The sequence below is a fragment of the Hyalella azteca genome, unplaced genomic scaffold (genome assembly GCF_000764305.2).
Source record: "Hyalella azteca isolate HAZT.00-mixed unplaced genomic scaffold, Hazt_2.0.2 contig9625, whole genome shotgun sequence".
Lineage (NCBI taxonomy): Eukaryota > Metazoa > Arthropoda > Malacostraca > Amphipoda > Hyalellidae > Hyalella > Hyalella azteca.
In genome coordinates this window covers 152292-223890 of record NW_025939693.1, presented here as the reverse complement: position 1 = coordinate 223890, position 71599 = coordinate 152292, and the positions used below count along the sequence as shown (strand labels likewise).

Here is a 71599-nt window from a genome sequence, read left to right as displayed (position 1 = left end):
AGAAAATAAAAATTCGCTTTGATCTCAAGTGTTTAATCATGAGGTCAATGTTGAATCCATTCTTTGATTTCTCAGACTATGGGAGTTCCAGTAGTATAAGCGTTTATTATATTGCTATATCTATTTTGCTCTGGAAAAAAAAGTTAATTTTATCGCCTTATAATTCCGTTCATACTTATTCAAATATATTTTGTTTGTTATTTCCGAACGAAAAAAACATTTATTTCATTTAACTCTTTTTTACTTTACATTTTTGCCTTAATTCAATCTTATAGCTGGTATAACGCGTGTCACTATTACAGGGCAAACGCCCAGCAGGATGCTGCAGGGAGTTCACAGGAACAACGTGCACATCTAAGAACACAAACGATCTCTATATCACAGGCTGCTATGAGAAGCTCCTGGCAGACGTCGCTGACAAGGCGGTAGCCACGATACACTTCTCCATCTTTTTCGGGGTGTTGGTGGTGAGAGTTTAGAGTCTTTTCCATTTCTCCTTCCTCTGTCTGGCCACTTTTGCTCTTTCAGCACTTTTCCTAGTTGCACTGCACCACACCACCAGAGTTTACAGTCCTAATGCAGTACTAGCGGAAATAGTAGCAATTTTATAACTTAGTCATCCTATAATTATCGACTTTTCAAGCTAAGCCAATCAATCAAAGACTCAACATTGGTCCCTACTTATACTTCGACAGATAATAGCGGTTTCAGCGTTTAGTAGGCCGTAGGCCTGTCGCCGATTCTTAACATCGCAGAACATTCAGAGCTTGTTGCGGTCTCGAACTCACAACTCACTGATTCAAATTCTGCTGTGCTAAACCGCCCGGCCTCCTCGCCGATTCTGACCAGAAACTGGCGCACAGAGCTGGAATCGAACCCGCACCTCTCTGCTCCAATCTTGGTACTCTGAACTTTAACCACTAGGCCACCCTGCCTAGATAAATGTAATCAAGCGAGCACACTTGGGCGCACCTGTAGAGCCGCAATATCGAAAATAGGTATAAGTTCGTAACTAAGTCAGCCAATTACTGCCGACTTTTCAAGCTAAACCTACAATCACAGACGAGTAATCGGCCGTTACGTGTACTTACAGGCAAGATTTGAAAGTACGGCTCCTGACCTGAGGTCACTACAGAACTAATATTCTCAGGAAATTATTCGCAATAACTTAAGAATCAGTAGTTTAATTACAACTTTAATATGAGATCACAACAGAAGTTAAAATGTCAGTCTTTTTTTCATTTAATAATCAGTGGTTCTGCTGCGTGGGACACATTAAATATGGGGAGCCTTGAAACAATATCAGCCAGGCGATCAGTTTGGCGACTACTATAATATGAGCTGAAGAGGACAAACTTTATTTATTAATTGTTTTAAACCTTTTGCGCTCTGCATTTCGACAAAGATTAAGATAGAAACTGAGGCTCTCAGCAAAATTTTGGCTCGGACTTTTTTATTGAAATGGAAGTTTCTGGAGACAGAGAACGCCTATTGGTAAACTTGAATCTATTTCTCGCTGTTTATCATTATATTACGAATATGTATGTGCTTAAATATTGAAATCTGAAAATTTTAAACTGCTAATAGTTTCGATCCATGCATCCATATTATACACCCTTTTTTGTATGGCAGTTCGCGCTGCTGACCTCGACGTGTCTGTGCGTCAAGTGTACTGACGCTATGCCTATCTGAGGGCGGCGCGCAGCCTGGCAACTATTCGGGGGCAGGACGCAAGTAGAAACACGATGATGGTCACCGGCCCTCGATCGACGCCTGGAAAATAAACATAGCTTTATAAGATGTCTATCAATAGGAAAATTAACGAACATGAATATTGTAGCACTCAAATTCTCATCTGACCTCCAAGTTGTCTGCATACGGCGCCGAATCTCGATCAGAGCGATAAGTACCAGCTGTCTGCGAAACGAAATGGGAGGCAATTGTTTTTATTTATGTACATTAGACGACTTTATGCCACCTAAATTGTGGGGCTTCGTGTAGAAGTTAATAGGTTTTCCTACTACTTTTAAGATGGAAATTAGGGTGCCCTTAGCCTATAGGTGTTGTTAGTAGTTTCGTAAGTTAGGCGCTAATTTAGTGTTTTATATTATGTAAAATTCAGGAAATATTTAAATTGATGTGCTTAAAGATAGTTTCATAGCTTTATTAAAAATTCATTTGGTCTCGAGTATTCATTTCATTCCTTGCAAAGTTCAACACAACTTTCGTATCGCCTGGCAAAGCGACACCATGAACGAACAGTGCCTTAGCCAAAACTAACTACATCCTTTGCCGCACGATCGGAAATTCCAAGCAATTTCATCAGACACCCTAATGGTAATCTTTAATAGAAATCCCTTTATTTTGAGGTTCTTGACCGTATGTTATCATATTATGTCTATTAAAGGATTTAATGCGTGCTCATTGATGCGTTATTAGTACAACAAAAATTTAATAAATCGACGTAATTAATCATTTTAACAAATGTAATCGCTATAATTATTTACTCGCTAAAACTAATACTGCTTCCAGAGAAAAAATGCGACATTACCAACTAAAATGTCAGAAAAGGAAAATTTGAATATAATTCCAGTGGAATTTGGTGGCATGAAAATACCATTTCTTCACGATGCATTTAAGAAAAAGATCGACGCGAAACTGACGTCATTCAACACTTGCCTCTGTCCTGGGAAATACCTGAGGAGATTAATGTGAAGAATGTGGAACTTATATGCATTAAAAACTTGAGCTTTCGCCCCATGCATTTCGTATCGAGAAGAACTAGTTTCTGAAGCTAGCTTATTAGATGAATGAACTTATTTAATCAATGATCGTAAACAAGCTGCCCATTAAGTGAACTTTTGATGACATTGAAATCTGACATTGGTAAAACGCGTGTGTCATTGCCTTTTGAAACGCGGAGTCATGAGTGACCGATGTCGAGGACTTCGACAAGCTGCATGCAGTTCTAAACTCCTTTCACTCTAGCGGTTCCTCCGTGTCGTCTCGTCCATGATGACTTTTTTAAACCCCGGTTTTAAGCTACAAGCTTGATGGCCGTGTATTGCATGGTGCGTTAGTCGACTCTAATTTGAGAGAACGTAGGTCTAAAGGCAAAATATTTATTCACTCGTTGACATAATCGGGGTGCCATTCCTTGCGCAAATATTAGTTCCTCCTACGAAACCTTCAAGAGCGGGTTTAAACATTTCGTACATAATAGATTATTTGGTGATCCGGTGGTCTATCCTCATCGACAGAAAAGTATTTTTTGATTATGTTCCTAAAGTTATAATGCGGTTAATGCATTCCCCCCTGACCATATGGAATTTCTTATGTATCCTTTGAAGGAATTGGTTACGCCTGATAGTTAATGGAAACTAAAGAGACAAAACGTTCCAAATTTAATTTTCTTTTCAGCTGAACTTTTGAATTAGGCACAGTTTCTCATGATGCGGGATCGATATGATCCGTGCACCTTCAATTGAGCTACTTCAGACTTCGTAAGTCAACTGAACATCACATTGTGCTCTGAAATTCTGATAAAATGTAGCAAACTATTACAATTTTATTTATTGTATTGAGTTTTAATATTTTTATTTCATTGGTCTCGATCATTTTTAAATTTTCGCAGGATACAGTCGCCAGTAGGAACCAACCAAAAGAGTCAAGCTGCCACAGTTTCAGGCAAACCGAAAAACGTAACTTTCCCGAAATCATCGATGGTAACTTTTTTACCCGAATTGAACCACTCGGCTCAATCAGTACACACTCCAAACCCTGGTAATAACGACTCGACGAATGGAAAATGTCTTCGAAGTGTCGGAGGCAGAGGCACTCCTCATAATACGAAACTGACGCCGTCGACCTTATCTTCATGGCAGTCGCACTCCAGGGATACGCTTGGTCAAAGCCCCGCAGTGTCTGACGTGTTGTGCAACGGGTCTCCGTCAGAATATTTCTTAAAGTTGAAGCGGGAAGATTCTGAGAGAACAGAGTCAAATTGCAGTCTTTCTCACGAAGAGTGGAAGGTAAGTAGTTGTGGGAAATTAGAATATTTTGTCTCAGGTTACCAGCCAAGAGACCTTGGCCATGTCATAAGCTGGTTCCTCTGCGGTTCCTTCACTAATTGGGTTTGCTCAAACTCCACTCGTAAATGTAAACTTCCTGCATTTCTCACAATTATCCTGCTATTTACTTGTGAGTGACGCACAGTGGAAGTGCATATATTTTTTATTACGAACTATGATACGTGAAAACTTGGCACACCAATGTTCATTGATTGAAGACTTTCGTACTTTCTGAGATCGTAATTAGTTTTCGAATTTTCCACCGGTCCGTAAACTAGGCACTTCTCGATCAGTCTCTATTGTATAGACTACAGGTCACCAACCACTCGTTAAGAACGAATACGACACAACTAATATGCACCTCTATGACAAACTATTCCTTTGCGACAGAAATAGAATGATCACAGCCAAATGGCTCAAAATGATGGCTTGAACTGTCCAATTTTTCACAATTTTTATTCGAATTAAGTGTCTGATATAGCCATCAAATTAAGGACAGGAATTTGTGGAAGAAATGATACAAAGATAAAGTGTCTTAACGCGAATAATGAATAAATTCACATGTGGTCAATCGCAGAATTGAGAAATTCAGCTTCATTCCACGAAAGGCATTCTGACAATGAAAACGGCACTCTAAAACTACTCGACTTTGAATTCAATTGTTCGTATAAATTGAGTTCAACAATCTCCCATTTTCGAATGTTTGAAAAGTTTTCTCTAATTCAGGGTACGCTGCCGTCGTACTTCGATGAACAAGAAGAGGCAGAGAGAATCAAGAAAGAGTCGGTGTGCGGTGCAAATGGACTTTCGCTGCGTCCTAGCTTTAATTCAGTTACTGCTAGCAACAGCAGACGGTACTCTCAGGTGAGACTTGTGCTACCTTAGAATAGTACGTGTATTAGGATAACCAGGGATACGAATTTGATTTGATTGCATACCGAATTGGATATTTTTGTTGCCTCTAACTATTTGAAAAAGTTGAATATTGATAAATGAGAAGTCGGTTGACACCCGTTCAATATTTACACCTTAATTAAATGCTTTATGACCCGAGATCTTGCATATCCGGGGCAGGTTGTACAGCAGTTTATGCAGAAGAACGGCCTAATCACACCAATCCCCGACACAGCGCTAGTAGCTCGCCAAGCTGACCAAGCCAAAAAGACCGACCCTTCCTACGTAAGGTAAAAGTGCTTTTGTCGACGAAGCTTGCCTCTGAACGTAACAGTGACGTTTTGAAACCAGATTGTGTAAAGCTGTTAGAAGTTCGCTTACCAACGGTGAATATCGTATTCGAGTTTGTTAAAGACACCAGAGATTTGATAAAGTGCACATTTTTAATGTGAACGCATGAAACGAACCAAAGCTAAAAAGATGCACAAGACTACAATAATTACGTGCTTGAGAAGGGATAGCAAAATAGCTAGTAGGGTAATAAACACTTGCCGTAAGAAATTGAATGAGCCATTTCACGTCATGCATTTACGTGTTTTGTATGTCATTAGTGGAATGAAAATGTACATGCCCACACGTGAGGCGTGTATGACGAATTAATGTTGCAGAAATACAGTCTCTCCCAGATAGACGGTTACGCGCGCCGAATATGTTATGCTAAGGAACAGTCAAGCAAACAATAACTGGACTCTTTTTTTTTTCCGGCAGTTGGGGTTCAGTCGATTTTGGAGCAATTGAGATTTCGGTAAGTAGCCTAATTTTTAGGCTCCACTTCCATGTCCGAAATTACCATTGTTTCATACTCTATCTCTATCCACGTAAATAATTGACGAATCGCTGGTTTTCTATGAAAGTGCAGAAAATGAAAACCACGCTTACTTCCGGGCCGAAAGTAGCGAATAAGATCATTGTTATCTAAAAGGTATACTCAATTTTGAAAGCAAGATGGAATTTTTATTTCACGTGCACCAAAATTGGTTTCTTCTTCCAGAAACTCAACCAAACGAACTTATCTGCTTCAAGTGAAACAGGTGAGAGGGACTAGCAATTACGGTGAGCCCTGTCTGTCTTCTATCGTCTCATTGTGGACACAATTGATCAAATGTGTAACCAATGCACCCATTAATGATGTTCAAGGCTGATATATTAACTTTCACCGGGCATTTAGAATTTTATTTCACTTGATTCAATTTTTGCAGGAAAAAATTCCCCTGGTGCACCGCTGTCGGCCGAAAGGCAAGTTTTCTATTTGGTATAGTAAAAAAAATTATAGGTTTACTCGTTCTTTAGAAGCGTCAACGGTGAAATCTATGACAAATATTGTTATAGTACAAATATTTACTCCCAGTCTTGGTCACAACGCTTTCGCATGGCGTGAATTGTTAAAATTTCGTTAATTTTACCTTGCTCAATCCCACGAATTAAAGTAGTTTAATTTCAATGTAGAACTCCCAAGGACAGTTTAAAATTCTAAATTTCAGCTTCAAGGTGAAGTCAGCCTTCACTCCCAACCGCAGCATCGAGCCTTGCAGCACTTTGGGCAACTTCTCGAACGCGGCGTCGTATACGGACGCAGGAGTCAACACCCAGTCCCCCGTCTTGACGCCGGTCCTCAAAGATAACTTGCTGAAAAAAACGAGCGTCAGCGAAAGCTCCAGCGATTCTGGAGCTACCAACGGTGCTGAGTCTCCTGAAACAATGGATCAAAAGAAAGGGTAATTTCCAGCTCATTGATGCTTAGAATAAATTAAGCACAACGACGTGACACATTCTGGTTTATGCTTTCATTACTGACTTTATTAAATATGATTATTACACTTTCAGAAAAAAAAATTCGTTGTGGATCACTCCACCACGGCGGCCTTCAAGCGTCGTCGGGTCTCCATGCCAGGGTATAATATTTCTTTAGAGGAATTTTCCTTTCAGCAAGAATAAACTTGGTGTTCGTAAAAGCATTTCATTCTTAATTATTTCTATCCAGAACTTAGTATTTCTTGTTGAATATTTGGAAGAAAAACCTTCGATGCCGGTCGTGTCCATTCGTTATGAGCTTGACATTCTTTTAAATGAAACGTTCTTCAAATTTCCTCCTTCAGGCACATACATTTTGATAATTAGCCGCAATCCAGTCTTCTGAATACATTCTTAACGAGTTGTAGACATTAGTTTCCATCACAGAACGGGTCACTCCAGTTTTCCACGCGTCAGCGGTCCGACCAAACCGCCATCAGGTTCTGGCCATCAGTGAAGACGCCGCTGAAGAGCAGAGCAAGAAACTCCAGCAAATGAAGATGGGGGCGATAGCGATGATCGTTCTTGGAACTGTAATAGTAATAGCCTCGATCATTGCCATCATTGTGCTCATGGCTTGACACGCACCACAATTCTGAAAGAGTTATTTGAAAAAAAACGGCGCACCCCTCCTTCAGGTCATGCAAGCAATGGCGGCCATCTGCATGAACAACAAGAAAGAACTGAATTATTTTGCGCTCCATAGGTAGATGAAGCGAATATTTTAAAACTTGTACATAACTATTTGAAAAGTTAATGCGTTTTGTATTTAATAAAATATTATGAGCATTTGGGTCTAATTATCTAAACGGTGAGCAAATGATTTGATTTGTTTGTACGAAGCTACATCAAGGTGAACATTTGAAGTTGATTGAAGGCTTTTAGGTCATTTTGTCTGTGGAAAATTCCAAATGGTCTACGTACTAGAATTGAATCGGGGCAATGCTGAAAATCACTCGTGTAAGCCTAATATTTTAAGATGGTTCAATTCGAACATCGGTGCTTTGTCCTTAATGCTATCTTTGTATTTGAAATGATTGACAAGGCCATTATATTCAGTCCACAAACTTATCTCGGCTTTAAAACTAGAACAAAACTGGAGTGGTCGGCAAAGGAGTTTGATCTTGGATCAATAGGAGCCGCTAACTCCGCAAAGTCTCTTCCGGTGTCATGATAAACGCGGCTGCTTTGAAGAGCTAATTGAACTATACGCACGTGAGACTCTACGTTACTTGGGTGACGAACCAAGATGCATATCAACCTAGCGTAATGTCAGATGGATGCGACTTGATCGACTTGTCTTAATAGATTTGTTAGGATTGATAATTAGATGTGAGAATGAATATTGCAGCCATCGATATAATTTAATTGAACGTATCTGCTGTTATTCAGCCTTCTCTTAGCAATCCGATGTCCTGCGTAATCAGATAACTCACTTCGATTTTTCAATTTTGCTTTTTACCACAACAAATTGGTAAAAATTTGATTAGGATCTAGAGCTTCACTGATCATTGCGCTCCTGAAAGCACGCACGAGATATTGAAGATATTTTAAGTTCTTATGCGGGAATAGATTCACATCCATATATCTTCTTTGATAGAATTTATGAATTTATGAAAGAATTTGTCATTGTTCGTACCAAAAATCGGCTTTCCCGAATTTATCTCATAATATACTTTCGTGAAGCACCGGCACCTTTGGTGACGAATAATAAGCCGTGTGTTGCGCAATGTTTGCCGTTCAAATATCGTTACTCGTTCTGTGTTGGGGGCAGACGATCTTCAGACACGTACGCGAGAAGTTTCTTCGGTCTGATAATCTGCATTTTGTTCGTAAAAATACACAGGGTTGTTTTACACCGCCAACTGGAAATACGTACCCATTTCTTTCATAAAATTTCATAACTGAAGTCAAAGTACGTTGTGCAATTAAAAAAAAAAAATTTGTTTTCTATATTTTTTCACGCCGAACGTTGAATTCTCTCTAACGGTATCTGATCCAGAAGGGAAAAGTTTAGCCATGAGTCCTTGCAAATTACTCGCACTGATCATCTTCGTTTCTTTTTCGACACCTGGTGAGTTCATGCAATAACGTAAAAGACTTCTAACATTTAAGGCGTTTCTAAGACATTTTGTGAATTTTTCACTTAAGTACAAAATTTATTTAAGAACAACCATCTAAACGGTATAGCAACAGCTGAGAATTTCTTCGAATAGATCATAATATTATCTTTGACAAATGATGATAAATCGAGTCAAATTCGATGATTGTCAGCATTCCCTTATATATCGTATAGGATAGTTGACACTGTAAATGATATTACGGTGCTAAGGTAACTTACCTGACTAGTACACGTCAATACCTGTTGTTTAAATGAGGTATTTTTATACTTATATAGTAGGTATTAATTTACTCTCTAACGCTCGTGTCTTCCAGACTGTAGTACACTCATAACCTGTCAAACGGAAAATAAAATTAATGAAGACCTGGAAAGCTATATTTAATAATCGTCAATATCAGTTACAGGGACTCCAGCCTTAACGCGCGTCAATCCACTGTGCGATCAGTTGTTAAATATTTTTTGAAATGTAAATTGTAAAAATAAATTTTATGTTGCATGGTTTGCGGTCAACATTAAAACAGCTCAGGTGTTGACTTATTTACACGATTTCCGTGCATTTTGATCAATGTCTCCGTCCATCGTCAACTTGAATCGTTATGCATTAATAATTAACCTTGTATAATGTTAATTTTAAAAAGTATTTTTCCACACATTAGGTTTGTCATTGAAATGCTACCTCTGCTCGGGATACAACGCTCAACAACCAGAAGGAACCTACAACAACCCATACTGCACCGACGCAAACTTTAAGAAGAGCAAAGTAGAAACCATCAAAGACGTTGGAAATTCTTGCATTAAAAGAGTGATTTATAGCAGTGAGTTGAAATTTTTATATATAAGTATTGTTCGATTGAAAGACAACTTTGAATTTGAAATCTCACACTTATTTGAAATTCAGAGCTTGTCCGTTCGATTAGGTGCAGGAAAGGATGAAAGTCTTTTTTGAATGACCATTTGCCGATTTAAAGAAACTACACCGACAAAATATTTTGATGGATGATTTTCGCTATTTGTGAAATTATTTCGAATATAAAATTGTGCAAATAATAAGGCCCAATTTCTTCCATTAATAATGAATTCGATGTCTTCAAACAATTCGCAATTCAAAAAATGTATATTATTTTCTGCTTGCACTAATTTAGTTATGTTTTCACGACCAATTCCTCTCCTCAGAAATTTGGATAGTTTAACGCGAAAAATCAATTTTAAAGACGATCTGTTTTCAAATTTCCACCTTCACCGTGATTTACTAACACGTCGTATCTATAATTAATTACCTACCAAATTTAAAGAACGTGTGCACACGAGCGTCTGAGATTTCATTTATTTTTCAGTCTTACTTGCGGTAAGACTGAGAAACTTATAACAGATCACATCGAGTTATGGTCTCAAACTACTATGATGCATCATAAAAGGACACTTACTACATTCCCCAATCTATTATAACAATAATGCTTCAATTATATTTTTTTTGTCGAAACAAATTAAGTAAAACGTGTCAAACTCAAGCAACTGATGGCTCGATTGACCGAATTTTCAGCCCTAAACTTTCTGTATCGCCTCATCTGCATCTCATTGCTCCCCAGACGGCATGCAGTTCGTAGAGCGGTTCCAGGGTTCTCGCAGCGCCTCAAGAGCCACGAAGCGATCTGCCAACGAGGCTCTCAACGCTACCGAGGACCGGGCGTTCATCGTCGCAAGGGAAGCCCAAGCTCATGACGAAACCTCGATGGTAATGACCATCGATGATGATATAAATGGCGTGGAAAAATTGGCTCAAGATCGTCCCGATAAGGAAGAGCGAGGCGCGTTTGCTTATGACCACAAGAAATTTCACCGAGAGCGACGTCAATTGGGTTATGTTGATTATTACTGTTCGAAAAATTTCTGTAATGCAGGATCACAGCAGAAATTTTCAGCGAGTTTGATCCTACTCACTGGACTGTGGACATTGATCGGAACCCGCGGCTAAAAAATTTAAACGCAATTTCTCAAATCCAAGGGCTTTCTGGACTAACATTGGAATGGGAATCAGTAAATCATTATTCCCTAGAGTGCCCATTTATTAACTCGTCTGATAATCATATTGATTTTGTAGTATGTATTCTTGATTTGAGCTTTTATCGGTATTCACTTTGTAATGTATTAACTGTGCATAAATTTTTCTGATTATAATATCTTTAGTGATTAGCCTTAAAATCTAGTCTTTTTGTAAATAGAGGCTCGAAATTAGAAGCAATATTTTTATTTTTAATGTTATGGAATATCCATATCATTTATTCAGGTATCAAGATGTGAAATAATTTACACCTCCACATTTTATTTTTATTTCCGTTAGAACTTAAAATAGTGCTTACATTTACACATATCCAAATGAAAATAAAAAGCTTTTATTAAGAATAAACATTGTTGTGCATTATGCGGTACTGCCTTGAAATAATTGCATGGAATGAATCATACATCGTATTAACTATTAATAAATAAACTACTGAAAATAGTTAATTACAACACTTCCCTTTAACTTCACTTATTGTGCGTCTGCTACAAATCTTATAATCGATATTTAACACTTTAACACACTTCTACCTGTCCAATCGACATGAAATTTTGCACTCTCGCGTGAAGTCGGAGACAATGCATGAATCAATTGACAGAATAAATAATTTTGGAAAAAAAAACATTTTTTATAAATCAGAAAAAATGTTTAAATATATTTTTTTTATACATTGAAAATACAAAAGAAATTCATTGTAGATTAGTAACATCGGAGACATTGGCCTCTTTGGGAGCGTTGTCGTTAAAACGTAATCCGCAAACGAATATTATTTTATTATAGATACCGATATGAACAGTGCGCACTCGAGGTCTATCACATGGCCGTTGTAATTCAATGTTTAAAGCGAGGTTCACAAGAATGTGATATTTACGGCTCAATAAATTTATTTATCGGTACGACGCTTTTTTCATAATGATAATTAATTATTTCTGGCAGTAAAATCCCATAATTAAAACGATTAAAGAATCTGACTTGAAGAATTAAACTGACGTGACATATGAACTTAGGCAACCGCTAAGTTGTATCGATAATTTATTTTACGAAATCTTTTAGTTTAAAACTCCACCGACAGATAGTATTAATGTGTGGAGAAGTGAAACAATAATGATTTGATCCAATAATTGATTGAAATAGTAATACGATTTACTGATAATTTACTGGAAACTTGAAATTGAATATAACTCTCATTTCAAATCAATGATTTAACAGGAGTCGCCAATGCCGCTGCTTCCAATGAATTTCGCTCATTTCTCAAAAATTGCAAAAGTGAGTTTGAGTTCAGCGTTGGTCGCCAATTTGGGTTGCACTTCAGCAGTCAGTTTAGCAATTAAAGTTAAAACGTCTGAATCTTTACTGGCTGATAAAATAATTGTTCATTACAGCTGTTGAATAAAAATTGTGGTTGTACGGAGTTATTCCACACAATCTCCCCCACAGTCAATGTCTTCAGTGGCGTATTTGGCCTCTCCGACCTGGTCACCGTTGCCGTCTACACAGAAGGAGTAAAGCCCGCGCGTCTGTCTGGACTTGAAGTTGCCGTTGGGGCAACACTCGGGTAGGAAGGCGTCAAGTCCAGCCTGGCGCATCACGTGTCTGCGTCTGGCGCAGTCTGTTGGGCATAGTAACATGGTAATGTGGTTACCTTGTGGTAATACTCTGTATTACTTAGTCTGTTGGGCATATCCATGTAGTAATAATATCTCTAATCAATGTTCGGATAGCAGAACGTTTCATGTCACCTCCTAGCTGCACTGTATAATTATTTGAAAAGTCAATTTGAATGAATAATCAATTCGTAAGATGGTTTACTTTTGTCTGAAATAATTGGGCGATAACGTCTTTTTCAGGATTTTTTTATCCTTTCTATTGGACAGTTTGCGCAATATTTCGACTTGCATTATATTTTTACCTAGTTCCTCGTACATAATTTATTTTACTTTCCCACGTTGTTAAAAAAGAAGTACATAACTTTTATTTGCATAGAGCCTTTTCACTTAGCATTTTAATATTCTCATCGTTTTTATTTCGGCGCTTTAGTACTCACTGCAGGTCATTTTTGGTTTTTCCGCAACTGAAAACTGGAAATTTTCTATTTGTTTTCCATTCGAGTCAGCGCAGATGAAGTCATTTTCTTCGTGGCTCTGAATCGCAGCGAAGAAACCATCAAGGGAACAGTTCGGTTTCAGACTGACTGCGAACAACAAAAATCAATGTTTTTTTTATTTCCTGTTTGGTGTACATGAGCCGCAGAATTATTTATTATTGCTGAGATTATTTTGGAAACAATGACTGAGCCTAGAAGTGGCTTTAGATTATGTGACAAATGAAATAAAAAAAAAAAAAGAAATAAAAGAATGACGCATTATCTAGTTATATTAATTGTTTATACGGTCCCTTCTTTCCATCGACTTCGTTTCGTTTCCAGTTTTTCGCTGCGGTCAATATTATATGGATTCATACAGGAACATCCTGAAATATTTTCACTCACGGGTTACTGCTGAATGTTCATTAAAATCTTAAATATACAATACAATGAAAACCTTACCGAAGAATGTCTAATTACAAATCTATTAGATAACCATATCTTTTACAAGCAATAGGGAAATTCTTCCTATTTAACTCAAAATGAGGTGAAAATTCGAGTAGAGTGAAAAAAAAAGGAAATGAAGTTATTGAAACTGTGGTCGCTACGTAAACGAAAAATGTTGAAAAACGGTCGTAGCCTACCAATTTGGAATAAGATTTATGTATTTCTTTACTCTCTGCTAAAGTCACTTTGTAATAAGATTTGTGTGTTTTTTAGTATAATTTCACGCTAAAACTTACTGCCTATGGCGATGGAGTCTGCATCCTCCGGGTTTTGTTGCAAGTAAAGCTGCTCGGCCACGGTGCAGGGGTTGGTGTAGTTGGGTGAGTGATAGGACTCGTTGTCTGAGCTTGCCAAAAGGCAAAACAGAAGTCCACACATACTCAACATAATATAGGTAAGATTTCAGAATTTTAAGGACTATAACATGTTCACGTAAAATGCGCATGCCGTTTAGGCCGGTTCGTATTTCTTAGTATTTTATCAACAAATTATAATTACCTTTTTCCTGAAATAGATCAGGAGGTAAGCGCAATCACGTATGATATTTTGGCGCATTCCTAACAAAAAATCTCGTAATGCCGTCTGGTGACGCTGCCCTTGGCTATAAACGTTTTGCAAAAAAATTATGCGTAAAAATGCGAGTTTCGATGCTGGTAAAAAGTATGACTGCATCATGTGAGATTTACATATCTATGAAAAACCAACAAAATTCATACAAATGTATTTTAGGCACATGAAATGCTGGTTGCATGACTGTGCAGCTTGCCAGTGAGGCTTCATTGAGTGGGAGACCATTACAATACATCCCCGAAAATTACTGCCCATGTTCTTTTATTTTTTAAAAGGCTTTGTGAACTAGCAAGGTAAATATTATCAGATGCTTATGTTTATCTATAGGTGGCTTGATCGTTTTAACTTCGTTTTTATGTAACGTAGGTTTCATAATTTAAGAGCATGAACCGTCATTTTTCAATAATAAATTTCAGAAAACGCTAAAAAAACTGGTGAATTCCTAGAAAACCGCAATAGCTTGCATGAGTGACTCACAGCAGTCGAGGAGCTTCATCATAGTAGGATGATAAGGGCCCTGATCGATGGCTTTCTTAGTTGAATTGTAGCAGAAGCAGAAATCCTCGTTGCACTGCAGGGAATCCAAATTGCCGTTACTTAAGCACCGCATTCCTTCCGTCAATCCGAGCTTGTCGTTCCTTTGCCAGTGCAACGAACATTCTGCAATTAGCACCAACATACAATAAGTATTTTTGCATGGATCCGTGCATGAAATGTTCATACAATATCTATTTACAAAACTTTTCAATTAAAATGAATTTAGAAAACTCCGAACACTTTTGACGGCATTTTACAAAAACGGCTTGTGAAAATGCGCTTCGGTTTGTTTTAGGCCGTTTTGTCAGACAAAAATGGCAGACGCGTAAAAGTTCTATCTCTAACATAATAAAAAAATATTTTTATACTCCGTTCCCAACAGACATTGTGTAACCCATTATGTTCAAGATAGTATTGCTACCTCGGTTGAACAATTCATACTACCTGCTAGCAAGCCTTGTTAACTTTAAAATTACACCACTTGCATGAAGCTGTACTTGAAGTCAAGAATATTCTGCAAATAGGCAGAAAAAAAAGTTTGAAAAAATACTACATTTCCAGAATTTCCTTCACGTCAAAGTGTTTTATAGTAGTTGCATGACTGGGGACAATGTCTTTCTAGAGCCATACTTTCAAAAATATTTTCGAGTTTTTAGCTCCGTCAGCCAATCATCGACGACTCGTCAAGCTAAACCTTCCAATCACAGTCGAGAATTCTGCCGCAATGTGTACTTATATAATCAGGTTTAGAAACTATGTACGTCACCTGGTCACATATTTTGCAGTATGTGGTATCACTCATAATCACTGTCGGCCTTGTATAAGTCTGCGCCGTTTCTCAATGGAAATTTGGCGATTAAAAGTATATCATATTAAAGTATTTTCAAATTTTAACAACAACTCGTCAAAAAACCGAGACCACTTATAATTTCGCAGTAACCAGCCAACATTCGTAGAAACGTTAAGCAGACCGATTTCAAGGTACCTTCCATAACTGAACAACTGACGTCATTATTTGTTTATGATATCATGATGTTAATCCAACAATTGAAAATTTAAACACGAGTGGTTAATGACCAGAGAAATCATTGATTTAAATTTTCAGGATCGAACAATATTCTTCAGTGGACGTTGGTTGATAAAAATTCAGGTTCATGGAAGTAATTTAATTTATTAACGACGTTTCGAATGTGACATCATTCATTTTCAAGTTATAGGAAGCATTGAACATTCAATGCTTCCTATAACTTGAAAATGAATGATGTCACATTCGAAACGTCGTTAATAAATTAAATTACTTCCATGAACCTGAATTTTTATCAACCAACGTCCACTGAAGAATATTGTTCGATCCTGAAAATTTAAATCAATGATTTCTCTGGTCATTAACCACTCGTGTTTAAATAAGCTTATTCTGCTATCTTATAGTAATTGAAATTTATATACTCACGACAGTCCATGGCATCCTTCTCAGTGTACGCGGCCTCTCCAAAGAGCCTGTTGCCATCAGTATCAGTGCAGTAACATCTGCACAAATTTTTACAATCATTTATTGAATCCAATTATTATGTCTGCAATCCTCACACAAATTCCTTCTCGTTTCTTCGAATGTCCGCTACCTAATGAAAGGATATCGCTTTTTAGATTGTGAGCATCACAAATATTTGATATTTTAGAAGATGCTTCCGTCAGTCACACGTCGGAACATAACAGACCAGGCAAAACGATGAGTAGATATCGAATAACAGAACTTATAAAAAACGTCGATACCTTGTTGACTCATTCTAGCAAATACCGTATACAGTAAGATAAATTAATTATGTGTCACGTTAGATCACAAACTTTATTTATCAAAATTTAATCAATTCCGAATGAAAGTGCAAAATAATATGCAGTATATTAATTAAATGCAGTAATAATAACACTGATTTGAAATAGATCTACGCCAATTAATACTCGCCAAGATATTTATAATTTCCCTATTTCCGCTCGTTAATTTTCGACTACTTCTGTTGAAGACGCATAAGACGCGAGTGACCTGTGCATGTTAGCATAAACGCAATAATGATAGATAATTGTAATATATTTGAAATAAATTAGGCTTATGAGTTATGACATACATGAAAAAGGCCTCATAGCTTGCCACGCTGACGTATGTTCCTCATATTAGATATCATATTTGTCTACAAGTTTAATTAATCGGTAATTGGTTATAAATTTTCGATAAATCTTGTGGTACAGTTACTGCTCACGTAGAAGATGTAGAACACTGCACTGGCCCATATTTCCCGATATCGCTACAGGCGGGGAGGAGGAGACCTGGGCTGAGCATCCCGTCTGCCGCCGCGTTCTCGTACGCGATGGTCCTATTGACGCATGGCTTCATGTGGTCTACGGAAGAGATTCATTCATTCATCGTGTAATTACACTCACTGGTCTAAGATGCAATGACTTGCAGTTCTCGATGAGGTCGGAATCGCCATATACTTCAAGCAAAAAGTTCGCCACCATAAACACGATGACATTTCATCAAGGGCCAAATAACATTTTGTAATGTGATATACGTTCCCGGTCATTGCTTCTATTTACATGCTAAATTTGGTAGTTATAATAGATTCCTAACTATTTAGATTTTAGACTATTACAGTAGTAGGCGAAAATTAAATTTGGCAGATAACTACGTCTATAATGAATATGCGACTTCAATAATTTTAACAATTTTGAAAGTAATGGGATTTTTCTAAAGTATATTGTGTTTATTTATCACCAGCATTTTGCGACAGATTTCGCAAAATATGCATAACATCTTCTTTACTAAATTTTTTATCTTTGCAAAGTTCATTTTTACCAGATTTACCATTATTTCTCTTCTCAGAAACTTAGTTTTATGAACAAACCTTTTCTCATTTCTCTCTTACTTCTCTGGCATGTATACGTTCTGCCGTTGGATATACAGTCGAGGCCGTTCCCGCACAGATCTTTTGGGTAGTCGTTAGCGAAGTTCATGCTGCACTCCGCACCTTCCTCTGCAGAAAAAAATGGCACTCCAGCACGAAATTCTAGTAATTGTAAAAACCGCTAAAAATCATACGTATTAAGTATTATCGTGTAAAAAATTCGTCTAAGTTTGCTTCTTCTTTTTTGAATAGACAATCTATGCTTGCACACTTTACGTTCATAAGTGTTCAATTTAAACTCAAGTTATACGTAATTATGACTCACCGAGCGCTCCGACGCAAATGACGTCACAGTTGCAGATGAAGGCAGGATTGAAGTAAGGAACTTCACCCTTGCTGCAATAGTTTTCCACGTCATAGATCTGCGGAATACATAATTTATCTTGGACTCATTCCAATGAAAAAATATTCTTTTCTTTCCTCCTACTATAGACCATGGATCAGATAAATTCTCGCGTTTTGAGGTAAATTTTCATTTATGTTTTAGAAACTACGTAAACCAGTGGTGAAACTTCCTTTAGTTTTGCTCTGTACTTCAAAATCAGTAATGGAAATGACCAATGAAAAACAATTTAACTAACCACTGCTAGGTTTAATTTGCGACATATCTCTGTCCTGTCGTTGCACAGGATCGTCTCGCCGCCCTTGGGCTTGCAGTTCTCGATGGGGTCAGAATCGCTATATCCTCCTGGCAAAAAGTTCACCACCACAAACGCGGTGAATGAGAGCCGCCAGCCACACCATCGTGTTCTCTTCATCGTAATCAACATGAAGTGCACTCGTTGGCTAGAACTCAAATCTGCCTCGATGAAGTTGAGAATTTAATTTAAAACAATTGAAGGAAAAATTAAAAAAAAATTTTATTTGTATTAAAAAAATTTATTAAAACTAATGAATGACAAGAGTTTGAATTTTATACTAGGAACTCATACCAATGAGACACTTTAGGACTCATTTAAGCTCCAGCTTTGAGCTTCTTTCCAGGTTTACTTAGCCATTCGAGATATTTAGTTTCAGTAAATGTTTGGTACAGAATGACTTCAGAGCAATTTTTGTCACTTATTATTTACAGGCATAAGAAACGCAATTTTTTACCAGCAGAGCTAAAAAATTACTGACCGCACAGAACAACACACCACAACTTGTGGTGAACACAACGTTAGCGTTAGTGTGACGCGCCGCCTTGGTAAAGGATAAGATTGCTCTTATCTTATCGCATCAAGACGTATTGAAAAAGAATGCACAGCGTTAAAAAATCGTTATGAAATAGAAATCAACTTTCCGTAAACTTATTCCTTTCTTTCAACATTATCTGTAGGAAATGTCTTAGCTTCCATAACATATTTTCCATTAAAATAATATTTAGGCATATTATGAGTGTGTCTCTGTTTATTGAGTGTCTCAAGATTGAGACTCGTGAAATTTTTGCCTGATATTTATTTTTTCTATCGCAAAGGAAAGGCTAATTGCGACTTTTATAGAATTAAGGTTTATTATGACCATAATAAAAAGTATAAAATCTGTGCAGAGTTAGCCACACGTGCTAATACTTTTCCTACCACTTTAACATGATTAAAAACAAATTCAAATGTTATACCGGCACTACACAAATATATAGTCTGAAGATAATTTTCTACATTTAATCTTATAAAAATAAGTTCACTGATGTGCTTAGTTTGCAGCAATTAAGAAAATAAAGTTTGGTATGACATTCGTTCATTTCACATCTTCAGAAATTCAGGAAGAAATTCTCACTCCTCTTCGCGAAGAGAACGAAAGCTATTCATTGAAAGTGTCAATATTTTTCTATGGAAGCACTGTAATCCACCTACTCGTCCATCTGATTAAGAAGAAAGTTCAGAGCATCGACTTTTTCTTTGATCTCACATCCGTATTACTGTACTTTTTTCACGTGCTCTCCTTTAACATTAGTTTTGTCTCTAAATTTATAGCCACTTTGGCTCTCTTTTCTTTTTAGATCGTAATTCTTACTTGCGATCACCGTATTTTCGATACTGCTTCTTGCACACTTGGAATTCAGGTTTGCTTGACCAAGTTATTCATCCACTGACTTCTTGTCGCGTTCAAGGCTTGCAAATCCCAACCTTTTGACACTCGCTGGTGAGATTTAATTTTCTTCAGCCGAGTCTACTCGTTTACAGCCATCTTGATATTCGTGACTTGATCGACGAAATTCGTGCTCGGCCGAATGCATTTTTCCCGTTTATTCGTTTTCTTCAAGGTTCAAGTTCATGGTGGATGTACCGTCATGATCTTACAAAGTCACATCGAAGCTAGCTAAGCTGTGGTATCCTAGGCTTAAACTTTCTGTAAGCTCGTTTTCTTCTTGAATCTATGCAATATTGTTAGCAGTAACTCCTGTAGGGTTTGAGGACGATGAATTTGATCCTGATGTCTCACTCACTGCATGCTCTTAATTAATTTGATTTTCTCCTGTTTCTGGATCTGATACAAGTTTCTAAACCTGTGAGTTATTACTCTGATTCTGGGGAAATTTGGCCATCTTTTGATTTTCGTTACAATCTCTTTCTGGAGATTATTCCCCGTGCCGTGCCAGCATATCTCGATGTCGTAAGAGATTTTGCAGATTTTACTTTTCTTTTGCCTCCTGTTCATCCATTCTGCAGATATCTTCTTGCTTCTGCGCTGTAAGAGCTTAAAGTTTCGCGAGTTTCTTTGCTTTGTCTTTACACGTTTCTTTTAGAGCGCACAATCGAGCATTCGTCTTTTCCAATCTCATCAACTGATCGCCAAGGGCTTATTCGAGCTCTTTTTCGGTGTTTCTTCTTTTCTGAAGTTCGCTCCTGAGTTCCCCTATGCTCATGTAGCCATTTTTTCTTGAGTTGTGAATGGTCATGTTCATTGATCTATTATCAGACAGCAAACTCTAAACTTTCTTCTCTAGACTCTTCATTTGCCGTTCAAATTTCTCCGCACGCTTCTGTTACGTTTCGATGAAATTAGTTTTATCTTTGATGGCATCTACAAGACTCATAATATTCTGCACGGGTTAAGCTTTTATACATTCAGCTTTTCGTTCCCGCGCTTACTCCGTACTTGACATCCTTGAAATTGGTCCTCAATGCAATTTAATGGTTGACTCAGTGCAGGGATTAGGCATGTCGCTGGCTCCACGTCGATTTTTCGCTAATTCCGCTGCCCTAAGCAAATTATGTTTACGTAACGTTGATACCAGTGCCAAGAAACGCAGAAAGAAATTTCGAGTGAGTTTTTACTTTGTTGTGAATTAAATATATGTTAGTGAAAGGAATTAAAGTTAAAAAATCGTAAAAAATCTTATATATTTTTGAGAACAAGATATTTGTAGAAAAATCAGGAATCATAGATACCTCTACAATGACGGTATCCGTGACCCGCACGTCTCTGCTTCAATCTTGGTACTCTGAACTTTATCCAATGGAATTTTTAATGACAAAATAATGAGATCCCTGAAAAATTATTCATTCTCTTCACATTATTTTATTATAACACAGCATACTTTCATCATTCACTTTCTGTGAATTTGTCAGAATTTAAAGTGATGAAATAAAAACATTCGGCATTTTAATTTTTCAGAGGTTCTTAGAACATGAACTTTGCAAATTCTTTTAAAGATTGCAATATTAGATAAAATTATTTTCAAACGCTAAAATGAATAAATAAACTTTGCACTGCTTTTTCAAGCCAAGAACAAATGTAACTGATAAAACAGTACAAAATATGGAGGTAGCCGTCATGGAAAAAGTTGTATCATGCAAACTGTTTCTTAACCTCTCGTATGCTATCTTCTATGGCCTTGGTTGCGTCACCACCGCAACACCATCATCATTAACTAAAGCTCTGCCCTCCAAACAATCACAACAAAAACTTTTCCTTTTATTTTCATGACAACAATACACGTTTTTGAAGCGTACACACTGTATAGCGGAAGCTTTTTTTCTCGCTTGCAGAAGCCGCGACCTCGCTGAGAGAGTGCGAGGGTATCGCCACAGCGGGAGCCTCATCATGATGGCAACGCTGCCAAGTGAGTATATATGCTGATTGTGTAAAATCAGCATATTTATTCCTAACTATTATAAAGCTCATGAATATTCTATTAAAAATATAACTCAGTACTCACTGCAGTGAGTGACAGAGAGCGCATTTTCTCGTCGACGAAAACTTGAGGTCACGGACGGACGGACAGACGGACGGACAGACAGACAGACGGACATGGCGAGCACAATAGTGCATTTTTCCCATAAATGAGAAAATGCGCTAAAAAGGCTCATGAATATGCTATTAAAAGCTCATGAGTATTCTTCTCGTGTTCTCTTTTTATATGAAACATGCTACTAAGTTTCACTCAATATCCCAATGTATCAATTTCGAAATTTTTAATAGTTGTTAGTTGAATACATTTCTCGTGCATAATTTCTTCATTCTTCTCTCTATGTAAGAGTTTTTCTTCAGTTTCAATGCACGGGTAATGACTTTCGATTTCGGCCATAATTCTGAATGCTTCGTGCTTCAGTAACCTAAGTTAATGTGAGAAAATTTCTTTTGTTTCAATTCGATCATTGGCAAATTACTGCAAGATTAAGCAAGGAAAATAATTCAAGACGGCTCACAATCATACGCTTCATTTTGTTAATTAACTCGTTTCAGCACTCTTGAAAATCATAGCTATTTATCATTACAGATTGTAACCAGACTGTAACACAAATCAAGAAATTATTCTAATGAAATTTAATCATCGGAACCTTGAAAAGTTGGGGCATTGTCTTCAAACATTGGTGAATTTGGAGTTTAAATGAATTACGAATATGTGTGTGAATCATCATTGTGAATTAAGATGATCAATAAATACATGTGTGTGTTATATACAGAAAGAGGATATTACTTTTATTGCTAAATTTCTACTATGTATTCTGTCTTCATATTAAACCAATTTCTTCAAGAATGTGAGAGTATTCCAAGGTCTGTCTCTTCAAGATTTAAATTAGCACGCCGGACCATCATTTTCTCTAGAAATTGAAAGCAACGGAGGGAGCATCATAGTTGTACCCAGGCTTGGTAATCTGCGCACAAGGCTGCGTTTCTGTTACAGTGCTTACTACACCAGGACGGCCTCCTCCCACGGTCGTGGTGACCACACGAGTGCTAAAGATGGTGGATACTTGAATTACAGGTTCTGTTACGTAATCGGTAACGTAGGATGTCACAGGTGGTGCAATAGGTGGTGCGGAAGCAGTGACAGTTCTGATGACAGGCTCTCCAGGCACTCTAACAGTTGAAGTTATGACATTCGTCTTGGTAGAATATTGAGTGGTGGTTTCGACGTCGTAGATAGTTGTGGGGACAACTTGCGTAGATAAGACTGTAGAACGGATAGTAGAGACCTGGGTTTGAGTTATGGTATTCGTCAGATATTCGGTATTAAAAATGGTTGAGTAATCTACCACGGTGGATACTCGTGTGGACACGACAGTGCTGGTACGAGCTGGTAGGGTACTGGTTCTGGTAGTAGTTATATATTCAGTGCGGGCGGGCAAAGTTTGAGTTTGCGTTTGTGTTCTAGTTTGAGTTTGAGTAATGGTTTGTGTATTGACGATCTGACTAGTGACCGTCGTTGTTCTGGTGTTAACAATTGTGGTCGGCACAACTACTGAACTAATCTGGGTGCTCAAGATGGTAGACACGACAGTCGAGTATTGGACTTGAGTCGTAGTTTTGTAGTCTAAGACCGTTGAAAGCCGAGTGCTCACGATAGTTTGAGCAAGTCCAGGAATCTCAACGGTACTGTATTCAGTCTTTGTCACGTAGACATCTTGACCAGGCACGTACTCAGTGGACACTTGGGTGATCACTTCGCCTGGAATCGTAACGGTTCGCTCAACTCCTGGTCCACTCTGGTACTCCGTGCGAGTGACGGTTGAGGCAGGTAGCGTGATAGTGGAAGTAACATCTTTGCAGGGTTCTGGCACGGGAGGCAGGTATGAACCCAGTAAATTGGCTGCGCCTGCGAACCTCTGGCGGTTATCTGTTTGTTGCGCAGAGAGGTTATCGAGCTTGGCTGCCTGTCCGATAGCGAAGAGTACGAGCAGCACAGCGGCTGTCGATTCAATTGACTTGGAAGATGTCATCCTGCAGTGGAGAGAATATCATTGAAATCTTATGCATTCTATAAACTATGTGGTATTGCGGAAACCTAAAACGGAAGCAGCAAAATTTCTACTGTTTCAATAACTCCCTAGCTATTACGCGAGAGAATTTTTCATATCGTTAGCTGCGACCCTGGCGAATAGTAACATTATTATATGCTATATTATATGTTATACAGAATTATAATATTCAATTTTTAATGATACTTCCGAATTGTATATGGTGTCAAATGTTTAGAAACCTTCACATTAAAAATTAATCAAACAATTTTGCCACCGGTTTATCTAGTAAAAATTGTAAATTTAAAGTTTGTGGACTTAGTTTCCTTTTCTGTTTGTGAAAGCACCCGGGGGGAGGGTTCATTAGTACTTAGAGCTCTTAATTCATTCCTGAAGCTCGTCAGTTTGCGAAATTGACCGTAACTATCAGAAAAAATGAATAAATCATTTGTCCGATTAGCTAAATAAAAAAAGTAGCTCTGATACGCCAGGCCAAATTGGGTCGGAAAGGGGCATCGCTATTTTAACAAAGTCCCACCCAAAGTCCCACCCAACGGAAGTAATCTAATTTGCTTAGTCACAGTTGTTTGAGTTGTCGCTGGCAGGTTTAAAATGTCATGAAGAGTGCCTCAAGAGGCTTATTCCGTCAGCAACAACGGAAGCGATAGATCTAAAATAATTGCCCAAATCTATTTCAGATCGACGTAGGTGATTGTCTATTCTATTATAATTGTCTATTCAATCCTTCAATCTATTTCGGGTTGGATTAGGTGACTGTAATATACCCAGGCTCACGACAAGTACTTTATAGCCAAAATTTTTTGGACAATAAATTCTCTTCAGAAGAGTTTTCATGTTTAAATGTAGGATGGGACGGCGCACTTGATTCTCTTTCTAATGAAAATGGAAACCGTCTTGAACATAACAGCAAAAACACGTGATTCTAGAGTATTAGAAAATATAACTTTACCAGAAATATACAACCCCAAGTTACTGGGTTACGACGTATGGGACCAATTGCACAGAAAAATCCCCCAATAAAATAATTTGATAACTAATCAATTGACCCTAGTTTTTCACTATTTAATATTGAATTTTCCGTTTAGTTTTACAGTAGTAGATATGATCACTTGTCGAGAAATGCGTAATAAGTTTTAAGCAGCTTTCATGATTTTGGTGATCCTGACGCTCATTTTCTGTATCAAACAGAAAGCGAATGCTTCACAATTTTATTTCTACGAATGTTTTGTGACGCCAATCATTTTTGTGGTAATATTTACAGGAATAAATTAACTGTTCAAAAAATAACCATCTACATCTGTTCCATTGTGTACAACTTATGAATTCGCCTAAAAATTATGGTGTAAATTAACAGAAACAAGTTGAGTATGCACTGATGCCCACTGTGTTGGCAATTTTGTAAAGTATTAAATTAAAAAGGCAATTATTCGCAACTAGTCAACTCTTGCGATGCAGTTTACCATATTGGGAAAAAAATCATGTTTAAAATAATCATGAAATTACGTTCATTTTTGCAAAAAAAAGCATTTCCATACAAATAATCTAGTTTATGTCTTGAAATTATGCTTAGTGCCTTATTCCAAGTTTTAGAACCAGTGTTAAATCTATTCAGGTAGATTTCATCAAATGGTATCCATTTGGTATTAAACTTCATTTTTATGTCATTCAAATGTCCGAAAGTAACATGCAGATTTTTTGGGGCATTTCGATATCGAATATTGAATATTTCAAGATACTTCTCCGAATATGCTAACTTGTCTTAGAAGAGACTCTCTCATGATCATGAAAGGGTGATCAAGAAAATCATGAATGCGAAGAAAAGTATTTTCATACACATCATTTAGCTTATACTTTGATTATAGATTTAAGACACAATTAAATTACTTCACAACACAATCCACAATACAAATTATTATCATAACAAGAAACTCTTGCAAAAAGTGCCGTGTGGCCGAAAATATTTCCCTGACGTGTTCTACAAACAACTATCAGCGAAGAAGCACCTGTGTAGGATGGGACACCCACCTATCGAGCGTTGCAGGCGCCGCGGCAGTCGCTGGAGCAGTAACGAGGCTTGACACGCTGCGCGGGTTTTATCCCCAGGCCTGCCCAGGCGAGGTCGCCTTACCTGGACCCGTTGCAGGCGGGTAGCCTCTGCCTGCGTGTAGACTAGCGTTGGTGAGTCTGCTGCATGCGCGCATAACTGCATGTCGTTCCTATTCTATCTTTGGTACTTACGAGACATCTTCAGTTTTACCAATTGGGATAACCTCAAATAAGAGTAACTTGCGTTAACTATTTATATCTTTGACCGGTGTTACTCGATAGAGATGAACTATCATGGTAATTTTCTTCGAACTAAAAACCGAAATTTTGATTGCAAAGCAAGTTTTTTTAGCTTGGAAAGTGACATTTTTTATTTATGTACTGGTAAATTAGCGAGGTAAGAAATAAAAAGGAAGACTCTTTCGTATTTTCTCACTCATTTTTTAAACAATAACACCACAATTAGAACAGTTATTCAAATGACTAATAATAAAAATTGTCCCGCCTTTCCGAAAAATCGAATGAAAAAATGTTCGCCTATTATATTATTGGACAAAAAGACTCACTAATGCACTGAGGCAGAGAGTGAAGAACTCAACTTTAACAAATAAAAATAGGTTGAGTGACTCTGTATAGCTAATACCAAAATTAACTCTTAAATAATTTGACTAGCCAATAACTAAAATCTAAGATTAACGACAAGAATATAAAATTCTAGTTCAAGATACGTTGGACAAAAATTGTTTCAACTTATGTTACTCAATCAGGTTCTGAAGCCAAACAGAGTTATGAGGCAGATTTTTTACGCCCGCGACCTCTTCTCTGCGGATGAGGATATGCTACGACAGAAAGCGCTCCTGCCATGACCAGAAAGTTGCTGACTCACGATCAGGATGTCTCATGACACACAGGAAGTCATCAGTATTGTCCTTTCCATCACGTGCTTTAAGCTCGCTCAATGATAACTAATTCTCGTGCGCAGCCTCGACGTTGCAATGCAAAGACGAGTTTCTTTCGCGAGCGAAGCAAGACGCGCTTCCTAATGAAATTTAAATCTCATCGGCAAACACGGGTTTGTATGCTTGATTTTTACAAAAAAAGATGTTTGGCCTCCATGAGACACAGCCATTTCAAGGAGAGTACATTTACTGGATTTTATTTCTTACGGTGATATTTTTTTATTAATCGCAATGATAGAGAGAAAAAATCAACTTACGGTGACTCACGAAAGTCTTATTTTAGCCAAGGTTTTCTCCGTTATTGCGTGATGATCAGCATAATAATATTAAAATAAGAATTTTCTGGCAGGATTCCTCCGAGTAAAATATGATAATCTGCACAATAATTTATATAATATAAAAAAATAACTAAGAAGATTCATGATAGAAATTTTTTGTCTGTAAACCTGACCGAGGGACGGCTCCGTCTCCTAATGCTGCGTACTACCAAGATAATCACTGAAATATCTCATAAATCAGACACATGCACTGCTCAGTGGGAAGTAATCCAACATAAAAATTCGTTAGAATCGACGCCACGCGATTTTGATGATTCATGTAGGATCAAATTACTACATTCCATGAAATGTTTATCACTGAATCTCCTCGGAATGACCAAACAAGCATTTTAATCGATAATCGCTAATTGTTTACACTCGATATCAAATGACCTCCAAAATTATATTCGGTATTTTTAGGTCCATAAATTCTACGGTAACATTGCCAGTTGCATATCAATTAAATCATTATGTATGGAGCGGCTACAAAGACGTGGAAAACCCAGGCATGATGTGAGAGGATAAATTTAAATTTTTGCAGTCAACGTGACTTAATTATACTCATTAACTTGTTTTGCCGCTTATGGCCTTGCTTCTGAAACTATTTCTTGCTCATCACTCTAAAGGAATCTTCAACAACGGAAATTCTACCTTCCTATGACTTAAACGTGTTCTGTAATTGCCCCTGAAACTGATTAATCATAGCTCGCTATTAGTAATAACGGTATAAAATATCCGGGTTAATGGTCCAGGGACATAATTATGCGATTAATTCTCCCTGGTACCAAAACCTCGATCGAATTGATACGATGACGAACTTGTGAGAGTGAATTGCCAAACAAACAAAATCGCGTATCTGTTTCTGGATTTCATTCAACTGCATGTGCCCCTGCTAGATTGTGAAGATTCGTAATAATTTGAAAATAAAGATAATCAATGCACTGCTAAGATAGAAACTCGTTCATCAAAAATCTCGTCTTTGGGTTGAGCATGCCGCTCGTAATAACCTTAAGATCTTAAAGATATTCTCAGCGCCTGCAAGTTTCGTACTCGCAAGAGAAGCGTCTTAAGGGTGAGCATCGCTGCCGAGTTCAGTGATGTACGGTGTTTAATTATCGTCCCGTTGCCAGGACGCTTTACCTGCCTCTTGTCTTGACCTCTGTACTGGTGCGCACGATGTAACTAGCCTGCGTGAATAACGTCATAAACAAACTTTACGCATCCCCTATACTTAACTACAGAAGTGAGTTAAATATTTTATTAAAAGCAAGTCTAGACACCGTCTCAATTTGATCTAATGGAACAGTGATTCTTTGATTACTTCGATCCAGTTGATTATACACTTTCAACGTAACTTGTATTAACATCTTAATTTTACCTTCATTATATCATAAATATTCAGCATCAATATTGAGAAAACAGAAACTAGAAGAGAATGCAATCAACTTTAAGCGGTGTAAATGTTTTACGCCATAAAGCTTGAATTAAAATGTTCGATTTATTGGAAAAATCTAATACAGGAATTCAGGAGATTCATTTCTTCAATACGTGTAGCTAATGCAGCCTCTGTCTCGGTAAAGTCAAAGGTGAATCGAGGGACTTTAAATACTCTTAAGTACGAACAATTGAATGTCTTTTATTGCATTGAATTTCTTTTAATACAATATTATTGTAATGTTTTTTTTATGAGCATCTAAAAGTTTTTTTTCAAATTTGCGCTTGATTCATAAGTAAATATAATCAATATTTTAAATACCCATCTAAATATTACTCTAGATGGGTATTTAAATACTCATCTAAATATTACTTATTAAGTATAAAATTGCCACACGTCTAAAGCCTGCTGGCTCCATAAATCAATCGCACAAAAATCTCGCCCGACATGTACAATTTGGTTATTTTGTTCCTCATTATGACACGCATGATAAGTGTGTACAGTTTGAAAACAAAGCGTGAATCGCTTTCAATTTTACTTACACTATTTCAGTCTAGAATGGTAAGCACAAATTTATTTAATAACTATTAAATGGTATATTCAGAAAGATTTTTTTAAATCCAGTTTAATGTGTCTAGTATTCGTTATTCATGAATCCGGTAGTGCGGTGGGGAAATCTTTATTGCGTTCATTTATAGCGCGGTGCGACAGCGATGCGTGGGAGACATTCTTAGGCATGGCGTATCAGATGAACTCTTCACGTTAGTGGTCACCAAGCATTATAACTTTGAACGTGTTAAATACACTGAAAAGATTTGTTGAGTGTGACGTTTTGTTATATTTCTTCAGTAAATTCAATGTGATAATTATCTCATACATTAAAATACATTTGTTGTAACATCGTATGTGAAGATTAAGAAGTTTTTAAGCTTCTAAATTTAAATAAATTCAGATGCAATCAATCTCATGAGAAAATAATCTTGTAGTCAACGATGACTAATTATTGCAAGATTCTCCTATGCTCAACCAATAATATTTTGTCAATCAACTTTGTTTAGCTATACTTTATTAGTTCTATATCCGTGGCAGTTTACGTTAAAATTCTTTTACGCACATTCTAGTATTTTCCGACATGCCGAGGCAAGTTTTTTCGTAACATTTTCATTTCTGTATTTTTTACGCTAAAAATTCAAGGCAAGGAAATTGTCTAAATTAACTTCATTAATAAACTAAGCATATGGGACAAATATTCATGACTTGTGGAATGTTATGTCGGCCATGATTGGGCACATATATGTCTTGGGAATTTTCTAGAGAATATTTCTAGGGAATTTTCCTCTCCCGGAAGTATAACTGGATCTCTGAAGTGTGGTGATCTCTGGAATATAAAACTCCCGGGATTTGGTCACGTCGAGATGGCACGCGGGAAGGCCCATCTTACCACACCACAGTCACAGGATAGTATAAAGACGCGGTAGGTCCAAATAAACACTCAATCCCACTTTACAAATAACATTATAAGTTGAAATGACGTTTGATGGATGTAAATTCAACGTTTAAATGCTTAATCGGTGTAAATTCAACGTTTGAACGCTTAATTGCAACGTGGATTCAACTTCAGATGCCAGATGGTATAAGCACTGCATGTAGCCCGGAAAATGAAGTTTAAAGCGATTAAATGTGAATTAATTTATATTCATTGTGCATATAAAATGATATATTAAAAAATTGCCACCATGTTACATAGAACCGCAACTATTTTTTTAGTGTATCTACATTAAAGAAGTTTAAATTAACGAAGTTTTACTCGCGATTGAAGATTTGCCATGAATAGTCAATGGAGATGATACAAGTCCTTTGATGAAATTCAATGCGATTGGAATCTTGACTCGACGCGCAAGCAATGAATTTTAAATTGCGCAAGCCAAGTTGACATTGCCTTGAATGGTGCATGCCTGAGTTCTTTGATAGAACTTAGGCAGCAAAAATTTCCGCCTTAAATCTGTAAATTATTGTTTCGTTACAACACGAACGCCTGGGAGCTGACACTTAAATACGATCGTGTCAATATGTTTAGTCAGTAGTTCTGGATCAAGCATGGGGATTAAAGGATCCCTCATCTCACAAGTCATCATTGAATATGGTGAAAAAATAGGTAATTATGAGATATACAATCACGATACCTTTTTTAAGTTAATAACGAACAAAACTGTATTCATCTTTGTAAATAGATATGATAATAATTTACTATTATTGTAATGAAACCAATTAGCTGCAAAATTCGGTACGCCATGTAACGAAAAATCATTTAAGGCCTGTTGGTAATGTCAATAATTGAACTTCGATTGTTTGGTCGCGAGTGACTGCTTGCTCACCTCCTTTTTAGCGCTATCCACCACTCAACTATAGACTAAAGCGGTATACTGACATCGCCGTCCGCCGCAGTAAGCTGTGTGTGTGGATAATGAAGACGATACAACGAGCCATGTTTTTTTATGAGGAAGTAGCAAGCTTGCATGTCACGCAATATAATAGCTATTTTTTGTTTGTTTACGTAAGGAACTTGTGGTGTTGATGGCTGATATGTTATTATTACCAAATAGTCATTGTTAGGACACTTTTAAGAAGGATGAGAAAAACTTGTAGGATGTTTTGCGCGCCCATAATTAATTTGCTTGTAACGGCACGAACAGATGCAGCATAGTGCTTACAGATGCAGCATTGTGCTTGCAGATGCAGCATTGTGCTTACAGATGCAGCATTGTGCTTTTGCAGCATAGTGCTTACAGATGCAGCATTGTGCTTAAAGATGCAGCATTGTGCTTACAGATGCAGCGTTGTGCTTGCAGATGCAGCATTGTGCTTACAGATGCAGCATAGTGCTTACAGATGCAGCATAGTGCTTGCAGATTTATCACTGTTGTCATAGATGCATCTCTGTGCTTGCAATCTATCTTTGTTAAGAATTGAATATTCTTGCACCGAATATATCTTGGAGTCGAATATGTAACTTCACTAGGATTGCAAGCAAGGATTATCTACTATATATAATAGGAGGAAATCTGAATGCGAAAAAATATAGCATCCTCTCATTAATTATTTTCTGTAGAATTAAATTTTCTAAGAGAAGGTATATTTTTAATATTTTAAATGATGCATATTAGTGCAGCAGTTAATCCAAATTTATTAAAATTTATTTACGCTTTGTAGACCGCTCTATCTAGTCGGGCCTCCAGAAAATATTACAATAATTTCTTTAATAATCCATAATTTCAAAATGATTCCAGTAATTAAAAAGACAATTAACAAATTATTTCTCTAAATACATTAAAACTTCCTTCGCGCAAATTATAACCGTTTTCAGCTATTGGCTGTTGAATAAAAATATTTACACCGGATATGGCGTTCGCTTGTAATTTTCCAGGAGATTTTTACTGAAAATCATAAGTCTTTGCGTCGTACTTGCATTGCACGATATGCTCGTCATACCTGACACAACAATCACATCCTATGTTTGTCATAGCGCCGTGAAAAAAAATCACCGAGCATTACTTATCCGCGACCTCGACATCGTCAGCAGAAAATGTATGCAATCATTGTTAATATAATAATCTTGTGTATTAGGTACATTGCGTGACCAGAAACTTGTTGGGTGAGATTCTGAGTTCGATTAAAACCGTCTAGGATGAGCCTATATATATTTTTTATGAAATACGATTAAAATTCGCAGATAAAGCAATAATCCTTATGCAGATTGCCATTATATATTTTTAAATTTAAGTAAAAAATTTTCGTGCATCCATAACTTATAACAAATGGCGGTGGATTTATATATTTTTTTAATTTATTTGCCGAAAAAAAGCATATCATATGGGAGACGCTTCATGACACGGCTGTATTTTTTTTTACAAATAAACAATCAAACGCATAAGGTGCCAATTGCCTTTCTGTTTTTTGCCCATATGCATCAACGCTCGTACAGCACCATAGCTTATAATTTAGTATCAGCCAAAAAAACTTCCGAAAAAGACAAAAAAAGTAGGGGAGTTCGACCCAACAATTTTGACGCCAGCACGCGAGACGCAAGTTAAGCTCCCAGCTACCGCCTACGCTCGTGGTCAAGGACTTACTTGTGAGGATGGCAAATCCTGTAGTATTTCACACATCAACACAACGGCACTGAAGGATTAAACAGCCTTCCTAAAATGCAGCTCTGCCAAGGTTACCAACTTCTGTACGCGCAGTTCAGCAGCATGCAGCTCAAAAACTGAGTGAACGGGCATGCAAATCGTCTTAATAAAATGCGGAGCAAGTGCAGGTAATTGGCATATATACATAGAATTTAAGGAGCGATGCATTAACAAATCTGCAGAACGTCATGTTACGCAAAATTTTACGTATGAAAATCGTAAAGAAAGAAATAATTGTCAGCGTGCCGCGTTCTTTGAAAACAACTATTTTATATCAAGACTAAAGTTTCTTTTTCTATCTTCATGTTCAGTTTTTGCAAGCGTAAAAAAATGTTCAAACTCACTTGTAGACAAAGTGGTTACCAACTTTTGAACCGAATCTGCCTGCTCGTTTTGAGCTATCCCACTTTAATCCGGGCTGCTATTTCGATATTTACTGTAGAGACAATACAGTAGCGATATTTCGTGCATTTTGCACACACTTCTCTGTCCCTAAACCTTAGTATTTATTCTATCTCTCGCCATCTCTCATATACTGCCGTATGAAAACTTCCGGAGAATTTCATCCTTCTTCCATCTCAACCTTCAAATTCTCTCACCCTCCTTTATTATATCCCTTTTCACCTTTTTCCCCCGTCTTTCCCTCTCCTCCTCATTCCACACTTCCTCACAAACTTCTCACTCTCAAAAGTTCACAGGAAATTCCTGATGTCCGCGAAGCCCTGCCAGATCCGGATCTCCTTGGACAGATCTCACAGTGACGTCGCCGTGGTGTCGGCAGATTTGGTATTGACGCTTCCTAAGGAATTTCTAACCCTGAATTCAAAATTATGCATCTAAAAATTAACCAAAAGTTTTTGTGACATAACATGGAGCATGGTTTGATTTGTAGGCGGCATTTCCGAGCCATATCCAGGTGAGAAATACGAGCTTTCTCGCAGTTCAGCGAAAATCATAACCGGCTGAGCGTGATCGAGGGAGTTTCCCAATTTCGTGCTTGAGGCGAGACCAAAAATAAGTGTGCGTTGGAAAGTGTTGTGAACTCTTACTAAGGGCACCTTGAAAGGTTAAGGTTTAACCGCGACTTGAGCAAACACTTGAAATCCGATTTGTTTAAATTACATGAAGTTGGCTCTTATACCGTTGCAGATAATGCTATTATTTAAAAATTTCAAGTTATACGTTTCAATGATACATACTAGAAAAATATGAACATTCAAAATGAAAGTGAAAAATAAATTATTTAGTGGTATTTTGAATGCATATTCCAACTTATATGTGAAATATTTTCAAGGTTATTCTTTAATCATTGTATTTTACGAACTGGAATCATTTGCCGAATTTAGATTCAAATAGCAATGCCTTGAAGAAACAAGGATTGTCTCCCAAGCTTATTCGCATCTTATCGAATGTTAATTAAATGACAATATTCTACCCATTAATTCTTAGCCGGACTGGACCAAAGGTTCGGATGGCCCTGGCTCGGCTAGACAAGCCAGAGGCCGCAGAAGCTCCGGTCAGCATACTGGTTACGGCCGAAGGTCAGCTGCCCAATCATTTATAACGCAATGCAACACTTCAACACTATGCAGCACTTCAACACTATGCAACACTTCAACACTTCAACAACACTATGCAGCACTTCAACACTAAGCAGCACTTCAACAACACTATGCAGCACTTCAACACTAAGCAGCACTTCAACAACTCTATGCAGCACTTCAACACTAAGCAGCACTGCAACACTATGCAGCACTTCAACACTATGCAGCACTTCAACACTATGCAACACTTCAACAACACTATGCAGCACTTCAACACTATGCAACACTTCAACACCATGCAGCACTTTAACACTATGCAGCACTTCAACACTATGCAGCACTTCAACACTATGCAGCACTTCAACACTATGCAGCACTTCAACACTATGCAACACTTCAACACTATGCAGCACTTCAACACTAAGCAGCACTTCAACACTATGCAACACTTCAACACTATGCAGCACTTCAACACTATGCAGCACTTCAACACTATGCAACACTTCAACACTATGCAACACTTCAACACTATGCAGCACTTCAACACTAAGCAGCACTTCAACACTATGCAACACTTCAACACTATGCAACGCTTCAACACCATGCAGCACTTTAACACTGATGCAGCACTTCAACACTATGCAATACTTCAACACCATGCAGCACTTCAACACTGATGCAACACTTCAACACCATGCAGCACTTCAACACTGATGCAGCACTTCAACACTATGCAACACTTCAACTCTATGCAACACTTCAACACAAATGCAACACTTACAAAGATTTCGATGTTATAATTAAGCATGTTATAAACAATGAAAACGTGATTTTTATGTCTAATTTTTTGCTGTTTATGGATATTCTATCCTTTCACCATTTTTTTACATTTTGTGTCTATATCTGTAACCTATAAAAGGCAAACCTCTCTGAATTTCAAAGATGCCAAACTATTGGTGCCCGTATGGCAGGTGTTAGTGTGACAGAAACTTCCCTAATGCTTTACGTTTCTAGAGGTACTGTCTCAAAAGTAATGTTTGCTTTTAAAAGAGATGGAAAAACGTCCTCGGAAAAGCACTGGTCTGACCCGAAATTCGAAGTTGTCAGAGAGAGACCGTCGGTACTTAAATCGAATTGCGAGGGACAATCGAAAGACCACGGCTGTTGAAATTACTGCATACCTCAATGGACACCTACAGAGCCCCGTTTCCATGAAGACTGTCCGCCGAGAGCTGCACAGATCTGGGTTCTATATGGAGGAGCTGCCATTGGAAAACCTCTTGTCTCAAATACAAATGCTTCAAAGCGTTTAGAGCGCTATAAAACCTCCATAATTGGTCCCTCGAGCTGTGTAAAGTTGTGATTTTCTCTGACGAGTCATCGTTTACCTTATTTCCAATATCTGGCCGAGTTTCCGTTTGGAGAGTGCCTCCTCCCAACTGTAAATTATTGCGTGGGATCTGTGATGATCAGGGGGGGGGGGTGAAAATTCATAGAAATCCGGATGACTAATAATTTTTCTTCGTGGAAGAATTAATAGCTGTGACAATTTAGGAATTTTGGAGGGTAAGTTCATCCAATGGTTCAAGCACTGTTTCCCTAGAGGAACACCATCTTTCAAGATGAAAATGCCCCGATCCATGCAGCTGGAATTGTTAAAAAAAGGCACGAAGAACATTTTTATGACGTAGAGCACCTCATTTGGCCACCACAATAAGCAGTTCTGAATATTATCGAGCATTTATGGTCGATTTAAGAGACGCAAGTCAGAAGTCGATTTCCGCCTCCATCGTCCTTAAAAGAGCTGGAGGGAGGTTTAACTAGAAAATGTGTTGAAATTCATTTGGAAAAAATTGTCAATTTGTATGAATCAATAACTCGGAGAATTGAGGCTGAAATTGCCGCAAAAGGTGAACCTACACCATACTAAAATACATTATGTGTATTTCTCTGGTGTTTCCCTTATTTTGTCTACCTCCTATACATGAGCGAAAAACAATTTCAGAAATCTCTTAAAAGGAGTTGGCCTTACATGGAACATTCGCGTCTCTTAGTTAATTTTTAATTGTTCAACTTCTCTAGAATGTATGTATTTTATTTTTTTCATGTTAAGCCTGTATTAAACGAAGTTACGCATTTCTACTCTCCACTGCAGATCTAGTTCCGACGAGGTAATCGATTCAAAGATGTACCATAAGTAACATCTTTAGATAAAAAATTTCATGAGTTCTCAATAAATTCCAAAATTTTGCATTGCATATACCCTCTGCACCGCAGAACAAATGTGTTGTAGAGCACAATGATTTTTAGACAAAAATCGAGTATTGCGAGCAAATAATAATATTATGTTGTGTTGTAGCAGTGGAAACATTTTACACAAATTGGTCAGAAGAATTCAATGAGCTTGCGCATTGCAAAAGCGCAATTATACAGGTAAGCTTGCACGCACTCACCAGTTAGCAAAAGCCCTTACCCCGAAAATCCCTCGAGGGTATAGCAGTAATGCAGCATCAACCTGACGTGAATATCATATGATCAACAAACAGAAGATCATCTTCCTTATTAGACAGTCCAGGCGTAAAATTTCCGCATCCGTGTTCAAGAAGGCGAAATTTAATTGATGCGGTGATGTGTACCACAAACATGTATATATAGGCAGGAGGTTAGCAGCACGGAAAATATTCTAGCTCTGACTCGAAATTAGAATGATGATTATTAAATGCGCTATGTCAAATGTTTCTTGGATGTAATTGGTCGTAAGTGCCATGGGAGATGGGAATGCTTATTACAGGACTGTAGCGTTTGATACATATGGAGACTGAGGCATCACGACACAGAGACTCTGGCATCAGGGCAAGGAGGCTCTGGCATCAAATTGCATTCCATTTAACAAGACTCCAGGTATCTGAATTCATTCCATAATTTCACTTTATATTGATTTTTGAAATTTGTGAAATCTGCAGAATTTCTCTCATGATACATGCTGATGTGTGATGCATTATAATGCAGGATAAATTTAATAAAAATAATGCCCACACCGTAAAATATGTTGACTAGCTATAGTGAGCTTTTTCTCTTGAATATCATTCACTAAATCTTGCACACAGTAGTCAAAGCTTCAACAGAAAAACTTTTTGCTTGTGTGAAACAGTTTGCTTATTAATTGTTGAACTTGTCAATGACAGCTATTCTCTTTCAAAAAGAGAATGGCTCGTAACTCTCGTTACGAGTTAAATAGCCAACGTATTATTTAGTCATGCCAATCAACCTTGAATCATGATCATCGGACAAAGAAAAATAATAATTCAACTTTAGTTTCATGCGACGTCCCTCTTTTATCAATTAGTCCTAGAAAAGTCAGCTCTACCACCGAACAAACAGCTAGTATCTCCAAAGTGAGGTCAAACACGCAGCTTTTCTTTTCATACACACATCCTTCTCGAAATGCTGTAGGTTTTGAGGTCAATCCAATGAATAAAAGATCGTAGAGTCTTTCTAATGATCAACGTGCAATGATTCACGCGAAATTTACTAGAAAATTCGTTAATGTGGAACTCTTTTGTATGTTTACTGACGCTTCTCTCACCTTGACTTGTGGAAGAGACGGAAAATGAAGGTCTCGTTGCAAGTCACTGGAGCTAACAAGAAACGTGGTCATGGGTCGAGCCTGGCAGCGATTGCGGAAATGACCTCATGTACGTCTAGGATACTCGGTTATAGACTTATTTATTTCTAGTGAAATCAGTTACGATTATTTTTATATTTAATGCAGAGTTTTGAAAGTATCGATGAAGCGCTTGAATAAATTTTTGACTGGATATTTGCATGCCCTTAATTATTCATTGCGAGAAAGCACGATGTCGACAACGAAGATTTTAGGAATTCTGGCCAACTTTTAACCATTTAATTGTATATTAATCGATTTGGTACAGTTCTCTATTGATTTGGCCTCTGAAGTGGTAGTTATGATTTCTTGTTTACTCTTTTCACAATCTTCTCATGTTACGATGCTTAAACGTATTTAGAAAAATATTTTGTAGATCTCAACTTCGCACTATGACATTGCCGATATGCAACGTATAAAACATGATCTATTTGTTTTTATGAATTTAATCTGGACATGACTTCATGACACATTAACTGCAGGCGAGGGACAACCATTATCAGACTGGATGACTCGCACATTTAATGTTTCGTTGCTTATGAAACTTTTTGCTGTAGCGATATACTTCTCAGATTACAGTCTGAAGGACTGTTGAAATTTGACGAGAATGAAATAGCTTTTCACATTTGTATTTTTTTACTTGTAATTCTTCGAGATAATTATAGTAAAAAAATCTTGTGTGGACAGAGAATTGGATTCCAGTCGATAGCATGATGAAGGCTCGATCATTTTGTTAGGGAACAGTAAATAATAATGAAATTGAAAATAAGACAAAAACTGAGTTCTCTAACTGCCATGCAAGTTCATTATTAGTCTTCAGCTACGTACTTGATAAAATTGCACAAAAAACATGTCTTAGAATATAAGTTTTGGTTTGGGATCTTCTTTGTTGATTTAAACTGCACTGACAGATGTTTATGAAAATTATTTCAATGGCTTTGAACAATCTTCTGATGCTTTTACTTATTTCGGGCTTGAAATTATAGATGCTTTTAATTAGATTCAGATGTTTGCATTGTCATTTGCAGAAAGTGAAATTACGAGACTACTTTCCGGTCATTTCACTATCCACCTTCAAATACGTTCTCCCGATTTGACAAAGTCGAGCGAGGCGATTTTTTCTAACGCGTGATTAAAGGCCGGAGCCAAACTTGGCTCAAAGCTCACAAGGGTCATCATTTCGCATCCAAAGCACTGCTTAAAATTCCAGGCAAGATCGCATCTGCTGGACGATTCGGCCATCTAAGGACAAGGGATAAATTTACTCGTGACCCTGAGGAAACCCGATGCAGAACAAAGCTGCAGAGCATCGTGACCGATCATTGCTGTTCTTAAAATTCATAACTACTAACCAATTACATTCTTTATGAACGTTCTCTACGACTGCAGTTCAACACTTCTGCGTCCAATATTTCAAAAGAAAATTTTTATGACGTGTAATTTGGGTGAATTTGATTATTCGTGTAAATGTTTAAGTTTTTGATTACTTGCAAGACTAAGAGGCCTCGTGGAGCCTAAATTACTATTTTAGAGAAGGGATGAAGCATGCATACTGATCAAAACTGCAACACATCAGGCACTAATGATATTTGCTAACAAAACCATCTGTTATTTAACCCGGCACTGAAATCCACTGATATTTCATCCAATCTTAATATGTAATATTCATATTCTACTTATATCTCTGTATCTACATCCTTTCTCGCCTATATCACTCGTTAATTCATTCGAAGTATAAAATCCTTCTTACAAATTCCGTTAGCATGAATTTCATCAATAACTTAAGGCATACAACAAATTTGTTGTTATTATAATATTATATTTCATTGCAATCAATACAATATTTTAAGAATTTTTACCGTTTCGCGGGTTTTTTTAGTAACATCGTTGCAATGAACATATTGCCTGTGTTATTCTTGACTCATTTTTCAAGGTTAGAATTTCAAGGCCTAATGAATTTCTTAATATGGCTATCAATTGCATGGTGGTAATTTTTCTGAATTATTGTAGTTGCCAAACTAGACTATATGGCATGCGTTGAAAATAACTGGTATGAGTTGGAAGTTTCGAGAACTTAAACTATAGAAATATTCCCGTCGAGGTGTTAGAAGAAGCAATGGTTTCATATTATTGCGTAATATATTCATTTACATTATACTTCGACGCGCGCGGCAGTGGGCATTGATAATTTTTTGTTAATACAGAATATAGGAAATATTGGTGATAAAATTAATGAACGATATAACTCTGTTTCAATTGAACGGAACTGCATTCACAGGCGCTCAATCTCAATAACAAAACCAATGTCAGTTAAGCCGGGACAAGCTTATAAGAGTGTCGGACCGGACTTAGTTTATGTACAACAGCGCCATAGTCTAGCAGCCATTTACATTGCCAGAAAACGCAAGCGGTAAAACACGCGCATATATGACATTGCGGAAGCGTGGGTAAGTAAGTATTTAGGGTTAATACCCTCAACATTACTTACGACATCCTTATATTTCCCGCCGAATTCCCGTTAATATTTACGACTTTTTATGTAAAAATTATCTGATGTTATCTTTTTTTAAATTCATTGTTAACCATTTCAAGAGATGATTCACAATTAACGTGTATAGTAATATAGTAAAATATTCTATTAATTTATGGGATTTTACGATGGTCGATGTCGGTTTAGAAGTGACCGCATCATGCGCTGTCAAACCTTTATTATATGTGCGAAAATTATAGGAATTTGTGGTTCTTCTTGCTTGCCAATTAGTTCATTTTTTTATTTTGAGCGTAAATTCATTTTTCAGACAACGACGAATGTTTGAGACTGAAACTGTTGTCGCTTCTAATTGTTTTCGTTCACAATTTAGCAGATAAATTGTTGTAGTTATCTTTCAGAAATTTGACAAGTTTTTGATGAAATTTATAACAAGTGAAACAAAAAGTCCCTTTCAAGCAAATATAACGATTTCTTTACGTAACAATACAATGGTAAGGAAAAAAATAACTTCATAAAATTTTCTTGCTTGTTATTTAAAAATGAAAGGACGCAACAGACGATTTCATGTAAATTTGCATTAAAAATGTTAGGTATGTTGGCGCGCTGCAATGAAATATAATTCTAACAATAGATATTATAGCAAGAATTCTTCAGAAACCGTAATATAAAACTCTCGTTTAATTTGAAAGTAGCCGCAACTTTAGGCAATATTCGTTGCCTATTTTCGGTAGACTGCGCCCTGCGGATCACTCGAAACGATGTCTCACCTCGTGACGTAATCACTTTTGCTGCTACGCGGCTCAGAATATCGACTACAGCATAACATTTTCGATTAGGAATATATCGTATCTCACTCAAAAGTATTTTAGCACCGTCTCTCTACAGCATTTCACGTATCGATCGTCTCATAGATTATAAATAACATGGTTGAACTAGTCAACCATGATAAATAATTCGCCGTGTTCTTTACAAAGTTTTCCAATCCTCTATAGTAAAAATATTTTTCTTAAAATTGACGCATGGGCGATAAGCTGCATCATGACTGTATTCGATTCATTTATAAGCCCAATTGAAAGCTAACTGCATTTGCATTTAAACACGCTGCTCGCCACGTCTCCGAACAATCAAATAAAATAGCTAGATTAGCTTACTGCCGAAAATTTTCGTTTATTCATGTGTCACGGTATTTTGAACTTATATATGTTTAGCAGTGATGAAACAGAGGTTTTGCACTGCTTCAGGCAGATTGTTTATAAACACATACAACAAAACTGGCCCGATAACGCTTTCTTGCCACAACGCTGCGCGGCTTAATACTGTTCGTTATTGCACTTGACCCCAGAAGTTTAAGCTATTTATTAGTAAATCTTTGACACACTGAAATACAATGGCCTCTATTCCGAAGAATTTCACTTTACGCAATAACTTCATTTTCCAAACACTGTCAAAAACTACGGCAAAATCGAGATGCATTTACACTTCCTTGCTCATTTTTATTCGTAATCCAAGACAAACCTTACAATGTAGGCAATACCAGAGGTGGGCAGTAGCGCGCTACATGTAGCGGCCGCTACATTTTCAGTAGCGGTAGCGGCGCTACATTTAAGGCAATGTAGCGGTAGCGATAGCGCCCGCTACATATTTAAGTAGCTATACGAGGTTTTGCCGCTACAGCGCTACCGCTACAATTATAGATAAAGCCTTTAGATTTTACTTAATAGTATTAAATATTATTTAAAAACCAGCATGATACATACATAATATAAATTACAGAATAAAACTGTACGAAAGATTTCGGTGTAGTGTTATCAACCTTAGCCTGTTACCAGTGTCAACATGTTAGTTGCTACTTGTTAAGTTGTTACCAGTTACCACTTACAGGTATTTTTTCATGTTTCAGTTTGCTTACAGTTATTTTTACACAGTTTTTTTATGTTTCACCTTCCCTACATGGATGTCTACTTTAATCTACCAATCTCAAAAATAATCCACATATATATACAAATAAGAGATTGATTTTTTATATGTATATGAGGATAATTTTTGAGATTGGTAGATTAGAGTAGACATCCATGTAGGGAAGGTAAAACATAAAAAATAACTGTGGCTTTTATTTACTGGATCTAACCCGTACTAGTTCGGTTAGGTTAATTGCAATGAAGTTGCATTGATATGTCTTGAAAATGCTTTATTATCATTAAATGTTTATGAGTAAATCCCAATAGCAGAACAATAAATATTAGAGATTTCCAATAATTTTGGCCATTGTAGCGGCTAATGTAGCGGCGCTACATTTTACTGTAGCGGCAGCGGTAGCGCTCGCTACAATTTAGTGGGTGTAGCGGTAGTGGTAGCGCCCGCTACATTTAGAGCATGTAGCGGTAGCGGTAGCGGCCGCTACATTTCAAAGTAGCGCTATCCAGCTCTGGGCAATACATTGTACACGACCCACCGGCTATGAAACCATTATGACAGTCTGACAGGATTGGTAGAGTCACCGTTTTAGAGTCACCCTATCCTCAAAAACCTATTTAATTATCTAACAGATAAGATTTTTTATCACCTTTCTATGACAAAGGGCAACAAGACCTGGGAAAATGGTGTCAAGTAATTTGAGTTTTTGTCAAATATCACGCTGCAACATCTTTTACTGCAAGGTTTTTTTTAAAAAAAACATTCTTGCATAGTATTGCGATTGTGAGCTTCAATGGTTCAACATTGTAATAGATATCAAAGTTTGGAATTCTATCTCATATTTAGTTTGTGTTCTGAAATATATGCCTAGCAACTGAAACGCGAAAATGTTACCTTTCAAATAAATTCTTGGAATTCGCCTTTCCGCCGTCTGCTGTCGGATCAATTGTTCGCCATAAAAGCATCAGTGGCTTGTGGAGTTTGACAGCGAGTTTGTTATTCGAGTGCCATCCCTAATTTTCCCGAGTTCCGACAACGTTGGATTTTGGAATTGTTTGACGAACTTTCAGTGAATGTCGATACACAGTCAGTTAACAATTATTTGTTTAGATAATGGAAACGTCAGAGGAAATAGAAAATTCAGCCATACTAAAATGCTTTGCTACTTATTCAACCAAATTGAATCATTCCTATGACAAATATGAGAGTATATATAAAATGAATCGGGATTTGAACCGTGAGAGCAAAAAAATCATCTGCACTCTGCACCGCATCCCAGGGTGAGTCCCAGTGAGATTTGGGTCTGCGTTGTTTTATTATCATAATAAATCAGTGATGCAGTCGCAGTGGATTAGTGGAATATATTTAGAATATTAGAATATAAACTCAATGAAAATTTTTTAATTTATTTACCTACAAATGAAGTTCTCTATCTCTACTGTAGGTATAATAATAGAGAATTTCAGTTGTTTATAACAACTGTCATGATTATTTTAGTTCTGGATAAATTAGAAGTTTGTAACTTATATTGAACTTGAACTATAATGATCAAATTAAGATCTATAGTTATAGTATACATATTATTATCATTGAAATAGCTCTTTCAGCTGAGCAGTGAATGCTGGATATAGTAATTAAGAGCTTTGCAATCTAGTAGTAGTACCTACTCACGGCTCACCTAGGCTAGAGTTTATGGTTGAACTCTTGAATTTAAATAAATGTCAATTTGTTGTCATCAGCATGATGAACTTTGTAGGATTTATTGAAACCTGGAGTTTTATTGTGGTAAAAATGGTTATTTTTTTCAATGCCAGTCCACCTGCCAGCTGGTGAACTTGCTTAGTTGCTTGATCTGTAAATATCAGTAAATATTAAATATATTTGTTTAATTTTAGTTGCAAGTTTAATCATTTTAGCACATTTTCTCATTTATGTTATGACAAAAATGCACTATTGTGCTTGCCATGTCCATCTGTCAGTCCATCCGTGACTTCATGTTTTTGTCAACAAGAAAATGTGCTCTCTGTCTGTCACTCACTGCAGTGAGTGCTGAGTTATATTTTTTTCCAGATGTGCAGTTGCAGAACAAGAGCTGTGCCTCAAAGAATCTGAAGAGCAGCTCTCCATGGTACAAGCTTCACTTATAACGTCAATAGCCAAACTTCTGGATGGAGAAGCACTTCATCAATACAGTCCTGCTCATGCTAGTGGTAGGCTGTGGGCTGTGGCTACCAGCTAGGCTACAACATCCTTAATACATACTTGTACTTAACTACACTGTCCTTATCCTGGATGGGAAAATTTGTATTGAGAACATTTTTTACTATCTTTAATTTAAATGTTTTGCCCATATTATGTTCTCTCATTAACAAGATTATTATAGTGGAATTATGTGCCAAAAGTTTTCAAGTTATTTATTTTTTTTCCAGTGTATTGTTTGATGTATTTACCTAGTTGTATTTCAATTTTTTTCATCCTAATATGTGAGACCATTATTCTCAAGTGTCATACTGTAATTATTATTATTTATATGTGATGGGTAGTATAATATTTGTATTTACATCATGTTTTACAGGAATAGAAGAATATTTGGAAGCCCTACTTTTCTATAGTTTTCTGAAGAAGAATTTTATTTTGAGCTTTGAGCAAGTATGCTGCTTTATGAATGGAGATGTCCCTCTGTCATCCTTCTTTGAAATCAGCTCATATGCAGCAGAGCCTCCTCAAGTATTGGTAAGTTTTTTCATATAAAACAAAATGGAACTTTCAATTTTATTGTGATTCCATTTCTACAGATTATGTAAGGAGATGGATGCATCACAACATCTTGTACTAAGCCCATTTAACACTAGATGTTTTTAAATGATGTTCCAAAATTTACTTGTAAGTTCTGGCACTCAATATTTCACATCAATTGAAGCTCTGAATACATTTTTTATAAATTACTTTGTTTTAAAGGATTTTACAAAAATATGTTCTTATCTTTTACAAAAATATGTTCTTACAAATAACTTGAATAAAATATGCATAGGTATATATCTCAGATAAGGAGCTGCAATGGTTGCAGGCGGAAATCAAGTTTCTTTCCTAATTTTGTTTTTTCATTGTGTAAAATAATATAACTTCAACATCTGCCATTTTGGCATCTCTTTTTTGTGTACAGAACTACTGCTAAGTAGAATTTCATTGAAAGTTGAAACTGACTTTTTTAAACCACTCAGCAGATGTTGAGCATTATATATATATGTTGAATTTTGCCAAAGTTCCAGCCATTTTTTTACCATACTTCTGACCCAAGGCATGATAGGTACCTATATGCTAAGTATGGGTTTTAAAAAAATGCATTTAAGAAAGATTTATTTCTCTCTTTGCAGAGTAGCAGTTCTGCAAAACCTGTTAGTTCTTGCACTCACTCCGCTGCAAAAATGGTTTCTTTTGATGCCTACATTTTAGGATTGAGTGATGTCTCCGGGGAGCTCATGAGGTAATTACTTGCTTCTTATGTCATGTAAAATCCGTGATCTGTATGCTGAACTTCTTATATTGATAATGGCTATATAATATGATCTAATACGACTTTTATTTTGATAAAAATAATACTGTATATATTATGATAATGTATATTAATAACAATGTCTGAGTTACTTAAATATCCGCTTTGGAGATATGTTAGACAGCTCGTTTTTTTTTCCTTTGTATCAAACCTAGTATAATTCTTGCCCTAGTTGTGTCCATTTCTACTTCAGCTTTAAAATTATTTTCATTCCATTCTTCCTGCTCATGAAAAATGCTTATATTTTAAGATATTTGCATGAAATTACTTTTTGGTTCAATTTCTGCATTTACTAGTGCGCCTTTGCAAATGATGCTATGATTCTGTTGAAATTCTTATGCATTTGATCTTATTTCAGGTATTTTATTAAGTGCGCCGGTGTTGGAGAAGTTGAGAAGAGTGCATTGGTGGTACAATGTCTGCGTCAGATGAATGCTGGTTACGGGTCATTACAGGCTCCTGCCCCGGTAAGTGAGAGTAACTCTGGAGGAAATGAATTCATCATTTTGCATGAAATCCTGGTGGTGACATCAGCATTATTATTTTAGTTTTTCTAGGGAAACTGCTTTGCGATATTAACAAATCATATGTTTAGTTGTCAAAGTTTGTGTGTGTTTGAAACCTGAGACAGCAAATATATAGGTGCCGTTGTGGCGTGTTTCCAGGATTCTTATAATGTCGGAATATTTTGTGGACCTGAAAATTTATTCTTTTGTGGAAGAACAGTAACTCATTGCATAACTCGATTGAGAGATACCTATTATATAAAAAATTTAAATGTCTATTTTCTATAGAAATGTAAATAAATCTAAATAAAAGATGCATTGTACTTTTTCAAATTTTAGAACGAGAATCACATGGCAGTTCAAGTCAAAACGTACTCATAGTTTATGTTTGCAAATGTGCTTTCAATAAAGATGAAAATCGAGTCTTATTTATCTTATTCGATCATGTGTATAATATGTATCTTGTGTTCATTATCAAACTTTAATTTCATCTTGCATGATTGCATTATCATTAGCAAAAAATTTGATTTACGATATTTTTTAGTTTTTTTTTATCGTTGAAAAATTTGCTAGCACTATTTTCCCTTGCAGTACAATCGAAATTTATCTTCTAACTGCGATGTTTTTTTTACAGTCATTAAAGAATAAAATAGCAGTGCATCGTCGGAATCTTGCCAAGGTTGAAGAAATAAATTACAACCTCAATTTACGGAGATCAGAACTGCCACACTGTGGGACCAATATTCTACTGACGGATTTTGAGGACGATTTTGTATGACTTCGCTTCTATTCCTTAGATTATTTCACTTCCTACCTCTAGCTATTGTGTTATGGGAATGACATGATTTTATGGAAATTTGAAGAAGAATGTTGTGAAAATGATCTTGATTATGAGCATTATTATTTTTATTTTCTTATATTGCTTATCCAATTGTTACCCTAATTACAATGTTATTTCACTTACTGAATTATAGTTATCAGATAAGTCCTGTTACACTTAATTCCTTCTTTGAGAAGTATGATTCAGAGTTTTAGTAACTGAATTGATGGTACAAGAAGAATATAGTCGCAACTGTACAAAAGAATGTGTCTCAATATATACTTATATCTCTACAATCGACATCCCGTTACCTAATTGAAACGTTAGTTCCGAGATTCTTGAATAGGTTGCACTATTTTTAGATGATAATTTTATTGATCTGGAATGCATATTATGGGAGAATCGCAAGTTCAACTTGATGCTTCATACATTACATAAAAACCCCAATTGGGAGCGTGTCATTGGCCTTTCGCGAAGGATGAGCGTCGGAATAGCGCATTGATTTTGAAGTGGGTAAGAACAGATCCGTGAACTCGAGTCGTCTGATCAGCCTTTCGCAAAAGTTTGAGCAGCTTTTGTTGTGGGTGTGCAACATACAAAACGGATCCGTATAATCATTGTTAGTGTGTAATTGTGAACAGTGGTTCACTATTTGATGGTTTATATTAGCCGACCAACAATGAGTTCTACATTTTTATTACTTGAGGAATAATATCGCAGTTTTTTACTTGCGTGGTGAAATCTTGTTAAGTGAGTCATAAATTCTGCATTATTACGCCTAGTGCGATGGAAAAATGGCTAATTTTATTCAACCATTTACGATTTGTGTTCTTTATAAAATGCTTGGAAAAAATAAATTAATTTGTCAACAGGAGCTTGGCTATATTTGCTTGTACAGTAATACCGGTCAAGAGTCAAGTTTCAGCCGTGGTCGAGAGTGAACGCTCGTGTTTTGCGGTCCCAGATTTTCAACTTTTAACTTTAACTGTGCCGTTTTCGGAACTCTTTTTGCATTTTTTTATGATCCGTGTCAGTGAATGACTGAATTTTCCGCGAAGTCAGTAAAAGAGAGTGCAAATAGAAAAAAAGCCTATAGTAAAAGTGTTTCCATCTGAAATAACGCGATCTAGAGTCAGCGAGGGACGCAAGCAGGCCAGGCGAGGGCAACGTGCAGCACTGCCTCGCCAGCGTAGAACAATAGAGCCCTTGTTTTTATGGCCAAGCTTACCTCTTCTACCCTGACACCCTTTACAGCCGCTGACGACTGAAAGCCGCTAATTCTCAAGTCTAACCGAGTTTTTACAGCCCTTTGAAACTTTACAATTTTTACTCAACTTGTTTCAGTTTTAAATTGTGTTTTGTCTTTAGCTCTTGCATTTCATGATGGCTGGTCAGAGAGGTAAAAAATTAAATGAGGAGGCCTCAAGTCCTGTTAAACCGAATTCGAAGATCAAATTGCAAAATGAGCGAGGAGAAATTTGTAAATTTTGCAAGCTGGGATCGCTTAACGTCAATGACGCTACAGTGGCCTGCGATCGTTGCGGGGATACCATCTGCAACATTTGTGCCAAGTTAAGCAAGACTGACTGCTCGGTTATTCGTAAAAACAAGTCAGTACACTGGTACTGTCAGGACTGCCAACAACCTGCACTTAGCGCTGTAAAAAGCGAAAAAATGGTGGAAGAGAAGTGCTCTTCTATGTTTTCTGTTTTTAAAGCCGAAATTGTGAAACCAACAAGCAAGAGTTTAGAAAGAGAGCCGAAATGGAGGAGTTTCTATTCTATTCTACCGTATAGTAGTAGTATAGTAGTATCTTCGGCATTGAAGAATAGGCCTGGATAGGCCTGTCGCCGATTCTTGTACTTTTCTTAACTAGACTGGCCTTTTGATCAAATCATGTAGTTAATATCATGATCATGATGAACCCTTGTGTGACAACGCTTGATGTACTATAGGATGCTTCTGTTATTTCACGCCAATATTGCTCAAGTTTTTTAATCCGTAAATAGTACAGTGGAAAGGTAGATTACTAAATATTTTGACCATATTTACATTTTAAATGCCGGGATTAAGCTACAAAATTTTTCGTCGAATTTTGTTTTCTGAAAATAATATAATAACATAGTGGTTTCAGAGTTTATCAGGACGTAGGCCTGTCGCCGATTCTTAACATTGAAGAGAACCTGCAACATGTTCTGGGCCAACATCTTGTGGAGATCACACTACGCAGTGTATTATAGATATGCAAATGATAACATCAACATGAGTTTCTTGATGGTGCAACGTTTAAAGTCGGTGTTCATAAAATAAGTATGTAGATAATTATTAGTCAACAATATTTCGATTGCATTTGATTATTAGCAGTGATGTTGAAGGCTACATCATGGATAATAATATCAAATTAATGTTGATGGGTAACATCACTAAATTTTCATGAGATTGCAATGTTCCTAGAAAATGAGTTGCGGATGTAACTGGAGGGAATATACATACATGGTCGCTATATATGTGAAGAGCGTATCATCGCGAATTCTAAACAAACGCCTGCATCAGCGAACACCTAATAACTAAATGAGTCTTATTAGACATTGACTGCACCTCCTGAAGAATTTACGTCAATACTCAGAAGCTTTCTTATTGCCGACAATAATCGGTTGCTCTACGTTGCATTTCCTGACGACCATCTCCTAAGCAAATGGAAATAATTTCAAGATACGATTTAAAAACTCTAGTCTCGGCAATATTTCATGATTTATATATTATATTGGTTAAAGAAGTTCAATATCATGTAAAATATTCAGCTCGGTGGCAGCAGGGAGAACTCGTCATGACAGTGCATGCCGTGTTGTCCAGGCCGTCGTCCCGCGTTTATCAGTTTGGTTGAGTCAGCCAGAAGGCATACGAGATATCCTCATTCATTACGACATACTAACATACTTCCCCAACCGCCATAACGGTAGTATATGGATCAAAAACAATAATTGGAAACTCAACCTCAAGAACGAAATTTAATCAATGACTCGATCCTAACCCATAGCTACAGAAACCTACGTAGAAAGCCTGCGTGACAAAAAATGTTTTCATCTCCGATTAATTTATTTTTGAATAACGACATTCACACATACATGTACGCGACTTGACTCACAAGTTTACGTATATATGCACATTTGCTGCTCATATACTACAGTACATGTAGTTCATTTAAGGAGAATATTCTATATGATATATGAAATTAGCATGAGCTAATCCAAGCAACCGCGTCAAAATTGCAAAACTCACCACGTAGAATGAATAAAACGCTTCTTTGAGGATTTTATATCGAGAATCCCAGTGATCAATCTGCGTTTCTTCGGAAAATTACAGACAACATACAACCGCCATAACGGTAGTATATGGATCAAAAACAATAATTGGAAACTCAACCTCAAGAACGAAATTTAATCAATGACTCGATCCTAACCCATAGGTGCTTGCACACAGGGATAGTGCAGACGGCTAGTAAATCTGGCTAGTGTCGGTCGCTTGGTTACTATCTGGCTAGTAAGCCTGTACACACGAGGAGAGTATAAGGTGCCGCTATCTTCTCGTTCGCGCCCGCCAGTGCGTCGTTAGAAGCCGTCGAGTGAGGTCTGCAAAGATGGATAGTGGGATCACCTTCAACAACTCGAGTCTGTACGTCGTTTTTATACTCTTTATTCTAACCTTTAAAAATGCAACGTCAGGAACAACTAAACCCTAACTAAAAAGGTCTTCTTCCAGTTTCAAAATACTCGTTTCTCTCTTCATTTTGTTGGAGTAACCGTCATGGCAAACATTCCACTTTAATTCATATTTCAAAGAATAATTGAATATCGTCTGGAATCCATTTTGTTGGATTCCTCTTAGAAACATTATCGTTCAAACAAGCCATGATTTACGTGACCCAAGATATGTCACAAGAGCGGCACAGATGCTCTCACCATGGCTGCATCAGCGCTACTAGCCACTTCTCCAGCCCAGATATCAACACATCGTTGTCTCTCTCGGCCGCGCCTCGGGCACTTGCCGGCGCCTGCCTCTGAAGCGGCTGAACCCCTATACACGAGGCTAGTAGCGTGGACAGTTCAAGCGCCGGATGAACTAGCGGCTAGTACTATCCCTGTGTACAGGCACCTATAGCTACAGAAACCTACGTAGAAAGCCTGCGTGACAAAAAATGTTTTCATCTCCGATTAATTTATTTTTGAATAACGACATTCACACATACATGTACGCGATTTGACTCACAAGTTTACGTATATATGCACATTTGCTGCTCATATATTACAGTACATGTAGTTCATTTAAGGAGAATATTCTATATGATATATGAAATCAGCATGAGCTAATCCAAGCAACCGCGTCAAAATTGCAAAACTCACCACGTAGAATGAATAAAACGCTTCTTTGAGGATTTTATATCGAGAATCCCAGTGATCAATCTGCGTTTCTTCGGAAAATTACAGACAACATGGTCAGTTGAAGACTATAGTAATATGCCTAGTCATTTTTTATGTATTCTAGGGTATAATATATTTGAGTCTCCTATCGTTTGAACGCGTTAACTATAAGATATCGCTTGTGTTCAGTTTAAGATTATAGTAGTAAGCTCAGTAACTTTCATCTTGAAGCTATAATGTATATAAATCTCGTAACGAATAATCGTGTTCAGAAGCAGCAATTGATTGCGTTCAGATGAAAACTAGAGTAATATGCCCAGTAATTGTTTATTCTTCCTTCAAAGGGCATAATATATTTGAGTCTCCTCTCGTTTGGTCGCGATAAATAGAAAATATCGCTTGTGTTCAGTTTAAGATTATGGAAATAAGCTCAGTAATTTATTTTTTATATTGAAATTTATAATATACCTAAGTCTTCTAACGTTTGACCGTGTTCACAAGCAGAAGTTGATTGTGTTCAGTTCAAGACTATGGTAATATGCCCGGTAATTTTTTATTCATTCCAGGGTATAATATATATCAGTCTCCTATCGTTTGATCGTGTTCACAAGGAGGAATTGCTTATGTTCAGTTCAAGACTATAGTAATATGCCCGGTAATATTCATTTATTCTGGGCTATAATATATTTAAGTCTCCTGTCGTTTGATCGCAGAAGATATCGCTTGTGTTCAGTTTAAGGTTATTATAATAAGCTCAGTAACTTTTTTTTATATTCTAAGGGATAATATAATTAAGTCTTCTATCGTTTGATCGTGTTCACAAGCAGAAATTGCTTGTGTTCAGTTCAAGATTATAGTAATATGCCCAGTAATTTTTAATACATTTCTCATTCATGAAAAAAATGCACTTTGGTGCTCGCCATGTCCGTCTGTCAGTCCGTCCGTCTGTCCGTCCGTGACTTCACGTTTCCGTCGACGGGAAAATGCGCTCTCTGTCACTCAATGCAGTGAGTACTGAGTTATATTTTTTATTTATTCAAGGGTATAATATATTTAAATCTCCTATCGTTTGATTGCGTTAACTAGAAGATATCGCTTGTGTTCAGTTCAAGATTAAAGTAATATGCACAATAAATTTTTGTTTATTCTAAGGTATAATATATTAAAGTCTCCTATCGGTTGATCGTGTTGACAAGCGGATATCGCTTGTGTTCAGTTTAGGCTTATAGTAATATGCTCGCGAATTTTTGTATATTTTAAAGTATAATAGGTGTAACTCTCTTATCGTTTGATCGCGTTCTATGTAAAGAATCCTGGGTTGATTCCTTAGATTCGAGGTTGGTGAGGTAAGGTATTGAAAAACGGTTTCGAAATTTAATACTTATATAACGGTTTCTTAAAAAATACATAAATTCATACACGGAACACATTTAAATAACGACTTAATTCATATTATAAATATAAGTACATCACGAATCATATATCAACAAATTACTAATACTAATTACTGGACCTATGGCATAAATAAATTTCAGCTGACAGACGACTAGTAAATGAGTTGGCGAATAGAAGAATGCTTCTTCTCTAGAGTGGTCGGCCTAAAGAAATGAGGATGCTTTAACATTCTAAGATATAATATTTTTAGTCTCCTATGGTTTGATCTTGTTCACAAGCAGATATCGCTTGTGTCCAGTTTACGCTTATAATAATATGCTCAGTAGATTTTTGTATATTCTATGGTATAATATATTTAAGTTTTCTATCGTGTGATCGACTTCACAAGCAGACATTTCTTGTGTACAGTTTAAGATCATAGTACATATAGGCAACTCACCATCTGCTTTCAAAACCACCAAGCAGAGACGCATGAGCTCGCGTTGCAGAGATGCAGTTAATTTGAAATAAGTCAGAAAATACCAGGTCAAAAATATCAATACTAGACACCGTCCCAAAATACCAGATTTCTGAAATCTGGTATGAAATGACACCAGTTGGCAACGTTTGGAACAAGGAACTTTTTCTAAATGTGTACTAGACTAACATATCCTTTTGCCGTTACAGCAATTATAGGGATCAAAAATATACTTTTGGAACTGAATGAGGAACAAGACAATTCGACGATATTCAGTCGCAACCGACCCGTAACTACTGAACACAACGTGTGAAATCAGCGTATTAGACAATGATTGTATCCCTAACTGAAGTATTCTTACATCATGGTCTTGATACATCAAATCATATCAATTACCTAACACGTTTACGCATGTTTGCACAAAAATTTCCACTCATACACATCGTTTATAATTCCAGAAAAATATTATTTAGGATAATACTTTTTTGGTGATAATGTAGTTCTACGGGGAATAACATATACATGCGAGAACTCGAAATTGTGCCATGAGGTTTCCACGTAGTTGTGCTGTCAGCTACGAACTAATCATCAAGTTCGAACATGTTTAAAAATTAAGATTTAGGATACACAATTATCATGTTGCACGAAACTTGTAACATTCTGATCATTTGAAAAAAATACAAGACGTTTCTATTAATCTAGCTGAATTTGGTCCCTAAGATACTAGATTTCCTCTAGTTAATAAACAATTCTTCAGCGATCCCTGACAAATGCACTCTGTCCCTGTGAGGTCTGACTCGTGCCAAACACCTGCTTGTGCCTAACAGCCTATTGTGTCGGGTTCAGCTTGATTATCTTCTATTGACTATGATTACGTTTTTCAGTCCTTTCTCGTATTATCATACATATTATAGCAGAATTTTCCCCTTCACGTTAGATCCAGATCTCTGGACTCGCTTGCCAAGGTAATATAGTGTTGTGCAGACAATTATTGATTCTTCTCTCGTCTCCACAACTGGGAGCGACGCTGAGGCAGTTGGGAATACCGAGCGTCTCAAGCAGAAGTTTGTTGACAAGATGAACGAATATGGCGTAGGAACTCTTCGTGTCACTGACGTCGAGGCCGTGGTCGTCATCGAGAAGGATGTAAAACATCTATACGAGTGTCCTTCATTACCAACGAGGCTATTCGAATTCTGAAAGCTGTGAAGAGGATGAAGCCTGAAAATCTATTTGTCGATGAATATTTGACTAAAATGCGTGCTGCTCTCCTATTCAAGCGATGAATTTTAAAGAGATCCAACAATTCTGTCGAAAGAGTTTATGCATGGCGTGGGCAAGTTTGTGCTAAGACTAGGTCGAGCAATAAGGTTTCATCCATAAACTCTGAGTGTGACCTGATGAAATTCGAGGAGTCTCTCGCCGTTTCAAATGCTTGATACCATTTGGAGCCATCATATTGTCCATAATTTTAACAACTTCACAACGATGGCCGAAATTACTTATCCTAATGTGCCTCTAAGGGATTTTTCTGTGGATGATATTCCCGATATCAATTGTGAAATCTATGACTGCGATGCTTTTTAAACCGTGCCAGTAGTTTTAACCATGAATCGTTTTCTCTTGTTTGTGTTAACATTAGGAGTATGCGAAATAATTTTGATCAATCAATGATATTCTTCAGCACAGTGAAATTTAAATTTACTCTAATTTTTAAACCTGGCTAAATCCAAATTCCGATCAATTGTTTAATATTCCAGGTTATTCTAGGTATAGCATTTATCGCAACAACCATGGGGGAGGTATAACGGCTTACGTAGACAAGTTCAGCGCTAGGGTAAATGCACACTTGGGTGAAAAGTGAATATAAACTATTGAATCTTTGTGTCAGCTTACCTACTTTTGAGCTTTCTGTTTATTGCGTTTATAAACCACCATCTAACAGTATACGAACCTTCAACGAGTTATTCACAGTCGAGGTTCTTTCAAAATTGAAGGGAACTAGTAAATCAATCGTATGTGAGGACTTCAATATAAACCTATACAACCCACTCAATTTATGCTTAACTAACAACTTTATTAATGACATGCTGTTCAGTAATTTTTATCCGGTCATATCAAAACCAACTAGAATTTCCCCTCAAAATTCCATTACCCCGTACTCGTTACTGGATCACATTTGGTGCAATTTTTCCTTTGGATCTAATCCCGAAGCAGCTGTAATTGACTGTGACTTGTCTGATCATTTGATGACGTTATTTTACGTTGATTTCGGTTTTTCTTTGGATCACATTTGGTACAATTTTTCCTTTGGATCTAATCCCGAAGCAGCTGTAATTGACTGTGACTTGTCTGATCATTTGATGACGTTATTTTACGTTGATTTTGGTTTTTCTTTGGCTCCACCTCTGAAAAAGTTTGCTTAATTAATGATGACAATATTCAACAGTTTGAGGAAAAAATGCGATTCTTCCCATCCGGTATTTTGCCAAATATTAATGATCCCAACTTAGCAATGCACTCTTTTAAATCCGAGCTCTCTAAAATTTATAACCCTAACAAAATTCGGGGACCGCATAGGCTTCGGCCGAATAGTCACTACACTCGGCGCAAAGTTATTCTGGGTCAGTTGGCCAACTGATCGCAATCAGCGACTAGTCAGAACCTCCTGGCCGACTTTATGGNCAAGGTCGGCTTGACAAAAGTTAACAAGTCAACAAGAGTTACAAGACAACAACCAACTACCAAGTACCAACAAATAAATTCAGAAAGAGAAGAAAAAAAAAAAAAGAAATAAGAGCAAAAAGAAAGGGAACAAAGATTAAGAGAAGAAAAAAAATAATAATTAAAAAGAAAATAAAAAAAAAAATAAAAAAATAAATAAAAGGACTGACAAACCTCTGAGGGAGAAAGCCAGTTGAGTTTTCCCAGGAGCAGACTGAATTCACTGAAAATTATATTTATTAGGTGTGGATATGATAAGTTTTAAGTTTGGCTCACAATGATTCACCGGTTACTTTAGAGAACGCAATTTAACACACGTGCTTTCGCCGTGAACGCAACTGACTTTCTCCTCTGCTGCTGATAGCATTACCAACAACCTAGGAACTGTGAACAATGATATGTCGCAAGACATTCCTTTCTTTGAGGCATCCTGTTTCCTTTTCCCAACCTCTGCACTTGAAATAAAAAATATCTTGCGACTGTGCCAGGGCAAACGACTTCAGATTGATGACTTTCAGCCAAGAATAGTGTCTCTTGTAGCTGACACCTCAGCCCCAGTTTTAGCATACATTTTTAACCTATGCATGTCCACTGGAGTGTCTCCTGATTCATTGAAACGTGCTCGAGTTATACCCATTTTTAAATCTGGTGACCCTTTTAAAGTCTGCAATTATCGTCCAATATCAACCTTGCCTTTTCTTAATAAGATTTTCGAAAAAATTCTCCATTCCAGACTCACTAATTTTTTCGACAACTTTTCAATAATATCAGATAATCAGTTTGATTTTCGTAGGGGTACTAATACGACAATGGCTATATTTTATCAAGTTAAGGATCTCATTAGGACGTATCATTCCAAAGATTGCTTTGTTGCTCTTTTTCTAGACCTACGAAAGGCTTTTGATTGTGTAAATCACCAAATTCTCTTGAATAAGCTCACCGATATGGTATTAGAGGGCCTTTCATTTTGCTTATCCAGTCTTGCCTAGCGAATAGAGAGCAGTTTGTCGCATTGAATGATTTCAAATCCCCCATAGGACCCATCAATATAGGTGTACCACAGGGCTCTGTACTTGAGCCTTTATTTTTTAATCATTTTATCAATGATATTGCCTCGTCTTTTAACGTGAACTGCAAGCTTTTTGCCGACGATGCCGTTCTGTATGTCTCGAGAAATTCCTACGATGAAGCGTGTGATTATATTTCGGAGCTAACAGTGAATTTGTCTAGATGGCTCTTAAGGCTTGTATTGAGAGCCGCCCAAACTCCACAGCGAGCTTGCTCGAGTTTGCTGCCGAGACGGGTCGCCTGCCGAAGACCACCACTGTCCTGGATGTAATGGACCATCATGATTCCTGCCTTCCGGAATGTAGCCTTCAACACTTCAAGCCGTCCGTATCTAGGCCGTGGGTCGAACCAGCCCTCGGTCGAACGGCCACTTATCGAAAGACGATAAATTTTGGAACGGAACTATGCTATCTGAAACCTAACCTCAGATGCGGTGAACGTAAAATTACGTAATTTAACGATGCCCGGAAGTCAGATTCGATCCGCGGCCTGGTGGTGCACGGCAGGTTCTATGCGAGGGCGGAGGAAGACAAAGCCGAGTGGTTCACGGCTGATTGGCGGATGTCCGGAGAGATCCAAGGCGTTCGATTCAGGGCTTATTGGTGCACAAAATTGGTGGTGCACGGCTGCGCTCCCGCCGAGACGCGTGAGGGCTGATTATCGTCTAGCCTACGCGATGCCATAGGAATGCGTGCGAGCGCAGGCCGTGTCGGGCTGGACCACCGTACACTCTCACAACATGCAGTGAGGGTGTCATCAATGAGCTTTGACTACTGCCGGCAAGGTTTTTGCTATTTACAGCGCGATCTTAAAAAAAAAAAAAAAAAAAAAAAAAAAGAAGGGCCCGAAATTTAAAACCTTTTCCATGTTATTTATATAATTTTTTCCGGTTCAAGCAAGGACGTGATTATTATAAAATTCATCATGCCAAAAAATAATTTGGGCTTTGATACCCACTCTTTCAACTGAATAAAATATTTTATTTAACTTGTGATAAATAAAGTGAACAAATTATATCAATAGAATACAACTTGGATGTACATAGACCAATTTCGACCAATAGTTAGCTCGTAACGATAGAGCGACACTGGCATGAAATGCTTCGATGTTTGTAATTTGTTAGCCAGCCCACAAAGAGGATCTGGGTGGGGAGGAGTGCTGCAGCAGGGGACTTTCAACTGAATAACATATTTTATTTAACTTGTGATAAATAAAGTGAACAAATTATATTAATAGAATACAACTTGGATGTACATAGACCAATTTAGACCAATAGTTAGCTCGTAACGATAGAGCGACACTGGCATGAAATGCTTCGATGTTTGTAATTTGTTAGCCAGCCCACAAAGAGGATCTGGGTGGGGAGGAGTGCTGCAGCAGGGGTATGGAGAGAGAAAGGGAGGTTGTGGCACCGCAGTGAGGCTTGTTAGAGGGGATAGGTGTACGCAGAAATTTGCGAGAGTTTCACACCCTCATGTCTGACACCCCTACTCTCACCACCTCTTCAAAGAAATGCCGATGTCTTTCACTGTAATAGGAGCTTAGACTTTAAGCCAAATAGGCTGTTTTCACACAGATATATATTATATATTCATCTTCATCATATAAATGCATCACATTAAATACCTAAATCATTAACATTATATTTAATTCATAGAGTACAAATTTCTGAACGAAAGACATTTTGTCACTAGACTATTAATTATTTTTTCTGATATAGGCACGTCAAGGGAAGGTTAAAGAAAGGCGACGAAATTTCAACTTTTACTGTTAATCAAGATCTATCTTACTACAGAGACAGTAATAATTCAGACTATACGGAGACCAAAAGTTTACTCGTAATGACAATGATACTGGCTGTCACTTGCACATCAACAGCGAAGTATCCGTCTTCATGGGGATGGAGACAGAAGGGGAAGCTGTGAAACCGCAGTAGGAGTTTTTACAGGGTAGGGAGGGGGGGAGGTGAAAATATTTTGAGGCTCTTTCTTCTCATATGGTAGAGGCTCGCTCGACTGAATACACAATGACCCGTATAACGAATAGTCAATATCTATTCAATATTCAACATCATCGTTTTCTTCAGAACTTTTTTTATCCTTACTGTCTAACTAAGTTATAATAATAGTTTAATATCATATAATATGATAGTTGCCACATGCATGATGATTCACGTAAGCTTCCTGATTTGAAGGCTCAATAAAAAAGAACTAGTAAAGGTATCTTTACACTATAAATTTCATTCAATAAAATATTACCTGAATTTTTGTATCCTTTAATTATTAAGATGACATGGGATAAATTAAGGTCCCATTGTCAATGCACTCAGTTGGTCGATTTTTAAAGTTCCGTTAAACTCGCTAGCTGAAGCAAATTGACGGCCCGATCTTTGGCCGGCCCGATCCCTCGATTTGGCTCCGTGTGATTTCTTTATGGGGTTATCTTAAATCAATTGTTTACAATGACTGTCCAAGGGTTCTACCTCATTTGAAGAGCAACATACACCAAGTCATCGCCAACAATATGCTTCAGCGGTCAATATACTTCAAATCGACCAACACGGAACTTCAAAAATCGAACTTCACGGAACTTCAATTGAACGGAACTTCAAAAATCGACCAACAATGGGGGCCGTCATTTGTCCGATGTCATCTTTCAAACTAAGTGATACAAAATTCAGTCTTTTTCAATAAAATTCAAATTGTAATTGTATCATTACTAGCTTTTTATTAAGCTTTCAAATCACAAAGTTTCCATGAATCACCCTATATAAAGTTTTACTCTGCATATGTTTCGGGGTTCATCGTCATAGATGATTCGAAATAATTGAATGATTATTTAAATATTGTGGCACTATATAAGAAGAAGGTTATTAAGCTTGAACAATGGGTTATTTGTAACCACCTGTCCCCCTATTATTGTCCCCGCTCCCAAATTTACCTGGAATTCAAAATTTAATAGATCTTTGCTATTTTTTGTTGTCATTTTTAGTAATAGTTTCATTGCATAAGTTACCGCTAGATTTAAAAAATATGCGTTCGTACCTTGATGCAGTATATGCACTCAATGTCGACAGTCGTAACAGCTCTCAAAATCTTTCTGGCAATTATCATTTCCCCTTTAATGTTAGGCAGGGCTGGCGTGCAATAATTATTATTATGTGCTACGTGTAAATAATCGGAAATTGATAATAATAATGCTAAAAGAGGAGCATGATACATTTATTTTCGCGTCCCCGAGAACGCTTTATGGACGTTACCCGATTGATGTGCCGCTGTTTACTCTACTAATACAAACATTTGCTTAATTATCTGAAGTATAAGAACGATGTTGTTCTTGGTGACTCCGCAAAATTATCACTGACTGTCATCTAATTTTTCTAAGGACATGAGCAATCATGCTTACGGAAATGATTGTTTACAAGAGAAAAGTGATGAAAGACAAAGAACACAGCGTTATGAAAGCTCTCATGTCGAGACTGTATTCGATTGACAGCCAAGGTAGTGGCGGTCCTCCATGGCTGCAATGAACCTGACCCGCTCTATAACTAAATTATTATCGTTAGAATCATTTGCAACTGCCTGACATAAATTACTTGAATTAAAATTATTGTTACTTTACTGTGCAGTGTTTTGAATAGTCAAGTCAATGAATAGTAAAGTCCTTGCGCTAAAAAAAAATCATTTTTTATTCCTTTTGTACAATCCTGATAATTAATAAAACTTAATTCATTTTTATAAAAAATGCCAGCTACTTATTTTTTTGCGCCATTTTATTTGTAAAAGTCTTTTTGTGGAAGACACATTCATGCTTATTTAATTCTACGGTTCTTAAGTGAGGCTCTATGCGTATTTTATCATGTCGAGTCGCAGTATAGTTAAAATGTATTGTATACATATAAATTTGGAGGCGTTTTACACGACATTTCTCCGTTTTTATACCCAATAATTTTAACCTCATTCATTACAGTGACAGAACAATGATTAATTTAGTCAAACACTTTGATCAAAGGATCCTACTGCTGTGGCAATTCAAAGTTTTACGTATTTTGGGAGTTGCTCCTTACAAATCGTGCAATGGGAAGTTTGTAATCTCTCAAGTTTATCAAGGACTCAGCATTGCAGTGCAGATTGCACGGACAATACTGATCTGTATTGCGGTGTTTCCATTTGCTAAGCCAGTGAGTGGGAGCGTATACGATGCCATCAAGCTTTACTGGGGAGCAGTGGTGCAGGTCGTCCTCATGGCAGTCTTGTGGCGCTTCTTGGCCTCAGCGAGGACTTGTTTGGCCGTCGTGCGCGATCTCGTGGCCATCCACTCCGCGCCTGCTCCAGTCGGAGTGTCCACGTACGCGATGGTCGTCATTTTCATCTTCGATCTTGTCTACTGCTTTCCTGCGTATTACGGGCAACCTGGGGATAAGATCATCAACGTATTTACCTATGTAAATCATCACCTAAATTTTTAGCCTACATTTCGGTCACACTTCTTCTCCATACAATAATGAAAATTGTCGCATCAGATATGAATTACCACATCAAAAAGTTATGTTCTATTACGTTCTCGAAAGTAGACAAGTTTATGGAACGCAAGGTTCTATCACCTTTAGAAACGTTTCACGGAACCGACGACCCCAGAGATAACGGATCTTCAACAGTGAGAGCAGCCAAACACGGTGTTCACCCAGAACCTGGAATATTCTCAGAAACGTGTAATCCTGTTAAACTAAAAAAGCCGGAATTCCTCCCAACCACTAACTTAGACGGCGTTAGAAAGGAACTGATGGCTTCACGCCACACAATCATTCGCATACACAAAGTTTTCTCGTCTGTTGCTCTGGGTGTTATAACTTACGAACAGATAGAGATTTTGTTCCTTGTTCTATACGGCATGTACGACGAGACCTCATCCAGCATCGCATGGCAGGAGTCCCTCTTTCTTACACTACCAGCGAGTTACCAGCTCTGGCTCGTACTGAATTCACAGACCGACTACCTCATGGCGGTGCGTGACGTTTTCTATATGTATTATGTGCCTATCGCGCAATTATATAGGAACCTCATCCATGGCATCGGACGAGTATTTAATGAGACCAATAATTGTAACTTGAGATTTAATTTTGCTTCTCTAATGTTGTTCTATGTTCAAGTCGACCAACGACCAATATGACTGAGCCGTAATATAATATTATTATTCCACCACAGTGCGAAGAAGGCGTGAATCGCGTCAAGAAGCTCGTAGCAGAAGTGGGTCGCATGGGGCCAAAACATACTCAGGTTCCCACTATTGAAATAGATATAATCAATAATTTTCTTACATGGTGATAGTCTTTCTCATTCAACACAATAATTTACACTCCACGGCTTATAAAACAACTATAGTCCTAATGTTTTACATTCTAGCTATTTTAACGACTCACGTATGGAACTCGATATGAAATACAACGGAAAATTTTTTATTTCACTGGTGAAATCAAATTTGGTTAAAAAGTCCTGATTTTAAGAAATTATCATGAAAATTTTATTAAATTACGCTCCTTACTGAGAACACGTGACACACAATCAGCGGCTAATGACTTGGATATATTGCTTGGCACTGTGCAGGAGATGTGGCAGTTGCGGGGCATCCAGGCTGAGTTGGAGCGCATGCCACGTTTCACGATTTTCGGCCTCTTCGAAAAGCTGGGCCGACACTGCCTCATGTCGGTGAGTGGTGTGTGGAGGCCACTCATGAAGCTGGGCTGATATTCGGTGTGTGCATGGTGCGTAGTTTCCTTTTAGTTTTCTTAAGAAATCGAGTGCCTTAAATGATATACGTCAAAACAATAATCGTTGGTACATTTTCAGATAGGATCCATCGTTCTAACGTACGTAATCATCGCGGCTCAGTTCACAACAAGCAGCAGCCCAGTCATCTGCAAGAATATTGGCAGCGAGTGCAGCCACGCATAATCATCACTTGATTGGACTCATCTGTTGCAGCTGAATTTAATCTTCAGTTTATTGGATTATCAGCTGTAGCCTCGGTGACCATTAGTAGATTGGACTTGTCAGTTGCAGACTCAGTTGAGCACCATGGAGTTGACAAAACCTTTCAGTTGCCGTCTCAGTAACTCATCAGTTAGAGGATTAGTTAGTGAGTTGGGAACAGCCGAATTTATTACCTTTCTCATATAATTCTACCTTCTCATTGGGCCACATATTCAAGGTCTATACAACTCTGTAGGGCATGTCTTGCAAGTTGCAAGGAAATAAGTTTTTGAATGCCGTAAGCTCTTTGAAGCTCTTATTTGGTAGCATCTTAGGTATCCTTATTGTGAATTAATCAAATCACAATATCATATCCCATTTCAATATCGGGACAATTTTGGATCGAGTAAATTTACTCATTATGCTTAGCAACACACATGAAATCGCCCTCAGTAGCTCAAAAATTCCATTTGTAAATGTATAACCAGGTTTTTCATATATTGTTTGAGATGTTCAGTCAGGAATTTTAAAGATTTTCATGCGTGCACACCTTTGGGACTTTTTGTCACCCGCATCCATTCGGTCGATCCAGATAGTCTACTTCAGTGTTCATGTCCGTTGTAACGCATTCACATAACGATGCAATCTCGTTCTGGTCATCATATCCCGGTTTTGTGTCAATAATTCGGCATGTAAAACAGTACAATAGAAACACAATAACTGATTCAAATGCCTTGCTTAATGATGAAGTATGTATGTATTGTGCATTTGTTGTATTCAATCCCTATTACATGTTTCTCTGGCAGAAGCCGTTTTGGAAGCACGAAAACGCGTATTGATCATTCCCCATAAGAAGACTGCTACGGCGACAACTACCTAGTTCGCAGGAATGCCAACCTATGAATGGGTTAAATAATAATAAAAACTTCTCAGAATTAAAATGTGTTCTTTCCAGTAAATCATGAGTGAGGATGATTTGAATTAACATGAAGATGAATAAAAAAAAACATGACAGAAAATCATGAAATGAGAGAGGCACCTTCGTCTTTTCGTATTAACAAATGTAATGAATAATTGTTGAGTGTAAAAACAAGATGGAAGAATAGTGGGGTGCGGAATCATAGCAATCCTAGCACAGGTGAAATATGTTCATTGATTGCATTGCATACGGTGCGCTGGTTAACAGTTAGCACACAGGTCTAGTCAGCACAAGGACAAGATATCATACATGGGGGTGCGACTAAATAATTTATTTGAAGATATAATGACTTGCAATTGTAGCAGAATTACACGACAGTGTATCTGCAATAAAAAGGGTTGACAAAACCAGATATAGCTTCTGTAAAAAACATGAATAATAACCATAATGATACAAATGCTCTGTATTTGCAAAAGTCAATATAGTCCATTCTGGCCTCAAATTAAGAAATGGGTGAAAAAATAATACATATTATGCAAATGGAACAAGTCATTTAGCCTACGGTGAAACCATAGTCCATACACCAAAGGTCCTTCCTGTGAGCGATGCTGCGAGGTGAGCGAGCTGTGAGCTCCCTCTAGTCGCGCGTCACCCAAGCTGTGGCTGCCAACTGGAACCATAAATGTAACTGGGCCGAGGTTGTCAGGAGTTCAAATTGGTAATTCCTGAATGCTTATTTTTCAATAATATCCTACTCGCCATGCTTTCCGTAGAATCGTATTACAAAATAGAATGCCACGCAAAGTATAATTCGTGGCATGGTATTATATCCCGTCGTTCTGTTATTCGCCTCACGCGCTACCATCGGCTGCACCACAGTTTCCTTTCAATTTCGGCAGACTTGAGGCAATCATTCTACCTCCTCTCATCTCCCTACAACCTAAGTATATTCAAACATTTTCGCCTCTACTCTCACTCAGAACAGTAAATCCACCTTCTTTAACACCTTAACACGTACGAGTATATTCACACCTTGACATCGTCTCTTTTGGTATCATCGGAGAGTTTTCTTTCCTTCAATTTCGTGCACACCTTCAACCCGTATTCTTTAACCCCCATGTTTAGTTTTTCATTCCTTTATATCGCACTCTATTCCAGTAACTCCTGGTGCTGTCACCACACATTCGTTCCTCGGCCCCGCGGGTGTGAAGCCTACACCTGCCTCATGCGAATCACACTTACGTATACAAATGCACTGCCCACTTGGAGAAATGGGTAGGTCTGAATGACCCAATAGATGAGTTAACCGCGTCTAAATATTGATGCACTTTATTGACTCACTTGCCCATTTGTGGGTCATACTGACCTATTACTGGCCCTTAAAATTTCAGATATGACTCATACAACTGGGGACACGTTTTATATATGGACGCGGTTTAATCATCCCAGTGGGTCATCCAGACCCATCCATTTCTCTCACTGCATCAATATGACCCCACTTGTTCACTCGTGTTTTCCACATCTATATCTTCAGCGTTCAAGGTTACTCATTCGCTGTGATTTTATTTTTTACATTAAAGCTCTTTTCTTTGATTCTACATCTATAACTCTCCTTGAAGTTCCTTCTTCTTATGTCTCTTCTATCTCACTCCCCCACGGCAGTCCATCCGTGACACTTAGTGCCATCAGATCACACTACTCCATTTAGTACTACCTCTAGTCTATTTAGGTCTCCATCACTGTATGCTATCAAATCTAATCCATGCATTATGCTGGGAACTGCCAATCAATAACTGGCGCTCCCCAAGAATTCCCTACCACTGATTTGTCTCTGATTTCTATCTTCATACCTGGCCCACGCACACGTCTAACACCTCACCTCATTTGTCCTCCTCAAAATCTCACTACCTCCCAACTGCCGTACTTTGTCAATGTCCCACCATTATCAATTCACAACAAGTACTCAGCAAAGTTCAGGGCACTGAACCACACACTGGTCCTAATGACATGCATGGTCTTGATCCAAAAATCACTGGTCCTGATGACATGCCAACATGACTTATCAAAAGTACCAGTCGAACTTGCTAAACATAAATTGTCCATTCAACAATTTTAAGTAGTGCACAATGGATTTAATCAATTCAAGGTAAAATTTCACAATCAACCAGTTCACACTTTAGAAAACGAGTACATGGCCAAATGCACTCGTATTGCGAGACCCTCGCCAACCACAGAAATTACTGATGAATTTACTACTCTTCAAAAGTGGCAACTATATATACGGGCTTTGACATAACTGGTTATTAATATGAGTGGGCAACTTGTAGCCCTTGTTTTGCAATGTATTGTTCACCAGAAAATAAGGTCATTGTCACAATGACATGATAACCAAAGAAATTCTTGACAAAAAATTTCGTCATGCCAAAATGCTTGTTCTAATGCGTTTTATTTAAGCATATGTTCAAATTCATGCGGCCCAGCGCACAGTAAGCAACGTCTGGGAGCATTACAGCCTTCAGCAAGGTGGTTTTAATCTTTGGCATCTGTAGCACCTCAGTGCGGGTGGTACAAACGGTCTCACCTGATAGGAAACATATCCAATCGATTTCCATTGTGAAACATAGTCAGACGAATGATATCAGAGATGGCAATATCTCCTGCACAGGCCAGTTCCATCACTTCTTCCACGCTGACATTAGGTTCAATTGGTCCAAAAACATCATGCACACGTATATCAGAACCTGGCTGATAGCAGCGAACAGCCCACTTCCCAATTGCTGAAATAGTTAAATAATTAGCAATGTTTTGTCCACTGTCAAAGGTCCTTCCTGTGAGCGATGCTGCGAGGTGAGCGAGCTGTGAGTTCCCTCTAGACACGCGTCACCCAAGCTGTGGCTGCCAACTGGAACCAAAAAATGTAACGGGGCCGAGGTTGCCAGGAGTTCTAATTGGTAATTCCTGAATGTTTATTTTTTCAATAATATCCTTCGCGTCATGTTATCAGTAGAATCGTATTACACAGTAGAATGCCACGCAAAGCTTAATTATCGGCACATATTCATTTATTCGAGAGATTTGCCCCTCCCACGCGGCTACAATATTTTCTATTAGACATGGAATTTACTGAAATATACTAGTAATTTAAAAAATTATTCAAATAATTTCATGATCATAATTTAAAAATTTGTATTATAGCCCGTCGTCCTGTCATTCGCCGCACACGGTACCATCGGGTGCACCACAGTTTTCATTAAATTCCGTCAGACTTTAGGCAGTCATCCTACCTCCTCTCATCTCCCCACAACGTAAGTATTTTCAAACATTTTCGCCTTTACTCTCACTCAGAACACTGGTCCTGATGACATGTCACCGTAACTTTCCAAAAGTACTAGTAGAACTTGCAAAACATAAATTAGCCATTCAACAAGTTTTAGGAGCGCATGATGGACTTAACCAGTTCAAGGTAAAATTTTCTAGTGCTTCGCATTAGAAAACGAGCACATGGCAAAATGCACTCGTATCGTGAAACTCCTCTGCAACCACAGAAATTACTAATGAATTTACTACTCTTAAGAAGACGCAAATATATATTCGGGCTCTGCCGTCGCTGGTTATTAATATGAGTGGGCAACTTGTAGCCCTTGTTTTGACACGGCTTGGATTGTTTACCAGAAAATAACGTCATTGTCACAATGACATGATAACCAAAGAAATTCTAGACAAAAATTTTCGTCATGCCAAAATGCTTGTTCTAATGGGTTTTATTTAAGCATATGTTCAATTTACAGATATAAAACAAAAATACAAACAATTGCTTGACATCAAACGGATTAAATTATTTTTGCTATACTGTTATCCGTATTATTAAACTATTACAAGGATATTATTACTATCAGTCAACCGATTTACAACGAATTTGAATTTCAGTGATTGTGATTAGCACACGGCAATAAGAGAATTTAAATCGTTGTCGATTATATTAGCTCAAATGGTATTTTTTTTATTTTAGAATATCAAATTCAAAAATAGAATCACCACCAATCAGATTATTCCCCCCTCCAAAAAGTATATTTATTAGAATAATATTTTCAAATTTCAACTCGGGTCAACACGTGCAAGTGAATATTCGTAATTACCTGTTATCAATAGAAGTTCCTCACGACCGCAGCATGTGCGCAGTTTCTCAAGGTATACATAGAGTATATAACGATGGAGTACATAAAGGAAATACGGAAAGATTACTTTAGTTTCAAACTGTAAAGTCTGCTCGAAGAAACCTCCGTAATGAAAATCTTGGTATTGCTGCTTTCTGTTCTCCTTGGCGTCTCTCTTTCAGGTACTTTGACCATTTTCTAAATGTTACTGCTTAGAATTCTTTATCGTGTTCTAAAAGTGTGTTCTGTCAGAATTGTGTATATCCTGCTTTTCGATGCATTTTGATGCTTCTTGTTAGAATTACGTGTAAGCATTCAAGCTTCTAATTTACATCGAAAACACGGGCCGGACCTTAATCTTTGAATTCATTTCTATTCAATGAGTTACGCCTGCCGATTATAAAGTGAAGTACAAGCTGTGCATTTATTTTTATATAAATCATTCAAACAAAGAGTCTACAACTATAGCACAATTACTTAATAGTTACGTTATTAAAATGTCACTGTTAAGGTGTTATTGTTCTAGTTCTGTTGTAGAAATTGATTTCCCACAATAGAGGAAGAGAAAACCTGGAGTTCAGCAAGTTATTAGCATATGACTGAATGATGATTTATTTTTATCGTACATCACAAAATATTATCCTAAAATAAGATATTTAACAAATAATTTGCGTGAACTTGAGATAATTTTTGAGCAGATAGCAATGTGAACATTTTAAACGTTAAAAATGAAGAATGAATTTTGTTTGACAGAGGGCGTGATGGTTTGCTACTACGGTTCCTGGGCTGTGTATCGTCAAGGCACCGGCAAATTCGACGTAGAAAACATTGATCCTTACCTCTGCACCCACATCGTTTACGGGTTTGCTGGCCTAGGTTCCGATAACACAATTCGGGCGCTGGATCCATGGAATGATCTGTGCGACAACTACGGGAAATGCGCCTTTGACCGCTTCACTGGACTGAAGAATATCAATCCTCAGCTGAAGGCTTTGCTTGCCGTTGGAGGATGGAATGAGGGATCCGCCAAATACTCTGCGGTGCGTCTGGGAGCTGCAAGGTTACTCAAACATTTGGTTATCTTGATGATAGATTTTTCGAACATTTCTAATTATGTCATCATGACGCCGATTACGAATCTAGTTTAATTTGAATGAATTTACATTGGGGACTATATGTTGTCCCGATATTTTTCAGTGCCTGCCGATGCGTACTTGCGTTACAATCATGAATGGATGTCTGATATAGATCGAAAGTGTTTTTTAGCGGGAAATATGATTCGGCTCGATTTTTCTTAGAAATAGGGACATCGGGATCGGATCGTATTCTGAGTAATAATTTTTTTAATCTCCACATCTTTATTTTTTATCTCATCGATTCGCAAATGCAAATTTCGAAGTAAGATAGGTAGCGAGATATACGACGAATCATTATCTTTACGGTAGTATAGTTAATATTCGTTGCTGGATATATGATGAAAAAAAAGTTAAATGCAAGTTATCTTTAAACATTTTTGTACTTAATCGTAACTGAATCGTTTCCATATAGGATATTTTGATGCTTAGTAGAGAATATCTCTTCAATTGATGGCTGACTTTTTGTTCGATTGAGGCTATCCTTGTCATGGATCCTAATAATAAAATAACCTCAAATGGCAGCTAATGGGATCTTAATTATATTTATTCCATTAATTTTCGAAATACTGCAATAGAAATCAGTTGAATTTAACCAGTAATAAAATTCTTTCATATCTTCAAGAGAATATACTCCTGATGACCGCTCCAAATTCGCAAGATCAACCATGCAGGTAGAATATCATCATCTGTCCTACGTGTAATTCCTACGTATGGCATCCGAATACCTGTGAACAGGTTTCTTCATATTGCTGCCGAAGAATCGCATTATATTGTGATTATTTTCATATCGTGAATAATTTTCTATGTTATTGTGGCAGATGGCAGCCGACCCTGGAGCCCGACAGACTTTCATCGCTAGTGTCCTGGAGATGCTGGAAGCCCACAACTTCGACGGTCTCGACATGGACTGGGAGTATCCGACCGACCGCGGCGGTGCTCCAGAGGACAAGGTTTGGGATGGTAGACATTTATCGTTTTATAAACCTATACTATCGTATAATACATTTAAAACTTTGCAGCTTTAATGGAAAATATATCTAATATCATACCACAGAATTTAGCTATCATGTGCAGTTTAAGGTATATAACTAAATGCGAACCAATTTTGTAATTGACTGAATGAACTCAAAAAGAGAGCAAGCTTTATATGATGAAAAAAACGTTTTCCTCTCCTTAATTACAACGAGTTTAAAACATTTTCTCATCTTTCATGTGTGCCTTGAAGTATTGTGTTTGAGATGGGGTTGGGCCAGGATCGAGTGCTTGTTAGGCCAATAAACACTCTACTATTACTTCATATGCCACAGCCTGTAGATGCGGAAGAGCACAGAAAGGGCAGGTATTGAAGTGGGGTATATGTGCATGGTGTCGCAGTTCATTATTGCTTGTCGCAGTGCGTGTCGTCGTAATACTGGAGCATTGCTGATTTGAAAATCTAGTGATGAGATGGGTAAATTATTATCAGCTTATAAGCTGCATGGCTGAGAATAATTATTCAATTTGTAGATGCACCATGGTAGTCACTAGATTTAGGTTTATTAGTGAGGCAAATTTATTGCTCCGGGCCTGCTGCGCTGGGGTTGCTGGTAAAGGATAGGTGTTCTAGGACATTTTTAATTATTTTCTATTTACAAAACTCTACTAAGCAGTTTATAATAAATTAAAATAAATTTATTTTATTCTTCGATTAGATAAAAAGCATTTCTGTTAATTTTATTCTGTTCTTAGATACAATAGTAAAATGTGGATCACTTAAATTCTAATTGTCTCGTTGCTTAAGTAACTGTCAATCATGCTTCTGTAATTATTGCTCTATATATTAAGCGCGAAAGAACAGAATTTCTGAAAATACCAGTATAAATTTTTATTCCGTCGAACGTTTTTCACAATATCGCGGTAACTATTTTGCACTGTGACAGCAAAAAACAATAACATTCGCTTCTATGAAAGCTTCTTCAATGTTAGTTCGAAGGTCGCGCCAGTAAGCAGTAAACAAACACTTCAGCAAACATGTGACATTTCTCACGCTCCTGTATAAATGGCCATTCTGTTCTGTTTATCGCGTTTGACGTCAACTCAACATTGAAT

General features: G+C 37.3%; 7 protein-coding genes across 9 annotated transcripts in view; 5 read left to right on the top strand and 2 right to left on the bottom strand.

Moving 5' to 3' along the window:
- The window catches only part of LOC108681477 (CD63 antigen), a 5473-nt gene extending 3296 nt beyond the window's left edge, over window positions 1-2177 (top strand). Inside the window, exons 5-6 of the mRNA XM_018170512.2 lie at window positions 303-467; window positions 1633-2177. Of these exons, the coding sequence (XP_018026001.1) occupies window positions 303-467; window positions 1633-1692 (225 nt within the window). The 3' untranslated portion in view covers window positions 1693-2177. The remainder of the gene's footprint in view (window positions 1-302; window positions 468-1632) is intronic.
- Window positions 2178-3259: 1082 nt separating this feature from the next.
- Window positions 3260-7604, top strand: LOC108681468. 3 transcript variants are annotated; one of them, XM_018170500.2, is made up of 10 exons: window positions 3260-3503; window positions 3635-4031; window positions 4797-4934; window positions 5145-5254; window positions 5733-5769; window positions 6016-6055; window positions 6224-6260; window positions 6506-6739; window positions 6849-6916; window positions 7191-7604. In XM_018170500.2, the coding sequence occupies exons 1-10, from the start codon at window positions 3466-3468 to the stop codon at window positions 7394-7396; spliced, it is 1305 nt and encodes a 434-aa protein (XP_018025989.1). In that variant the 5' UTR covers window positions 3260-3465; the 3' UTR covers window positions 7397-7604. The 3 variants fall into 3 exon arrangements, with proteins under 3 accessions (XP_018025989.1, XP_018025992.1, XP_018025990.1); XM_018170501.2 differs by having other exon boundaries at window positions 3262-3503; window positions 7203-7604; XM_018170503.2 differs by lacking the exon at window positions 5733-5769 and having other exon boundaries at window positions 5145-5249.
- Window positions 7605-8729: 1125 nt separating this feature from the next.
- LOC108681479 lies at window positions 8730-11447 on the top strand. The gene is made up of 3 exons (XM_018170515.2): window positions 8730-8889; window positions 9594-9752; window positions 10524-11447. The coding sequence occupies exons 1-3, from the start codon at window positions 8835-8837 to the stop codon at window positions 10907-10909; spliced, it is 600 nt and encodes a 199-aa protein (XP_018026004.1). The 5' UTR covers window positions 8730-8834; the 3' UTR covers window positions 10910-11447.
- Window positions 11448-11664: 217 nt separating this feature from the next.
- On the bottom strand, window positions 11665-18467 carry LOC108681475. Its single transcript, XM_018170509.2, has 9 exons — window positions 18229-18467; window positions 17913-18009; window positions 17609-17716; window positions 16943-17081; window positions 16141-16217; window positions 14631-14813; window positions 13820-13924; window positions 13038-13184; window positions 11665-12602 (listed from the first exon to the last, which is right to left on the bottom strand). Exons 1-9 carry the CDS (start codon window positions 18415-18417, stop codon window positions 12406-12408), a joined length of 1242 nt encoding a protein of 413 aa, XP_018025998.1. The 5' UTR covers window positions 18418-18467; the 3' UTR covers window positions 11665-12405.
- A 3807-nt stretch (window positions 18468-22274) lies between these two features.
- On the bottom strand, window positions 22275-25939 carry LOC108681498 (mucin-2). Its single transcript, XM_018170533.2, has 2 exons — window positions 25858-25939; window positions 22275-23794 (listed from the first exon to the last, which is right to left on the bottom strand). The coding sequence occupies exon 2, from the start codon at window positions 23791-23793 to the stop codon at window positions 22675-22677; it is 1119 nt and encodes a 372-aa protein (XP_018026022.1). The 5' UTR covers window position 23794; window positions 25858-25939; the 3' UTR covers window positions 22275-22674.
- Window positions 25940-43329: 17390 nt separating this feature from the next.
- LOC108681476 (translin-associated protein X) lies at window positions 43330-47718 on the top strand. Its single transcript, XM_018170510.2, has 6 exons — window positions 43330-43672; window positions 44463-44602; window positions 44968-45125; window positions 45767-45876; window positions 46304-46412; window positions 47086-47718. The coding sequence occupies exons 1-6, from the start codon at window positions 43506-43508 to the stop codon at window positions 47227-47229; spliced, it is 828 nt and encodes a 275-aa protein (XP_018025999.1). The 5' UTR covers window positions 43330-43505; the 3' UTR covers window positions 47230-47718.
- Window positions 47719-68463: 20745 nt separating this feature from the next.
- The window catches only part of LOC108681501 (chitinase-3-like protein 1), a 9792-nt gene continuing 6656 nt past the window's right edge, over window positions 68464-71599 (top strand). Inside the window, exons 1-3 of the mRNA XM_018170537.2 lie at window positions 68464-68557; window positions 69129-69415; window positions 70330-70461. Coding sequence (XP_018026026.1) covers window positions 68506-68557; window positions 69129-69415; window positions 70330-70461 — 471 coding nt within the window. The 5' untranslated portion in view covers window positions 68464-68505. The remainder of the gene's footprint in view (window positions 68558-69128; window positions 69416-70329; window positions 70462-71599) is intronic.

Excerpts from the sequence above, each read along its gene's own strand:
- LOC108681468 (XM_018170500.2), top strand. The coding sequence starts at position 3,466 with ATGATCCGTGCACCTTCAATTGAGCTACTTCAGACTTC. Across the intron at positions 4,032-4,796 it reads TTTCTCACGAAGAGTGGAAG|GGTACGCTGCCGTCGTACTT; the intron begins GTAAGTAGTTGT and ends TCTCTAATTCAG. Across the intron at positions 6,261-6,505 it reads GCACCGCTGTCGGCCGAAAG|CTTCAAGGTGAAGTCAGCCT; the intron begins GCAAGTTTTCTA and ends TCTAAATTTCAG.
- LOC108681498 (XM_018170533.2), bottom strand. The coding sequence starts at position 23,793 with ATGACATCTTCCAAGTCAATTGAATCGACAGCCGCTGTGCTGCTCGTA.
- LOC108681475 (XM_018170509.2), bottom strand. The coding sequence starts at position 18,417 with ATGTTGATTACGATGAAGAGAACACGATGGTGTGGCTGGCGGCTCTCA. Across the intron at positions 14,814-16,140 it reads GAAGGATGCCATGGACTGTC|AATGTTCGTTGCACTGGCAA; the intron begins GTGAGTATATAA and ends TGCTAATTGCAG. Across the intron at positions 12,603-13,037 it reads AAAACCAAAAATGACCTGCA|ACTGCGCCAGACGCAGACAC; the intron begins GTGAGTACTAAA and ends TATGCCCAACAG.
- LOC108681479 (XM_018170515.2), top strand. The coding sequence starts at position 8,835 with ATGAGTCCTTGCAAATTACTCGCACTGATCATCTTCGTTTCTTTTTCG. Across the intron at positions 8,890-9,593 it reads CGTTTCTTTTTCGACACCTG|GTTTGTCATTGAAATGCTAC; the intron begins GTGAGTTCATGC and ends TCCACACATTAG. Across the intron at positions 9,753-10,523 it reads TAAAAGAGTGATTTATAGCA|ACGGCATGCAGTTCGTAGAG; the intron begins GTGAGTTGAAAT and ends ATTGCTCCCCAG.
- LOC108681476 (XM_018170510.2), top strand. The coding sequence starts at position 43,506 with ATGGAAACGTCAGAGGAAATAGAAAATTCAGCCATACTAAAATGCTTT. Across the intron at positions 43,673-44,462 it reads ACTCTGCACCGCATCCCAGG|ATGTGCAGTTGCAGAACAAG; the intron begins GTGAGTCCCAGT and ends ATTTTTTTCCAG. Across the intron at positions 45,877-46,303 it reads GTCTCCGGGGAGCTCATGAG|GTATTTTATTAAGTGCGCCG; the intron begins GTAATTACTTGC and ends ATCTTATTTCAG.